At 44.5% G+C, this 71,302-nt stretch overlaps 2 protein-coding genes across 2 annotated transcripts; both read left to right on the forward strand.

The window, feature by feature from the left end:
• Window positions 1–8,521: 8,521 nt before the first annotated feature.
• Window positions 8,522–22,642, forward strand: LOC311206383 (cystine/glutamate transporter-like; the record flags this gene model as incomplete). The annotated part of the gene is made up of 12 exons (XM_084281663.1): window positions 8,522–8,717; window positions 10,588–10,714; window positions 11,429–11,544; window positions 12,002–12,127; window positions 14,277–14,376; window positions 14,464–14,508; window positions 14,708–14,831; window positions 15,148–15,251; window positions 17,056–17,152; window positions 17,793–17,942; window positions 21,115–21,289; window positions 22,165–22,642. The coding sequence occupies 12 exons, from the start codon at window positions 8,522–8,524 to the stop codon at window positions 22,227–22,229; spliced, it is 1,425 nt and encodes a 474-aa protein (XP_084137789.1). The 3' UTR covers window positions 22,230–22,642.
• A 3,127-nt stretch (window positions 22,643–25,769) lies between these two features.
• Window positions 25,770–35,283, forward strand: LOC311220708 (protein mono-ADP-ribosyltransferase PARP12-like; the record flags this gene model as incomplete). The annotated part of the gene is made up of 8 exons (XM_084304258.1): window positions 25,770–25,902; window positions 28,197–28,308; window positions 28,782–28,902; window positions 29,972–30,062; window positions 31,357–31,432; window positions 32,226–32,356; window positions 34,237–34,388; window positions 35,003–35,283. Exons 2-8 carry the CDS (start codon window positions 28,252–28,254, stop codon window positions 35,281–35,283), a joined length of 909 nt encoding a protein of 302 aa, XP_084160384.1. The 5' UTR covers window positions 25,770–25,902; window positions 28,197–28,251.
• Window positions 35,284–71,302: the final 36,019 nt, after the last annotated feature.

Raw genomic sequence — 71,302 nt, forward strand, 5'->3', positions numbered from 1 at the left:
AACGCTCTTGCTCGTGCAGGACACCACTCACGCACCTCTTGCTCCACAGGGAGGATCCTGCAAGCCAGCCAGCACTGCTGAGAGTGCCAGAGCAGTGAACTGCTGCAGGTAAACACCCTCCACCTCCTGCCTCACCCGCTGAGGGGTAGTCTCTGTGTTCTCCTTGTCCCTTGTGGCCAGTCTGCTGGGGAGGGGAACCTGCAGAGGTCTGAATTACCAGTGCCTGCTCAGCAAGCACCCCCATGCCCCTTCTCAATGCCCTTCCTAGTGGCCTGAGTTTGCGGTGTCTGTGCTCACCCTACTCTGCTCTGAGCTTTTTTCTCTGGGGTTAATGTTGCTGCTTTGTGGAGCTGAAACAAAATGCCCAGAGCAAGCGTTTTGTGGGTTGGTGATAAGCACCTTCCTGAGCAGACTGAGTGCTGAAGAAGCTGGGTGCAGGGGATGGGCTGGGGGTATTCTGGTCAGGGCTGTTTTAAGGCACCCAGCAGAGGAGCTGACGTCAGGTCTTCACATTCAGGGTGGTGACTCCTTGGTGGTGGCCATAGGGACCCCAGATCCCAGAGGCAGACATTGCTACAGCCCAGTCCTGCAATGGAAGGTCCTCTCCTCCTGTCTCCACACATAAGCTGCACCCATAGCGAGCCACAGTGACAGGGGAAAACGCACATGGCATTTCTTCCTTTGAGAGACAGTTATTAGAGCTTTGTTGGGCTGCCCTGGCCCCCTTCTCAACTGTGTGTGTGAAGGAAATGTCCTCCTGAGGCTCCCCGCTGCGCTCAGACCTGCCCCTGAAGCAGGAGATGCGGTGACCTCTGCTGCAACATGGGTAATTGCAGCTGGAGCTCCTGCCCCTCCAGCGATGCAGGTCTTTATTCAGCCTGACTGGGGGCTGTAACCCCTGCCGGCTGCGCGTCCTGCCAGCCGCCGGCGTGCTGTGTGAAGTGCTGTTTGTATTTCCTTCTATTCCTGCTAACGCTGCCTGCCATGCCTGATGCAATCCTCTGACCAGCAGAGATCATAGAGAGGTTCAAAGTCCAGGATGGAAAAAGGAGGGGGCAAAAAACACAAATCAAACAACCATCCCTAAAAATAGAGTTTCCAGGGCAGGAGCTTGTTTGGATGTGGAGCTTGTTTGGCGTTTGGATGTGGAGGGGACGTGGGGCAGGACATGGGCAGAGGGAGCACCAGAGATGGGCTGCCTGTGCTGGAGCCTCCACATTTGGGGAGGAACATCCACGGGGTGCCTGTCTCCTGGCTGTAGCTATCTGTGCTTCAGCCATCAGAGCCACAGCTGTGCTGAGTTCAGTGGCCTCAGGGAAACCATTAATGGAAAAGTGAGCCTGTGGGGCTGGTGGAGCCCCAGTTGTTGGACAGAGATGGCAAGGAGCAGTGCCAAAGTCAGGTGTAAGCATATCAGTGCTGGAAGATGCGAGATTCAGCTGCTGCAGGTGTCCGTAGTGGCAGATGATGTGGCTGTGGGTGACAGCTGTGGTTTGGGAGGTTTGGGGAAGGCACTGGGAGAGGCTTCTTCCCAGTGGGGTGGTGCAGCACTGGAGCAGGTCACCCACTGATGGAGCAGCTCTTCGTCCTTGGGTGGTTTCAGGCTCAGCTAGACAAGGCCATGGCTGGAAGCAGCCCTGCTTCTCATGGGTGCCCAGAGGTCTGTTCCAGGAGACACTTCTGTGACTGTACTTACTTTAAAATTGAATAAACACAGCCTGATGTTGACTTAACCTTCACAGTGAGCATGTTGATCTAGTTTTATTGACGTGTTCCTTCCCAGAATCTGATTCTCACTTACTTAATACAGGTGAAAACGGGGGGTGGCTTGTACGTTACCTGGAAAGACACGCGAGTCGGGTTTTTGGGTACTTTTCAGTTCCATCCCTCGGGCTGTGGGAAAGCTGGCAGAGGCAGCGCACTTGTCCCTGTGACGACAGTGCAAAATACAATCCTGTATCAAGCTTTGTAGGTGCAGAATTGGAATAAGGCTTTCCTCCTGGCCAGAGGCTTTGCTTGCTTTTTACAGGGCTCTTCTCCCTGTTACCTGGGATGGGCTGTCAGAAACTCTGGCCATGCGTTCCTGTATTGTCTCACAGGAGATGAGGTAGTGGTTGTGGTTGGATGAAACCCTCCTTGTCCCCCTTTCCTCCATCAGAGGCACAAGGAAGGGCGAGCGATTAATCTGAAAGTCTGTGCAGTAAAATATAAATCTCTGCAGCTTGAGAAATGTTGGACGAAAGCCAGAAAGGGTTAACAAGGAAATGTGTTCCCTCCAGCATAATTGTATATTTGGCTTATATTTTAATAAATGAGTAACAGCTGAGCAGAGAGGCCAAAAGAAGAGAGTCCCCCCCCTACCCTGAGCTGTGCTCGAGGCAGGGCCTGGGCTGTCTGCGTGTCAGGTACTGCGGTGGGGGGGTTAGCCCAGCACGCTGAAGATTAACCACGAATTAGACAGCTACACAGAGAGTGAGGAGCAATCGAGAGTTAGTGGCTAATGCAGGTGTGAAGGCTGTTGTTTCTTTTCTCTTTAATGTTTAAATTTTCTTTTGAATTCCCTTCAGGCAGGAAGAGGAGGAAGAAAGCCAGGCACTGTGGTGGAGCCTTAGGGGAGTGGGAGGCCTGGGGTGATCAATCAGCAGCATTTCAGTGAGATTAAGGGGGGACCCGGGGTAATATATGAGGCAATGTGGAAAGAGGCATTTTATTACAGTCAGCTCTGGAAGGATTCAGTTCCAGATGGCTGAAGTGGGGGTAGATCAGGAACCTCTGTCAGAAGGGGCCCACCATCCAAAAATGTGCAGCATAGCAGCAGCAGTTGAAGGTTTCTTCAGCTCCAAAAAAAAAAATAATAAAATAAATCTCTCCTGGAGAGAGCTGTCTCCATAGCTGGTTAAATCAGTGTGTGTTGGTGGGAAATGCCCTCTTTGTGAGGACAGATGGCGATGAGCGGGGCCATTTTGGCACTTCCCCCCCCATTCAGAAAATGCGTCTTGTTCTTGTGGAACAATTCTAGGAAGGCTTTGGGACCCGTTTGCTGCTCAAAAGCAGATGTGTGGTGTGGCTCTGGATGATGGTGCTGTTGTCATAGCACTGGTGGGAAGATTGGCCTTGACTATGTCTTCCACCGTAGCCCCTCTGCAGGCTGACACCTCCAGGAGGCCGAGCACCGTGCCTATTCCATGATATGGGGACCCACCTCCCTAGGGAACAGCCTGAAGCTGCTAAAACTCTTTCTGGTAAGTGACCAGGCAGTGGCTAGCAATCAAGAGCTTTCATAGCTCCCAGCCAGAGTGAGAGGTAAAGCAAAAACCTGGTTCATGGAGGAATTTCTCCTGCAAGAGCCAGGGCTGTTGGGTGCGAGCATTGCCCATCTCCCTGTCAGAGGCAGAGCAGGCCTCAGAGCACAGCACTGATGTAGTGCAACAACTCGTCGGGAGGAGGGGGGGATGTTGTTTTATTTCAGGGTTGTTTTTTGATTTGGAATGGTTAAAAGGAATTCTCATTTTTGGAAAATTTGGCTGTACTTTGCAACAGCATTAGACTTCTCTGTTGGATCTCCTCTACTAGAAATGTTTAGATTTATTTTTGTTTGTGTTCTGTCTTACGCAGCTAAGAAAACAGTTTCAAATAGGACAAATTGTCTTGTTCCAGGGAGGAGGTCTCATCTGGAGAGTGAAAACAGCTTGCTACTTGGAGTGCTGTCTGCAAAAGAACAAAGCTCTAAGGACCGTTCCCTACGCTGTGCCCCACAAGAGAGATTATTGAGCCAAGATGTTGGCCTCAGGAAGCATCCTACTATGCTAGGCAGTTTCTATGTGAAACATCTTTTTTTTTTTTTTCCCTAGGATTTGTGTGCCCTAGCACCTGGTCATCTCAGTGCTGGTCCTTTGGGGAAGATGGGCAGGGAGGCAAGTGCCTGGGCTATTTGCTTCTCCTATTTGTAAGGGGAATTGCATTAGTTCATTTCACAGGGATGCTGGAATACCTTTCCGATAGTCTTTAATAGCTGGTGCTGTGGAAGAAGAGCTGAGCATTTTAATCAGGTGCGTGTCAGCCCCATATTTGTGTTTTGCACGTGTCACAGGTGACATGAAAGGAAGAAATGTTAATGAAAGAGCCAATTTTCCTGCACGGCTTTCATGGAAAATGAGTTCTGATGCACAGAACTGTGTTTCGTATGGCAGCTGAATGAAAAATTACAGATACTTAGAAAAGTGAGATGACATCATATGATCTGTACATCTTCTGAAAATAAATCAGGGCCACTATGATTAAAATATATGCACTTGCAATGGATGCTTTGGCAGACTGGTTGTAATAAAGAATTTTAAAATTGGAATAGGTTAAAAAATCAAGTAGGAAGGAGTCTAATACCAAGAGGAATTTTTCTTCTTGAAAACCAGACTCATTTTAGTCCAATTTCTAGCTAGAGAATGGAAGTGTGGATTCAACACTTTTAGATTCTCAATTAAGAGATCATCACCACATTATCAGGATGTCAGACACATCACATTCATCAGTCTGTTTTCTAGAAATTTTTGCTCTTGTCCAAAGTACAGCTGGAAACGCCTAAATAAAATTAAAAGGGGGTAAGTGTCACCCAGGCCAAGAACTGTTTTCCCCTCGAGGATTAAAGTATTTTCATTAAGAAAAAAAAAAGGTGCTAGGACATTTCAGTCTTTTCATAGACAGCTCACAAGACTAAATTCGTGAAACTCTTTAAAAAGAGGACCCACTAGAAATGATCTTTATGCTTACACCTACAGCAATCACCCTGGATTTATTACTACATCTCAGGCTGCAAGCCTGAGCCTGATTTATTAGCTACCGTCCCTTTGGATTTCTTATCCAGGGCAGTAAAACAGCTGTAGAAAGCTGAAAAGAAGTCGAGCTGCACATCTTGTCTTTTTAGCCTGTTTCTTGTGTTCATTATAGTCTATAAACAAACATCTTTCAGGTCTCCTAAATAGATTTTCTGATCGAGTTCCCAGAACAGACCACCACCAGTCTCATTAAAGCTTATTTATGCTACTTTCATGCATGAATAAAAAAGCTCCCATTCACTGCTGATTTTATTTAGTTAGATCCTGTGCCTTGTAGTGGACATTGAATTGGTGTGACATTTTTTGGCATGGAAAAAGAAAAGTAGTGTGACTGCAGAGAATAGTTTGATGCCTACATCTTTTGCCGTATGAAAAGGAAGGGGTTAACCTGTTCTTGGCTGTGTTGTATTGATTGAGGCCCATGCAAAGAAAATACAGCTGTAAATAGTTAGGAGTATTCCCTAGTAGCTGAGATTTTTTTTTTTTTTTGGTAAGTCATTGAACTGGGACTTTGGAGGTACGAACTGTTTCCCAGGGATGCCACCCACTTCCTGCGTGATAGGAGGGAGGTCATTACTTGCTCTAGGTCTCAGCTCCCCGACTGGGAAGGATCCTTTCTCCCTCTGTTCTTTCTAACTTGCTTGTTTATATGGATAACTTTGCAGCACAGTAACATCTACTCTCTCTGTGTGCTCACGAGGATGGGTCCTTCTCCCGGCTGGGGCCTCTAGACAGCACCACAAATAACAAATACGGTTTCCCCTTTATGTCTGTCTCCTTCATCTCCATCCATGCTGCAGTGTCTGCAAGGTAAGATTAATGGCTTGGAAGAAAAAAAAGAAATCAGTAAAAACAAAGAACAACTGAGTAAAGGACCAGCAGGTGTGAAAAGTTGTGAAATGGGTTTGTTTTTCTCCAGTCCTGCTGGCTGGTGAGCTCACGCAAAGGTATTGCGTTTTGCACGGGAAGGATTTGAGGCTGTACTTTAAGTCAAAGGGTGAACAAAAAGCAGCTTTGTGCATTTACTTCGTGCTAAGCACATTGTGAATATTCTTAGGCACTGCCACAAGGATTAACATCTCTGCATTTTAATGTGCCTTGTGCCGGAATTTAGCTAGAAAGCAGAGCAGGCAGGAACGGGCTCTCCAGGCGGTGCTCTCTGCTAGGTGTCTCTGAAGTGCTATTCAATAGCTTTCTGTTACTCTTTTTCTTATTATTATTTTTTTTCCTTCTTTTTCCTTTCACTCCTTCAACAGCTTCTGGAACAAATCCCGATAGATTTCACCTTTCTGAAATTTACTGTGCTGGACTGTTTTATCTCCAAATAGTCTTGCATGGCAATAGTGTATATATAAAAAAAAAAAAAGACATGTGGACAGAAGTATGGAGTTTGGTATTTACTTTGGATCATTAACCTGGTGTGCAAATTTGACTTGATCTCTCTCTCTCTCTATTTTTTTTTTTTTTTTTGTAATTCTCCCCTGCCCTTTGTGGAATTTCAGAGCCTGTGAGGAGACACAGCCTTTTGCTGCCTGGCGATCCCAGCAAGAAATGGGAGGCTGATGGATTGCAAACGCACCTGCTTGGTTTAAAACCCAGCCAAACAGATAAGTGCCCTTTTAATTTTCTCACAATAGCGTTTTAGACATACCTGTGCACAAAACACCTCTCTTCACGCTGGTTTTAATTTGGGGAGCTGTCTGTGCATCACCCTTAAAAATGAATGCTCTGTGTTTTTCCTTTCTGCTGAGAAAAGCCAGATGATAGCAGTGCTTCACACGGGCTGATTAATTAGAGTGAGGTTGCTGCAGCTGAGGGCTCTGGAGGCTGCTGGGGCTCTGGGGAGTGGGGCTGCGGTACCGGGTGATGCTGGTGTGGCCCAGCCCAGCCTGAGGAGCCCTCCGGGGCTCATTATTAGGGGTTTAATAACCAGGCTTGGCTGGCTTGATTGAGAAGATGCTTGTGCACTTGGCGCGATCTCAGAGAAAGCTAAAGCTGGTGGAAGGAGAGGGCTTTGTACATGTGCTGCTCATATGTGCGTGGAGAAAGCGATAAACCTGCTCCTTCCTGGAGGGGAAATAGCCAGGGAGATGGGACAGAAGCCCTCCGTTATTTCAGTCTGCACAGTGTGGTATCGTGAGTGAGTGGCAATGGGAAAAGTTCCTGCAGAGCTGGGGGGCATTTGTATCTGTGGACAGGAAATACAGCACATCTGGAAAATAACTTCTGGCTTCTTAGATGTGCTACTGCCTGTTCACAAACACACCGATACAACTATTAAATAATGTAAGTAATCTAGAAAATACAGTTCTCGTGTACAGTGTCACTGCAATAGTACACAGCCATGGGGTTGGGGCAAGTATTTGCTAAACCCGTGATGTACAGCATTAGAGTAATGCAAAAATCACTGATGCAGTGTGTTGGAGGCCATGTGTGGCAGGTGAGGACAAAAAAAAGGTGAGGACCCAGATGATTCCAGACCCATCTTGTCTGCTCTAGCGGGGTTAATTAGCATTGTAAAATGTCCACCTGGCTGTTAGGCTAACTACAAACATTTGTTACAGCAAATTAGACTGCGCTAACTGATATGAAATTTGCCTTACCTACCTAAATGAGAGTTTCTTGCTGAGGGCACCAGCCCAGAACCAAGAGAAGCTGGAGGCCGATTCCTTGCCTCAAATTGACCGAGCACAGCCTGTAGCCTCTGTGTCTTGTCTTTTACTGCCTGGAAATGCAGCTTGTAACACTGCCCGTCCCTGCAGGGAAGGGCCACTGAGTAATGGGGAATGAGAGCCGGGGTGATGAAGCAGGAGGTTGCTGCAGCACAAGGGCTGGATCGAGGTCAGCTTCTGAGATCCCTGGAGTGCCCGAAGTTCTTTCTTTTCTCGGAAAAACTCCTCACCCTTGCTGTTGTTACCGAGAAGGGATTTGTATTAATAGTAGAAACAGCATTTCTGATATCAGTGACAGCCCTCTATCTTAGAATACACAGCAATATTTATTCTTGGCTCTTCAGTGATCTGATAGTGAAAAGGCTTGGCGTTTGGCGTAGTATTAAGGAACACTGATAAAGTGAAGCCTTCACGTTAAGGCTGTAGCTGGGGTTTGTTCAGGGATGGATGGTAAATTAAAACAGCTTAAACCATTTGTGTATGTCAACTAACAGGGCTCTTTGCTCCTCCAAAATAAATAAATAAAATTGACCCTCAAGGTCTTGATTATTAGGTGTGCAACATGAAATGTGTTTTTCTGCTGATGCGCCGATATCAGTGTTCACCCAAATTAGTTCCCAATAAATTAACCCCTAACCTGGCTAGTTCCATCCAGGGCTGCAAACCTCTCTTTGGGCATCAAAGCTGCATTTGGAAATCATGTCCTAAAGTGTGGCATGCGAGTTTCTCTGTGCTCCTTGGCAGAAGTGGGAGAAAAAGCTGCCAGTCCCTCTCAGGAGCTGTGCTGATATGAGATGATGCTGAGTGTATTATATGCAGCTGTGGTTTATCTGCTGGTTATAGCCAGTGGCTGAGGAGGAATCAACAGATCTTGACAGGTTGCTGCAAAAAATCTTGTCCAGAAAAGAAGACCCCCAAATTCCTAACTCTTTCCTTGTCTTACAGGTGAGCCTTGAGGACGGCTGAGAGGCACCATAACTCCTAAATGCATGAGCTTCTTCTGAGATTAGAAGAGAAGCCATGGGGAAAGACAAGAAAAAAGAGGAGGCTGTCTTTCTGAGGAAAAAGATAACTTTGCTGAGGGCTTTCTCGCTTCTCATTGGTAGCATGGTTGGCAGCGGCATCTTTATCTCCCCTAAAGGAGTGCTGAAAAACTCGGGCACTGTGGGCTTCTCCCTGGTGGTCTGGTTTGCCTGCGGGCTCCTCTCAATGTTTGGTGAGTGCGGAGTTAGGGAAGCCTTTGCTTAAGCACCTGGGAGGTGAGGGGAGCCAGCAAAATTGTATTATAAATAGCTGGGAGTGGAATGGACCTAAAATTCCCTGTTCTGAATGTAGCAGAAAAAAATACTTAGTAAGCCTGGGGGTCACCATGGGCCTTTGCCAGAGTCGGTGGGTGTCTGTCAGAAGGGGTCTGGGTACGACTGCTGCTTCACAGAGCGAGGAGATGGAGTGGATCAGTTCCTGGTGCCTTTCATTCTGGTTCTTCTGAAAGAATGCAGTTCTTACAGTTACCATGGGTAAAAGCCACAGCTTTCAGTTTCCTTCATTAACTGTATACAAGCACCTTCTTCTCAGAAGTGCTTTAAAGGTGCTGTTAGATGTGCAAGATCTCTCAGCTCTGGGGAGGAATCTGAAGCTTATTTTCAGCGAGTGACTTTAAAGTTCTTCCACTTTTACAACTTGAGGAAAGAAAAAAAAAAAAAAAAAGAAAAACAAGAAAGGAGAAATACTCCATGTGGATAAAACACCTTGGCACTGTGACATTTAGAAATTGGGATGTTCAGTTGTTAATCTGGCAACAATCGTGGTTCTTGCTCTTTGCATATGCCTACCAGTATTTCACGTCGTGCTGCTGAGCATAGGCTGCGTTACCCTACATGTGGGATGCAGCTTCTGCATGGCTGTTTGGGGAGTGATATACTTTTGCCTAAGGAAAAATCTTACAGCTTCATGTGAGCAAAGAGTCTCTTTTAACTGAGCAGAGCGATAAGTGATAAGGCATGTGCTGGCCACGTAGCCCAGCCTCCACACTGGGAAGGTTTCTCTCTCTCTGTGGCAGCCTTTGGTAGCTTCTTCTGGCCCGACTGCTCTTTGTTGAGTTGCTGCATTTTGTATCTGGATCTGTTGGTTTTCTCTTCCCTTTTGTCAGCTTGATGACCTCCTGTGATCATTTTTCTGATGCTTTTTTTTTTTTTTTTTTTTCAGGATATTTAAATGGCCTGCTTTCTTTTATCCTTTTTTTTTTTTTTCTCTTAAAGTGTGGCTCTGTAGCTTGACTTCAGCAAAGCACTTAAATATAAGCTTTAAGCATGTAAATAAACCCACTGGAATAAATGAGAGGAGGGCTCTGCCTGCATCCAAGACTTTGGACAGGGATTCAGCACAAATTCACCAGCAGAGAGGCAGGAAAACCCTCACCAGTGGCATGATCTGAATGATCTCCATGGGAGTAGGAGTCACAGGCGGAGGTGTAAAGGTTTCTCTCCATTTACCTGGAAGTTTTAAAGCTGTCTCCTCAGGCTTGCCTTGCTCTGCAGTGTCAGGTTCATGATTTCTATCGGTACCAGGTCTCCCTTCTCAGACATGTCCTTCCAGGTTCTCTCTCTGGGGACTTCAAATGAAGATGTGAAGGTGCAAGATAGGGACACAGGAACGTGGTTCATGATCAGAAATGTGATCAAAATGGTCAGGACAGCTACTGGCGGTGAGCTGAGTGCTGCAGCCACCCTGTGTGCACCGTTACACCAAGCTGAGAGGGGAGACGAGAGAACATGAACCTCCAAGACGTTTGTCAAAGGATGTCTGTCTAAGTTTAGTGCAGTGTTTCTCCCACACACCCTTCCACACAGCTCCCCTGGACAAGTTACATCATTAACCAGGCAACAAAATTTCCTTCCTTCTGACAAAACAGTGAACTTTCTTCTAAACACACTAGAATAAAAAAAAGAGTGGTTCTGCAAAAGCCCCCTTTTCTTCCTCTAGTTCACCACTTCTTTTAAACAGACTCTGTCAATTCCTGGAAGTCATGCAGAAAAGAGTATCCAAGGGATGATTTACTCAGTTCATTTATACCTGAACTTTTCCAGGTGCCTTGTGTTATGCGGAGCTTGGAACAAGGATCACCAAGTCTGGAGGACATTATATCTACATTTTGGAGACATTAGGGCCTCTACCAAGTTTCTTATTTCTGTGGGCTGAGTTTTTTGCTATCAGGTAAGAGATTTTGTCTGTTTGCCCTTTGCTGGATATTCTGATTTATTTAAAAAAATATTTATTTAATTTGTGGTTCCAGGCAAAAGTCTAAGCAGTTTATAAAGGAAAAGGGGAAAAAATCTGAAAAACTTTTAAAGACTTTCAGTAATAAAAGGAAGAAGACAGACTGAGTAAACAGTTGCATGTGTTCAGTGTGATTTGTACTTGAGGAATATCTCTGTTCTCCCCTGGCAGCTCTGGTATCATCCAAGAACTGTGATATATTTTTGGTGACAGGGAGCAGATGCCAGGTTCATTTCAGATCTTCTCATTCTATTGTGAAACTTCTCACATTCTTCTGTGGAAAAAACTTTCTGGCTTAGCCCTGAGTTAAGTAATAACTTAGAAAATTGTAAATGACTTTTCTTTCCACCTGAAAAAGGAAAATCCTCCCCTTCCAGCAGCCTGTCCTCCATGTATGTTGGGATGAAGTAGGACACATGAACCACACAGCTTTGCTCTGTATGATTAATCTCAACTTTTGCTTTCAAGCTAAGAATTAACCTTTTTTTGCAGCATGTGCCTTTTAACCCATTTGCTGAGAAAAAACTATGAAAAAGTCTCTATGGGATCCACGTTGTGGAGCAGGATTAGGCTGTGTGAGAAGCTTCCACCCAGCTATTTTTGGTTGTCCATGGACCAAAATTTGATGCTGTGCTTGGTTCCCCTCGCCAGGCCTGCCAACAGTGCCGTGGTTTCGCTGGCGTTTGGGCGCTACCTGCTGGAGCCTTTTTTTGCCCCCTGTGCAGCCCCTGTTCCTGCCGTGAAGCTTGTCTCTCTCCTGGGGTACTGTAAGTACACCTTCACGCCACTGCCAGCCTCGGAGCCTCTCTGCACAGGACCTGGGGTGCCTACAGGGCTTTATCTTCTGGGACTGGGGTCCTGTGCTGCCTCCTTGGCCACTCGAAGCTTCCTGCTCCAAGGAGCTGCTCTGGGGCCCTGGTGTTTGCTGAGAAGGAGCAAGGGCATCCCTGTTGTCTAGCTGGAGCCCAGGGTCTTGAGGGGATGGTGCCAAGTACAAGGGTAGAAACTATTCATGCGTAATTGCACAAAGGCTGCCTGGTTTGAGGCCACAAGGCTTTTGTAGGCCTCACGTGCTGCACCCAGCCATGAAAACACCCTGCCTGCTGTCTCTCACCGTGAACACCCTCTGTAACATCCCCCGGGCAGGGAGCATTCCCGTATTTATTTATTTTCTTCCCCTGCGTGTGTCGAGCATGGGCTGCAGCGGTGTGGTCTCCTCTCCAGACGCGGTCCTCACCCTCAACTCCTGGAGCGTCTCCTGGAGCGCCCGGCTGCAGACAGCCCTCTCCATCGTCAAGCTGCTGGCACTCGCACTCATCATCGTGCCGGGGATGATGCTGCTGGCACAGGGTAGGTGCGTGGCCGACGGAGGGTGCTCGAGGGAGAGGGGCAGTCAGCTTCAAGCTGTGTCACCTCGCTGGGGCTGATGCTCCTGGCTCAGCTCTGCTTTCTTCAAAGTTTTTCTTTGGGATGAACCCACCCAGGGTGAAGCAGGCACCCACCTCTGTTGATGTCTTCCTTCCTACAGCCAGCCCATTGTCAGCGTGGCTCCAAACCCTTCCAAAGCAGCACAAAGGCAAGGGATAGCAGGGACATGTGACAGCATCCCCTGGTGTCCTGAGCCTGTCACAGCTGTGCAAGGAGCCCCCAGCCCCCAGCTGAGCCCTGGTAACTGCATCTCTAACCGTCCTGTGGCTTCAGCTGATGCTTTTAACCTCCTAATGGAGATGGGCAGTAAGGCAGTAAACTGACAATGGACTCATGCAGGATTTCACGTTCACGTGCAGAGGAAAAAAATACAACAAAAACCCTACCAGTGGTATCTTCTGGGATTGATACGGGAGTGTTGGCTTTAATCCAAGTCTCAGTCAATAGAAAAGCCCCTGGCATTCCCAGCCAAGGGATGAAGCCCACTATGGCTTCACACTATTTCCTTCCTCTGCAGAGGGAACAGCAGAGGCAGTAGGCTCAACATTTGTGTTTCTTTCTGATGTTTGGAGCTGGCTCCTTTGAACATGCAAAAAAACCCCTCAGGCTGGCAACACTTCTGAAATGAAGGACTGCCCTGCAGCTAGAAATCCTGAGCCATTATTGTTAGGAATGCCTTCAAATGACAATCTGGAGCCCTGGCACCCGTCCTCAGGCAAGAAGGATAAGTGCTGGTGACATCTGGAGAGAGAATCCGTGGAGGGACCCCAGTATGTCAGGTTGTGTTTAATGTGACTCGTGGGGGACTCTAAATCACTCATGAATATATTGCAGACCGTAAATTCTTTTTGTGTCACATCACTCATCGGCAGTTGTTTTAGAATACAGAAAGATTGCCCCAGTAGGCCCACTTCCATTTTCCAGTTTCTTTTTTTTTTTTTTTTCAAGTCCATTTTCTTTTTGACTTAGTTTTTGTGCTTGTTTTTAAATCAGTTTGCCTCACTCTACAGCCTTTCTCTGTTTTCTTTAGTCACACTCCTGTCCTTTCCTCTGCCACTGCCTTCCCCTTGACTCACATTTCTTAAAGAGACTTCCTGGGCTAGCTTTTCACACCTGGATGCCCAAGTCTCATCTCAGAGCTCCTCGTAGAGGCATCTCTGTGGATGTGGCCTGATTTTCTCCATGTGCTCCGTGTCATTTCATCCTTTTCCTGGAGAGACACAACTGCATGAGTAGTTTGTCACTTTGATATGAAAAGACACTGTGATATGGAAAACTGAACATAGATGTGGAGTCCAAACTTTGTGGCACTTGGATTTCAAAATGTTAGAAATATAACTGCTTGTGACTGTCTTCTTCTTCCTTCAAATGAGAGGCCATTAGGTGTTTTTCCTTGTCTTTCCTTTTTTATGGTGTTTTTTTTTTTTTTTTTTTTTTTTTTTGATATAGAATATACCTCACAACCAGTATCCTGACTTTGATATTTTTGCTGCCTCTAGTTTTTATTATTGCATTTGCTTTGCCCCCTGTGTCCCTAGCTCCCCTCCTGCAGGGCCGTTCCCGTGCTGGCTGCCTCCCCCCTGGTTCCCATGCTCTGCACAGCGTGGGGCCGGGGTCAGCAAGCTGGTGGGGCCGGGGGGAGCGCAGCAAGAGCCGGATTTGCTGCCTCGCTGGCTGCACCACATCAAAAAAGAGCGAGTGTCCAGCTGCTGGTGGCGTGGGGAGAAGGGGGTCAACCTGGGGAATCAGTTTGAGGCTGAAAAAAAGGATGGGAGAACTTCGTGTCCCCACAGTCTCCCATTTCCACAGCAGGCACAGTCTGAGGGAGAAACAGACACTGCTGTGAAATTTCTCCAGTAGCTGGTCAGGAGATAGATTTATTCTGTCACTGTGTATGCAGCTTGCATGTCAGCACAGCACCACCAATTAAAGCACTGAAACAAATCCAAATGCCTGGCTCCAGGGAAGTCACAGCCGCTTCTCCCAGGTTTGGGCAGGATGTTAGCCCATGGGAAGGAAGTCCACCCCTGACATTTCCCTGCTCTGTATCTGTTGCTTATCTCTTCCATAGGCCACACCGAAAACTTCCAGGATGCTTTTGACAAGCAGTCGCTGGTCCCGGACAAGCTGCCCTTGGCTTTTTACGCAGGCATGTTCGCCTACTCGGGCTGGTAGGTGTGACAGGAGGGCACCCGGCGGGCGGCGTGTTGCGTCGGCTCCTGGCTCGACCTCTCTCCTTGTGTCTCCCCGCTGTGCAGGTTTCAGACCAGCTTTGTGCGGGAGGAGTTGGTCAGACCTGAACGGTAAGGCTGGGAGAAGCAGGCGGCTCTAGTGTGCCAGCCTCTGGGGTACCACTGCTTCCCCTACTGCTGGCAAACAGCATGGGAAGAAATAAGTCTGTGGGCTCACCTAACCAGTGCCAGCTGCAATCTGCAGCAATGCGATGAAAAACAAAGGGGGAACAGCCTGTTCATTGTGGGCCTCTCTTCCCCTTTCTTGTAGAAACATCCCCTTGGCTGTCATTGTGTCTGTGATCACCGTCATTGTGGGGTACATGCTCACCAATGTCTCCTATTACACTGTCCTGGGAACACAAGATGTTCTGGCTTCTCCAGCTGTGGCGGTGGTGAGTCGTCACCCCTACTGATATCTTTCTTTAGTGTGGTCAGCTTCTGCTGAGGGGGTGGTTATGGCAAGGGTCTAGGAGACAGTTTTCCTAATGAAATGCTTTCTTGCTTTGTTATTTCTCTGGATTATGGGACAACAGTAACTTCTAGTCTTTCCTAAATGATAATGTAAAAGAAGCTGCAGATGACAGTAGAAAAGGCAAGATTTATGAGTCATATTCTACTCCTGCAATGGAGGAAGTTTTTTTCCTCTTGAATCCGATGTCATCTAGAGATCACCATATGTTCCTACAGTCACGCTTGCTCTTCCCCCAGAGTTTTGTGCAGCGGGCCTGCAGAAGCCTTATCTCAGTGGTCCCGGTCCTTGTCGCGCTGTCCTGCTTTGGAACCATGAATGGAGGAATCCTCACCTTTTCAAGGTCAGATCTCTGAGATGTTAACTTTTTTTTTTTGGCTTACTGACTCAGAGGGAAGCACCAGTAACCTGTGCACCTGTCAATCCTTTTGATGGCACTTTAACCACTCCTGTGGGAAAATCAGGGCCTTTGACTCCCAGTGTGTAAACTACAGGACACCATTGGCTGTCTAAGGGTCTCCCCTTAATTTTTTTGGCCAGTTCTAAACTATCTCTGGCTGGTCATAAAAACAAGATTTTTTTTTTTAACCTCTCCTCTCGTCCCCTCATTTTAAAGTGAAATGTCAGTGTTTCTGGGGAACTATGAGCTTTGTTGACACTGGCAGCTGCTCAGTGAAATGGAGCCATCTTTTGCTGGCTTCGCCCAGCTGCTTTGCTGCAGGGCACAGGGTCCCCCTCCGCTGTGAGGATCTCTGACCAAAAGCAAATGCTCCCTGGGGGACTTTCCTTTGAGTTCACTGAAAAGTTATCATGGCCAGGCCACTCCCAAAGCAATAGTCAAGGCTCAACTTTGTTCCGTGAAAAAAACATCTTGCCAGCTCCACTGGTTACTGCACTGCGTGTCCTTGTGGGAGCCTTGAAACCGGAGAGGAGGGCAGAGCTCATGGAGAAGTGTGTTGTCCTGTCCCTGGGGAGTCGAGCAAACTCTCTGGGGCCAGCTCCGTTTCACAGCTCTGATTGCAAAAGGAAAAATCAGTTGCTATGAAAGAGATCTTTCACAGTGCAGGAGCTAATGAGTTATGTGATCCGCTACCTTCACGTCCTGTGTGGAATACAGTGGGGAGAATCCCCCCACTTAACTCCTCTAGATAGCAATTTTATTGGAGGGTGGGAAGTCCCTGGAGGTTCTTCACGTCCCTGTCATCCTTCTCTCCCCCTTCCTGGCATCATTAACATAATGACTGCAGAAAGGCCGTATAAACAGTGATGGGGCCTCCCTGGCTGCTGGCCAGCCACACCCCAGCAAAACCACAGAGACAGCAATAAAACCAGTTATATACTCATGCCCCAGCTGCTTTGGGCTCTGTTCCAGCCCAGCTGATGCTCTGGCATAGTTTGTGGATATTAAGTTTATAAAATTGGATGCAATGCCTTCTCCCTAATTGCCCTTTCACGATTCAAAGGAGGGATGGAGGCAAGAAGCTCTTCGCTGTCGTTTTGTAGCTGGCCCTGTGTGTAGCTGGCCTCCCTGGAGGATAGTAAACTATATTGTCCAACAAATGGCCAGAGGTTTGAAAACCCTCTTGTCTTTGAGGAGCTTGCACTGCATTTATATCTACATAATTTATATATCTATCTATACCTATGCATATATGTTTTATCCCTGGCCTGTCGGGTCCTCCTGGGTGTTAAGCCCACTTTCCTGTTGGGATGGGCACCAAGGCTGACAGTTGCCTTTTGTGAACTCTCCAGCCTCTCTTACAAAGACCTGAGGTCTGTGACCCCTCTACCTCCTACTGCTTTGTTTCTGTTTCCAGCCTGACCTCATTCATGGTTTCTCTGGACTTGCCCAAGGGTCTCTGCTAATGGGCCACCTGTGGGGACAGTGCCAGCAGTGGGCTCTGTGCTGAGCTAATCGGTGCTTGGACAACTATGCAAAATTAATCTTTGGAGACGTGTTTTTTTTTTTTTTTTTTTTTTTTTTTCCCAAATCCTCTAAAAAGTGAGGCTGAGAGCAGAACTGTGGCCTTAAAGAGCAGATGTGTGGGTGGGGTGCATTGTGGCCTCCGGTCAGTCCTGCTATGGATCTCTTCATGTCTAGTGTGACTGTGGGGTGCTGATGCATAGGGCTCCCTGTCTTTTTCTAGGACACTGTTTGTGGCTTCCAGGGAAGGGCAGTGGCCTCCTCTCTTCTCCATGATCCACATTCGAAGACATACTCCTCTTCCTGCTGTCATGTTAATGGTAAGGGGATCTGCCTGTCTGACATGCCCTCTTCTTGCAGTCTTGGCTTGCTTGTTTGGTCTGGCAATCTGCAAAGCCTGGAGAAGCTGAGGAGCTTTAAAGGGTATCGAGACACTAAGTGAGCTTCCATAAAATGAAGAAAGTGGAACATTGGAAATGGCTGTAAATTATTAGGTCCCCTTGTGCAAGTAGTGAGGTCTGAACCCTGCTGTCCCAAAGTCCCTGCCTTATTGCCTTGAACGTGTTCTTTCAAGGTATTGTCCCCACCATCTGTCACAGTTACTGCTTGATGTTTGCTACCATCTCCCCCAGGCTTTGGCTAGTTGGAAAACTGAAATTCCCAGGTTCAGTGGAAATCCAGAAAATGAGCATTTGTGGAGAGGCTCTCAGGTTTGGGTTGCAGTTGATCTCCATTGCTCCTTTCTGTAGCACATTGCAATTTTGTGTTTGGGACTTTTGCTGGGAATCTTCAGTCTATGACAGGGTTTTGTAACATGTTCGGTGACCTCAGAAATGTTGGGGCTGTGAAGTAGCTGCCTGTGATTGCAGGGGGGCTAGAGGAGATGATCCGTATTAGCTTTCCCAGACTGGGGACTGCAGTAAGGCATTAATGACTGTATTTCATCTTCACAATGCTCAGTTCCCTTTGGTTACAACCATGGTGTGTATCGGAGATATCTACCATCTAATGAACTTCTTCAGCTTTTCCCGATGGCTCTTCATAGGATTAGCCACCCTTGGGCTCATTGTCCATCGCTGCCGTCACCCGGAGCTGCAGAGCCCGTTCAAGGTAACAACACATGGCGTGTGTCTGACAGCCAGAGACACATGTGCCAATCCTTTTTCTTTTTCTTTTTCTTTTTCTTTTTCTTTTTCTTTTTCTTTTTCTTTTTCTTTTTCTTTTTCTTTTTCTTTTTCTTTTTCTTTTTCTTTTTCTTTTTCTTTTTCTTTTTCTTTTTCTTTTTCTTTTTTTCTTTTTCTTTTTCTTTTTCTTTTTCTTTTTCTTTTTCTTTTTCTTTTTCTTTTTCTTTTTCTTTTTCTTTTTCTTTTTCTTTTTCTTTTTCTTTTTCTTTTTCTTTTTCTTTTTCTTTTTCTTTTTCTTTTTCTTTTTCTTTTTCTTTTTCTTTTTCTTTTTCTTTTTCTTTTTCTTTTTCTTTTTCTTTTTCTTTTTCTTTTTCTTTTTTCTCTGTCTCTGTATCCACTGCTAAGAATTAGAGCATTGCATGGCTGTGGTTGCCTTTAGGCTCCAAGGGCCCTCAATCCCTTTTGCTCAGTAAGGCATGTGGGGAGCTGCTCAGGTTGGCTGATGTACCCAAATGGCCAGATTCAGTAAATCCTATAAAAACAGTTCTATGTGGTGTCACCATCTGCAGCCAAAGAGGTTGGCAGTCTGCTCCAGGGAACAAGGTATCGTGCTGGGAGCTGGTAGATGTGCAGGTCCCATGCTCACCTCTCCTGAGCTGCAAGGGGAACCCTTCCTGATGTGATTTCAGTGGTAGGTAAGTCTCAGCCCTGGCTGAGAAGCAGAAGGCTGTCAGGCTTGGGGGAAAGGGGAATTACCAGAGGAGTCCTGGGAGTAAACTTGACTTACAGGGAATTGTTTCCTGGCGCAGAAATACTGTGTAGCATAAAGCAGCTTGAGCACAACTCAGGGCCATTACAGACCCTGAGGATGTGCACTGTGTGCATGTATAACACAAAGCATTTCCTTTAGCCACAGCTAACAGCAGCTAGTGGATGGTGTGGCTCCTAGAGAAGGACCTGCCCTCCTGCATGGGGGAGGTGAGGGGCTCAGTGAGCCTATAGCCGTATGTGACTGCTGTGGGACACTGATTGTGCTAAGCACACGGGTGTGAGGAGCTGCCTGATACATGCCACAAACAGATGTGTGCACATGTACAGCTCCAGCACGTTTGGGATGCACTGGACCTGTGGACATAAGCATCAAGAGGCATTAAAAGTGGGCAGAGGGAAGCAGGGAGGCGAAGGAGATTCAATTCCCTGCTCCTCAAGGGGCAGCTTGGCCCCTTGTGCCTTTCGCTGGCCTCCAGCTGGGCCCCTCTGGTGGCTGCTGGGATCTCTGCTCATGGGAAGCAGCCGGTCCCCTGTGTCAGCGGGGGAAGCTGGAGTGGCTTTTGCAGCCCCTGCTGTGCTTGGGACACCTCTCCCACTGCCGGATCATCTGCGTTTGGCTGGGGCTGTGCTCATCGTGTGCACAGTTTGTTCCCCTCTCTGGTTGCGCCTGCTTGGTGTCTCCAGCCAGTTCCTGTGGAGGAGAGGAGACCTCCAAGGCCACAGGCACTGGGCAGCTGATCAGCAAAAAACTCAGGGGAAAGAAACGCTTTTCACCACTCCCAGGGCTCCTCCCCAAGCCGAGCGAGGCCTGATGCAAAGTTTGGGGTAATTTTTCTTCTTGGTCTTTGCTGGAGACAGTGTGTTTAGCAGAGACCTTGAAGCTTCCCAGCTTGTTGGCTGGCTGTGCTCATGCACTCACCCAGAACCAGATTTTTTAATAAGCTTTAATTTTTTATTTTAAACCAGCCAACCAGCCTGCCTTGGAGAAGCTTATTAGTTGATAGCACTGGTGATATTTTCAGTTTCTGGGAGTGTGCCCCATTTTGTTTTAGATAGAGGTTTAGGTTTTTAACGCTTCCTAAGAACAGATTGAATGAGTGAGGGAAATGCGGGCAGTTTGGTTCTCTTCCTCCCTCCCCCCAGATTTTATGCCCACTTCAAACCCAAAGTACAGTCATCTGCAACAGCGAAGGAGTGAATGTGATGTGTGCATGTGCTGCTCTCCAGTGGTCAGAAATATTCCTTCTTCTGACACTAGCCTGCTTACAGAGAACAAATAATAAAAAAGGCGAGTGGCTGTGCTGGTAATTTCCCCCCACAGCATTTTCAGTTAAAAATGGTAAGAAAACACCAGGAAGAGGAGTGAGCAGCCCCCTCACGCACCTCTCACACAGATGTGCAGTGTGAATGTACGCACGTAGGAGACCCTGGCAAGGGATGCTCTGGCTGGAAAGGCAGCAGGAGCACACGAGTTTGGTGGCTGGCTGGGTGCCATCACTAGAGCAACTGATCTCTTTCAGCTCGGCACGGTCAGCATCCAAAATGAGGTCCTCACCCTAGGTGAGATCAGCAGCTCCTTTATCAGCTATGGCGAGGAGTAACTTGGCTTGCTTGGATCTAGGGACTAAGGGAATGTTTCACAGCTTATTTGTTACGGTCTTCCAAATTACTCTCCGGATAATACAGATGAGTTGGCTCACCCAACAAGGTGAGGCTGACGTGCTCAGAGCTACTTTGGTCTTTCATCAGGGTGTCATTGAAAATCATGTTCTTGATGCAAGTGCTATGGAGTTGAGTGTCTGGTTTATCCTGTTTCGGTCACTACAGGTCTCAGGCAAGCTGGAGGCAGCTCAAAATGAGTTACAAGTGTTATGGCCAAAGAACGGCTTGTTTCTAAGGGCTTCTGCTCATGGCTTCAGATTTTCCACTAGCAGTTGCCACAGGTGGCAAGCTTAGGGGTGTGTGGACACGCACATGTGCTGTACGTTCACCGAGCAGTGAGGTCTGGTTGACTTCTCCCTGGCTCGGTGTCTTTTTGCAAATGAGGTGAGGTTTATATCACAGAATCACAGAATTTCTAGGTTGGAAGAGACCTCTAGAACATTGAGTCCAACCTCTGACCTCAATGCACATGAGGTGAGGTTTATATCAATGCATGTAGAGGGAGGCATGTGCCTCTCAGGGCACACTGGGCTCCCAGGGTGATACAGGTAAACTTTTCTTCTATGCATCCTACTTGTTCACAACTGATTGTACAGAAATAGTGCACAGGACAGATATATGACTTTTCTCATCTTCTTTAACATGGGAAAGAGAATACAGTGTGTGCTGGCATGTATGGAGGCTGATCAGTTTTGCCTGAGCATCCTCTGTGTTCTTTTCCCCAGGTGCCCCTCTTCATTCCCGTCTCTTTTACCATCATCTGCCTCTTCACGGTGGCAATGTCTTTCTACTCGGACCCTGTAAACATTAGCATCGGATGCACCATGGTGTTAAGTGGCTTTCCAGTCTACTACCTTGTAATCCACAGGCAAATGTCAAACCGCTGCCGTAGCCTGCTTTGTAAGTATGCACTCGGGTTACGGTATCCTGGACCCAAGCACACTCAGGGTAGAGATGTTGGTTTGCTGCCAGTGCTCATCTCTAACACAAATCACTCCGTGACCAACAGGCCTCGTGGAACCTCAGTCACGATCCCTGTCACCCCTTCCCTGCCCTTTCTGGGATGCAGCCTCCACGGCCGAAGAGAAGGGGCAGGCTGTGCTGTGGGGGGCTGGCCTGGCTTGTGAATGCACTGATAAACCAGCTTCATGTGTTATTTTAGAAAAGGCAGGGCTGAGGTCTACCAACAGGGGGAACCAAGAGGATCACTTTTGCTATCATATCTTTATCATATCTGTGTGATCAGCACCTCTGTCAAATCTGGCTGAAACTGAGCAAAAAGATCAAAAGTGAGTACGGAGAGATTGAGAGTACTGTAACCCCATGCACAAACACATTTGCTGAAAGGCTGGGGAGAGGACTGATAGGAAAAGATGATGCAGCCTGAAGGCTGCTTGGTGACGGAGCAGCTTGTCTAACAGTACAGATTTGGGCACAGATGTGGGTGTGTAAATGAAAGATATCTTCTCTCCATGGCACAGATTTAGCTTGGGTGTAGCCCTGGTGGCACAAGTACAATGATTTACTCTGAAACAAGAGCCCAGTTTCGATTTTAGTCTATAACTTCAATTGTGAATCTTGATTTCTTTGGATTTGGTGTTGTGCTGAGGTGTACTGGTAACCAGTGAATGGAAAAAAAAAAGTATAGTAAGAAAGAAAACAGATACAGTGATCTGCTAATATAAAATGCTACAGCAATCAGTGTTGATGCTCTAATTTTCACCCCCAGTTTAAGATATCCTTCAGATTAAACTTTTTGTTTTTCTTCCCTTCAGATTATGTTACGCAGAAGCTGCAGTTACTGCTGGAAGTAGTTCAACAAGAAATCAAGACGTACTGAGGAAACCATCATAACTTAAAGGAGAAGATGAAATCTACTTACTCCATTTCTGATACCTTTGATCCTACAAAAAGCAGGCCACGCTCTTATTCTTTTGATCAGTGCAAATGAGGATGAACCTGAGCCAAAACGTTGCTGCAAGCAGTCCTAAGCTTGCCAGTCAGGATCTGGATGAGTGTGTCACATCTGCTTCTGCCCTTTTCTTTTTTAGCAGAACAATCTAGTTCTTTGAAATGAGCTTTCTTTGCCTGCAAAGTGTCTTTGAAGAAAAGATCTTAATTTTGCGGCCTGGCCCAGCCCAGTCCTCAGCAAAATATATACTATTTTTAATTTCCTAACTTGGCAAACAGAGGAAGAGATCCTACTGCAGAACTACCGAAGAGCCCAGCCACATGCAAGCCAAACACAGGTTTCAAACTGAAGCTTCGTAGTAGTTAAGGGAAATGGTGCTGTGAAGAAGCTTTATAAAGGGAAATGGACGAGGAGAGCAAATTAGAAATAAGGTAGATGAACTGGAAAGTAGGAGGCGGGAGACTAAAACTTCATTTACCAGGAAGAACAAATCATTAACAAAGTGAAGTCAGAATGTTTTGCTTTGATAATTGTATAAGGAAAATAAATTTATTTTGCTTATACAATAATGCTTCAATTTTGAATTTTATTTTTCTGAAATGATGTTTCAAAATGTACTGACACGGTAAAAAACAAACAAAAAAATAAATCTAAATACCCACAAGAATAGGACAGGGTAAATTCTGATTCCTCACCCGGTGCTACTAATGAAGTTGAAAAATTGAGATTTTGGCCCAACTCCAGTGAAACACAATTCTCCTGCAGGAGGACAAGACCACTGATGAGTCTTGGGCAGATTCCTTCATAAGCACATCTTTTGGTGCTGTAAGAAGACATTCAAGACTTCATGTCTGAGCTTTAATTTTAAATCTACAGTCAAATGACTTGCTGAATCGATACATAAATGCTCACGTGAACCATTGCCATCAGAAATGTTTCTGTTGTTGGGTTATTTTGGATTACATTATTAATGTTGCAAAGTTATGTCCAGATAAAAGAGAAATTAACACTTAAGTGATTGGAAATAGTTAATCTTTTCCTAAAAGATCAGAAGTAGCATACAGGGCTTCGGCTGATGGCCACTGAAGAGAGGAAGAGCAGAATGTGAAGCATTTTTAACCTTTTGTATCAAGCATTTATGTACTTAGAAAACTAAGTAGCATTTACAAAACCAATGTAATCTACCAAAACTTGTAAAATGCACTATCAAGATTTGGAAATAAATAATTAGGACTTTTTTTTTAAGCAATTGGGAATTATTATTCTTGTTAAGACCACTTCTGTTCTTGTGCTAAATCGACCTGTGAGAGCAATAACATAGTTGCAAGGTTCATCCTCTCCCTGCCCCATGAATTAATTTACAAGCTGCTGGAAGCTGTCCAACAGGAAATGCAGACTTCCTGGGAAAAGCATCACAACCTAGGAAAGAAGGTACTGCCTTCAAGTGTCGTTTGAAGTGAGATTTGGAAACAGTTCTGGGTTCCCAAGCAGAGGCTGTGCCCCCTCAGGCCATGTGTGTGGCTGGGGAACCAATGTGCAGAAGACCTTGCAGAAGAGGGGAGCCCCACCACCCAAAGATGGCCCAAATACACCTCCTTACATGCTGGTTTGGGGGATTTTTCTGCATTTGAGGTAGAAGCATGAGGTGCTGTCAGCCTGTTCCTGTGCTGTAAGACCCCTGTGAGCTCCCTGTAGCACCAGCTCTCCTGTGTCAAACCTTAGAGTGATCTGCAATTGCAACAGAGCTGCTTTGTGTCTGCAGATACACACTTAGAAAGGGTGAAACATCATTTTTTCCCATCTGTTTCCTTTGAAGAGAAAACGGGAATGAGACTTGGAATTTGTGGGGGGAAGAATAAGTGGGCTGTGGTTTCTTAATGGATGATAAATCATTTGACAAATGTAGGGAAACCACACCTGGGCGCCTCTGCTGACTATGCAGGAAAAGGATCTTATCTTGCAGGGATGTAGAATGTCTGTTCACAGACCTGTCAGATCCTCAAAATGCAGACACGTCTACTACTGCTGTTACATTGACAGCAGGAATCTGAGGTTCAACAGCTACATGGCAGTCACTGCAGTTAAAAGTAATAATAATAAAAAAAAGAAGTCAGAAGGTATCAGTTTACAGTGAGTTCAGGTGTCCAGGTTGTGGCAAGTTGTTTGTTTTAGAGAGGATGCTATGCTGTTCCAAGCAGAGCTATGCAAACATATTCTACCAAGCCAGAATGTTTTTCCTAGAGCTGGTACCTTGTGTCTACTGAAAAGCTTGGCTTCAGTTCAGAAGAGTATTTTACTAGAGAATTCACATATGCAAAAATGAACCTGCAGGATCTGATCCTATAAATCTAATCAGTCAGAGAAGCATAGAAGTTGCACAACTATGGAGGTGAGAGACAGATACTATACGGGAGGTGAAAAGCCAGTCAGAAAAAGCTAGATGGGGAAGAACCAAGGTTCAACTTCATAATCACATTTCTGTTTCTATTTTTATCCTGTGTGTATAAAATGCACGCAGGGTGCAGCCTTTCCAGAAACTAAAACAGAGCTTTATATTTTGCCACCACTGGGCTGACTAGATCATCAGGAGATAAAACTGTTCTGGGCAATTCTACTGAATGTAATTCGTGTAACTAAACTAAAATAGAATGGTTGCATCTGAGTAGGTTTACGTGGTTAGCATTACTTGAGCTATTATTAAGCTTCATGCTTCAGAGCTCTGCTGGGAAACTCTGTCAATCTTCTGAACTGGAAGGCCAGAGATCAGGTTGGAAAGCTCTTCACCCTCCTTTCATTTCTGCAGGGAAAAGCAGAGAGGAGCTTCAGAGTTCAAGGTAAAGGAATAAAGATTCTCAGGAGACTCCAGAGCTCTGTGTGGTTTAACTCTGCCTTGTGGAGCTCTGTGCTTGCTTTGCACTGGCTTGGGTCACTGTGCAATGCTGCCCTCTGAAAACCCCTCTGAATGATGCATAACCAGCACAGAGCACGTGCTGGGACTTGCACCCCTTTTCTGTATTGAGATCAGTGTATGTTTTGCAAGGCAATGGTAGCTTTGGGCTTCCAAAAACGATGTTCAGAAGAAGCTGCTCCTGACAGGAATCTCGAAAGGAGAAGATCTGGAGTATCCCTGGCTGTTTGAGGAACAGGAGGCATCGGTGCAAGGTAACTACTGGTACATGACAACAGAAATCCAGCAAGAAAGTTAAGGTATGCTGGCTCACAGGAACGTTGATTTTTACTGATGCATCTGCCAAAACCATTAGCTCCGCCTGGCCGTTCTGCTCATGCCTGGCAGGGGTACATGCATATGATGTAATAACCAGAAGGAAACGCTGTTCAGCTCCTCTTCCTGTGGGCTGGTGGCTAGTGGCAAAGCATTTGTGACGTCCCACAGCGAGGCACAGAGAGAAAAGGAGGTACTGGACATACAGCTAGGAGTTCACGTGGGGCTCTAGCAGGCTGGTCATATTTCATTTCCGAAGGTCATGCTGAATGCAGGGGATCTTTCCAACGTGGAGCAAGGGTTCAGAGGCTGGTCCGGTGCACAAGCACGTGATTGACACACCCAGGGGTGGTGGCTTAGCAGCCTGGTGGCAGGACCGTGAGTAGTGGTCTGAGGGGCTCTGACATCTTTTCTGGGGTGCATCTGAGGTGGGAGAGGGGAGGAAGTCGGTGATTTTACGGTTTGTGGGTTTTGCTTTTTGCTGGAAGGACACCTGCTTGTTGTTAATCAGACCATACGCTGCGTTTGCCTTCCTCAATTCATCCACCATGAATGAGGAGGAAGTGTGTAAAGTGGCGTGAGGTTGTCTTTAATGTACGCAAGCTGTTACTGCAGAGAAACAAAAGGCAAATTTACAGGGTATCTCTCTTGCGCAAGAACAGATAGTAACACCTCAGGAAAAGGTGAAGGACACGAGGTGTCTTGATAGTGACATATTTCTGTCTGCTTTATTAAGTGCTTCACCTCTGTTTCTTTCTAGTTGGGGTAAGATGTTGAGCGGAAATAAAACAATACAGAGCAGAAACACTAGAGAGTGAAAGTGAAAGCAGGGCTCAAGCTTATGGTTTCGGAAAGCAGAGGGTGTGACAGCAGAGCAGGAGCTCTGGGTCTGAGCAGGGATTAGCAATAGTGTGTGGAGTAAGGGGAGAGGGAATAGGGATGGGGGGAACAGGGGAGAAAAACTGCTGGAAACTTCATCTGACTTTTCTCAGTCACATCCCACTCATAGTATCCAAAAACACCCCGTTTTCCTGCCATGGCAGCAGCACACTGCTGTGCAGAGGGGAGAGAAAGGGTGGCTGCATTAAAAAAAAAAAAAAAAAAAAAAAAAAAGTTAATGGGAGCATTGGGTCTTATGAATCCCCTGCAATGGGATTTGAAAGAAAAGGAATCAGGAGATCGGGAGTGTTTTTCTAGGAACAGGCCTGGCTGGTGTTACCGTGTATACAGAGCAACCATGGTCTGAAGACAGCAGTGGAACAAGCTAAGGCTACAAAGGAGACCCGAGCCCTTCCTTCTCTTTGCCCTGGCAGTCTGTGGGGCTGCCAGGCCTTTTTTTTTGTGGACCCTTGCACTGCAACCAACTCCAGAAGTTTTCCTTTGTTTTCCCCGGGTTAGCCTGCTGTGAATACCCATGATTCCTGCCAAAGCACGAAGGGTGTCAGGGCCAGTTAAATGAACAATCATTTCCATTTGCACACCGTGTTCATATTTTTCAGGCAGCTGTGAGCAGCTCTACCACAGACCCTTGTAAACTCCGGTGCAGGTAGGTGGGCAGCTCTGTGTGACCTGTGATAAGGTTGTGTTGTAGGGGCAGTGAAGTGATGCATAGACAAATGTCATCTGGACTGGGGTACCGAACTGGAGGAGGAGAAAGCATGGCAGTAAGCAAAGTGCAAACCCTCTGCATTTGAATTACAGACGGTCAGCTCTCCTGTCTTTGGAGGTGGTGTACCTCAGGGCAGAGTGCTGGGAGGGGACTTTGCTGGTGAGCAATTTGTTCCTCTTCTGAGGGTTTGCCGAGTACCTGTGGTGGGCTGATCTTGGTAGGCAGCCAGATGCCCACCCTGCTGCTCTCCTGTCCCTCTCTGCAACAGGGAGAAAATAAGATGCCAAAGCTTGTGGGGTAAGATAAAGGCAGGAAGATCACCAGATTACCAGTTACCATCACGAACAAGATGGAATTGACTTGGGGAAAATTAATCTAATTTGTTGATAATTAAAATGGATTTGGAGGAGAAAAACAGACAGAAATCAGAACATCACCTTCCCCCCTCTTTATTCCCAGGCTCTCTGTCACTCCTGACTGCTCTGCCTCCTCCCAGGAGGAGCAGGTGGGGCCCAGGCCTGAGGTCCAGCCCTTGGATCTGTCTCTGTCTGTCATGGGGCACCCTCAGCCTTTCCTCACAGAGGCCCTGCAAACCCCTGATGGCACCAGGGCTCCTGTCCTCATGCAGCACCTGTGAGGGGTTGCTTTGTTTTCCTGACCCATGAAGGAGGGGTGGTGCTGTTGGTGCTTTCTGAAGGCACTTGGATTTTGGAATTTGCTAGAAGCCAGGTCTTGCTACTGTTAGCCAGGTGGCACCACTGGTTGTCACTTAACAAGCTGAGATCATTGTGTCAGTTGTGTTTTCTTCCAAAATATATTTTAGAATTATATTTTTTTTAGAGAAAAACGGTGACCTGGGCCCAAGTCACTGAACTCAGGGTCATTTCTCTGATGCGTGCCATGCCAAACATACAAATATCAGTTCCTTGGTTTTGCAATTTCCAGCCCAAGAGGTCTTCTTTTCTGAGATGTGATTAGACTTCTGACCTCATCAGAGATACCATATATTTAGACAGCTTTGGAAAAGACACATATTGATTCTGGATCTTTCTTTCTGTGTTAGGGGTAAGGACGCAGCCAAGCATCAACCAGCACTTCTGTGCGTGTGGTACCTCGGAATGGAGAACATCTGGTATTGGCTTGACGACTTCGAGTGGATTGAGTATGGGAAAAAGGTGAGGTCCTCGGTGTCAATGCCAAGAGCTCTTGTTCAACCATCTTTGGAGAATTGTTTAGGGCACATTGTTCTGCAGCTGGTGTGGTCTACATGCCCTGCTGGTGTCCTTGCAATGCTGCTCTGATACCTTGGTGGATTTGTCTTACTCATTGTCCCTCAAAGCAGTACTGATACTCAGTGAAAGCTTTCAAAAGACTAGCTTTGAAAAACAATTTCATTTTCCAGAGGCAACAGAAGTAATTTGACTGAAGCTGACCACACAGACTGAATGCTTCTTTCTTGCTGTTGTTATAAGCAGCTGTTCCCTGTGGGGTACCCCTACATCCCTGAAGAACAAAATGCTGGAAGTATTAGAGACTAGTTCCACATGGCATCTCATTGCTGTGGCTTAGGGAAAAAGTGGTATGTCCCTACAGAGTCACCTAAACTGAAGACTAGTTTAACAGTATAATTTCCTTGTTCTTTCTTTAGCATCTGTATCATTCACCTGCCACGGTAAATTCTGCAGATCTGGAGAAGGCGTTTCTAGCTGACCCTAAAGGCACTCTGTTATTCTCAGCCGGTTCACAGATATATGAGTTAAACTTTAAAGGTGAAGTATCTCTTTATTTACCATTCATTACATAGTTGACTCTAAGGTGGCCTCCGTCATGTGGAGTTGTTGCTCTGTCTGGGTTTCTTTGAACATGTCTTTTTTCCTCCAATAAGTTTTCTCCAAGCCGAATTTGAATATTAAGTACATTTCTCTGCAGTTCTGAGATACTCTGCTCAAACTTACAGACTTGTGCATCTGTGGTCAAAAAAGCATCTCTGACAATGCTGTACATTTAGAACAAAAACTGAGAATAAACACCTCATGGCATCTGGCTTATGCATTCAAGTTTACGTAACAGAAAAGGAGAAATGAGAAATTAAAAAAATAATATTAATATATAAATGTAAGAACTAAAAAATCAAATGGTGAAGAAGTAAGCTCTGGTAGACATCTTGCAAGATAGTTACGGGGAGAGAAAACACAGTGCAGCAAAGGAAAAATTATGGGCTAGTTACACAGGGAGAGAATGGGAAAATAAGAAATGTTTTTCTGTTTCTAATTATTTATAATTTATTTAACCATCTTAAGGTTTCTGCTAGCTTTCCAAACTTTAAATGTTTCTTGGCATGAATAAAAAGAATGGTGTTTAAAGGAGGAAACAATGGATAGTTAGCAATGCCACACTGTGTGTGCTCTGTGATATTGTTGCAGGACCAAAAAGATGTTCCTCAACCCCAGCTAACAACCCCATATTGCCAGAAAAGCCAGACTTATGGGCTCCATCATATTGAAAATCCTTCCCTGCTGCAGGCCAGACATCAGATGTGGTTTTCTCTGGCCAACAGCCTGGATGTGAATGCATCTGGAGGTGCAGTAGTTGATGGTTGCATTTGAGCTTCACAGCCTATGCTAGTAGGTTGTTGACCTTGGTGATCTCCAAGGAGAAGCTACCCAAGTGGAAATGGTCTCAAACTAAGAAGTATGGAGTGGGGTGGACATGATAGAAAGAACATCACCGTTCAGCCTTCAGGGCTACCTGTTTTATTTGTATTTCTTTTCTAAAGGCCCAGTGTGTCCCTGGGCAGTAAGTTATCTAATTATTGAGGTTTTGTGTTTTTCTTTCAAGACATGGTCCAAAGAAATTTGTTCTCTCAAACTCGAAGAAAAGTTGTCCGATTACCAAAAGCTCTGTCCCCTCCATTTGGACACAACATGAGGTACTATACATTGATTATTTCATAATGTCTCTGGATGATGCCACCTTTCTACTAAGAAATTCCTCTTACCTCTCTACAATTCAAGTTTAGATTTCTTAAATTCACTTTTAGAAACCTTTTGCTGACTAGTTTAACAGGAAATTTTGCTGTGACAGTATATTTGTAAATTATGCAATACTTCTGTGAAGCATGCTTGAGGGATATTTAGCGGCAGTCTCTGGCAGCCTTTACAGACCCATAGAGTAGATTTGTTCCTTCTGTGAGAGTAAGGTCACACAGGGCTGACACAACTGTGCCAGGAATTTTTGTTCCTTGATTTATGCCTCAACAATGCAAAACTGTGCGCAGGGTATTACCTCCCAAGAACTGTGGAGCAGATAGATGACATCCCCTGGAAAGCTAAGTATGAAATAAAACAGAAAAAAAAAATCCCCTAAATGAAGTGACCAGGATGCAATTATTTGGGATAGTCAGTATATGGCTTTTTTAAAGGAAGTTCAGCATGACAGAATTTGGGCACATTTGCTGTAAAAGTCAGTTGGGCTATTGTTTTATTTAAAAAAGAAAAAAAAAAAAAAGCTTCAGAAACTCACTGTCAATGCATGAGAAGCCAAGAGTTAAATTTAAGGGTAGGTTCAACCAAAAGTTTAAAGGCAAAACAAACCGAAGTTCCTGAACAGATGCTAACGCTCTGATTGCCTGTGATAAAACATTCATGCCAGGTGGACGGTTGAAGACTTGTGCTGGGAGTTGTTAAGCACTGACTGTTGCAGTAGTGCATGGGGGCACTGCTGTCCACCCATGGCCTCCTGCCAGGCTGTTCCTGGGAACAGGGAGGGACAAGCTGCCCATCTATCTGGTGATTTAGAGATGAGTAGCCACATGGAGAGTGAGGGCTCATGGTCCAGTTTCCTAGAGGTGCAAGCAGCACACATGGAGGTCTATCAGAGAGCAGTTTTACAAACCAACTGGCTCTGAGCATCTGTTACTTCTTGACTGAAGCACTCCTACCACTGCTTTGGCCTGCCAAGAAATTAATTAGTGCTATTAGAATGTGTATGGACATCTAAACTGGAGAAACTGGAGAAAGGGGTAACTGTTATGTGGAAGGTAAAACAAAAATGAAAATCCCGGGATGCCTGAAGGGTGCTGAAAAGCCAGCTGGATTCTCCAGAAAGAGGATTTGGTTGGAAGTGTTATGGATTGTGACGTGCTCTTTCTCTTTTTCTCTCTTTCTCTCTCTCTCTCTCTCTCTCTCTCTTTTTTTTTTTTTTTTTTTTTTTTTTTTTTTTAGCCAGGACATGAACCTATCATTTTCTTCATGCCCTCCAGAATGGGACCAATCAGCAGTGCCTGATATTGGGTACAAGGTATGTATTCTCACCTCTCCAGTGGGTTAAGTGAACTATGTTCTGCACTAATTTTCCTGAGCAGTAAGCTATATAAAACATGACCCTCATCTCCAAAGACCAAGGTGACTGGGGTAGTCTGAGCTTTTAAACATACCTTCTACAATACGCAACTATGAGGTGAAACAAGACTAACGGTGCCACATTCAGAATAGATCTGTGTCTCCTGGGAGGCTCTCTGAGATCCCGCATATATACCATGCAGGCTAAGGGCACTGCTGGTCTAGCCTGTCCCATGCATTCTTTCCACAGCAGTTTATCCTCTGATAAACTGGATAAATTGCATTTTAAAGGGGATTTTTAGTATTTCCTCAGTCTATTTAAGGCAAAATGTTATTTTCTGTGGTAAAACTAGGGGTTGGCCCTGTAAGAGAGTATCTAGAAGGATCTAAGGTGTCAAATTAAGGTGAAACTGATACCCACCCTTCTCCACACTGAATACTGCCATGCGTTTCAGGTCTGGGTTAATCTGAAGTAAAATTAATCTATACGCATAAGAAGTGTGTCCACTGAAGGCAGTTTGTGTGGTATTACATTCATTTTCCTGTGCATCAGCACCTCAGTGCCTGTGCTTCCAACATGTGGAGAAAGAGTGATGGTGGGGAAAGGATGGTTAAGTGGAGAGACAGCAGAAGCTCATGATTTTAATGGCAGGGCTTTTCCTTTAGTGCAAGGAGGTTGATGAGTCCTTTGGAAGGGCTGGGAGCTGTTACTACTAGTAACACCTTATTTTTGATGTTTTTAAAATTTTCAGTTGGTAGAGCTCAGTTCCAGTTCCAGCGAATATGTAAAAATTCAGAGGCTGTTTGAGAAAACAATGAAAGATTACAACATCTGTCGGCTACAGAGGGTCCAGAACCCATCACTATGGCAAGTTTTTCAGTGGTTAGTATCTGTTTTACTTCATTATTCTCATGGTAGCAGAGCACTGCAATTTCCTGATCTATTGTCCTCGCAGGCTGTGATAGGAATTGCCAAATGCAGTAGTCCAACAGAATTGAGACTGCCGCACTCCCATGTGTCCTGGTCTAGCTGGTAGTGAGGTTCAGAACTTATTTCTAATAGGCACACATGCCCAAATACATGCATATACGCACAAAGTGCATCTCTATCTCTTGATAGAGATATATCTGAACACAAAAATTAACACAGACAGCACAGCACTCATGCAATCATAAGTAGTGCCAACAATCTCATCCTGTTCCCTTCTGGCTAATCAGAATGAAAGCTTGTTATTGGAAAATACATGTGCACGTATTTATGTATCTAAGTACAGGTAAATACATGTATATAAACACAGATACACATATTATAGATACATATATATATACACACATATATATATGCACACTGGTATGTGTCTCCTCAGGATCTGGTCTTAGACACTCAGTTTATGCATGTGCTGGCCCTGGGGTCCTCTCATCTCCAGTTGTGTTCTGCACAGATATACAAATGTGCAAATGGATCTCAGTTGACCTCTGTACTTCATGTTGCCTTCTGTAGTTGTCCTGAACCTCCTGGTCCCCCTGATAGGCAAACCAGACCCTCTGCTCTATCCAATATCTGGCCCAGACTTATGACTGCTCCCATACCCGTGTCCCAGGTCACTTACCCTCCTCACTGACTGTCCAGCTTGATATTCACTAGTGATCACACATTCACACATGCATATCCTTGCTGCAGTTGCTTGTAAGCTGAGGCCCCACTTCAACTGCTGTACACATACCCCCATATGTGCTCCTGCATGTGGTCTGGAGGGTCCGTTGCCCAGGATAAGAGTTAGAAATGGAGTTTAATGAAGAGATAGGGCAGACTGCATGGATCAGGTGCTGGGCCTGGCTACACAAGCCTACTGACCAGTCAGTCACCTGTTTATAAATCACCAGCCCATTTTGCCCTTTTCCATCTGTTTTCCCATGTGTGTTCCTCACTAGGCCACCCTGAACCTTCCCTTGCCTTGCCTCTGTTCCTCCCCTCAAACATCCCTTTATAAATCTTGTGCAATCCCCAAATACTTTTCCCCTGCATCCCACAGGGAGTCCCATACCCCCATAGGCAGTACCCACCTCAGCCCATCAGGTGCTCCAGAGTCTCTCCATTGCTTGTGGTGCTGGGCGTCCCCCTAGCCCCTGGGGCTGAGGCTCCCCTGTGGAGCTCTGAGGGCTGAGCCTTCTTTCTTCCTAATCAGGTTATTGGGGTTCCCCTGCCTGTCTCTGCCTCTGTGTTCCTGTGTGGGTGTGGAAACAAGACTTTTTCTGCAAGACCTAACAGGTTGTATGTGTGGGTCTTGCTTACGTTATTCAAAAAGAAACATGCTTTCCTTCGCTGTGACTGAGTCGTGCCATCTCAAATTTATTCTTTTTATTGCTTAGTCTCTTCTACATGGGAGTTTTAAAAAACGGACTTTTTATGTGGTAAAGCTACAGGAAGAGATTCTACAGTCTTTACTGTGGCTTCACACTGTTTGTTTATAACCATATTTATTCATTCATGATTTATATAACCTGGGAACAATTCCCGCTTGAGATGTTTGTCTCTTTACTCTCTAATGTGATATGAAGTTTTGGGTTGCACAGTCCATGATGATTCAAGAACTTTTTGGTTTGCTGTACAGTAAAGTTACCAGCAGAAGGGCAAGGCAGGCAGGAACCCCACCAAGAGCAGTTTGCATCACTGTTCCTCCACAACCCCAAAGTAGGAGGAGCTGGGTTGGGAAATTGTCCTTGTTTGAATCAGGGCAACACGTTGTTCATTTTTGTCATTAGGCAAAAGGAGCAGATGAAGAAGCTCAATAAATCAAAATGTGTGGATGAGCGGCTCCTGTTCCACGGGACAAATCCATCCCTTTTGCCAGCCATCTGTGAGCAGAATTTTGACTGGAGGATTTGTGGCGTTAATGGGACGGCATATGGAAAAGGTACAAGGGCATGGGCTGGACCTGCATTGAAACTCTCAGGGTGTTTCTAGAGCTCAGGGAAGAGCTGAGAAGAAGCCATGCTTCCATTCTGTTATTTGTGAAGTTGCGTAGAGTGAAAGCCATCAGGTCAACCTGTGTGGTCTTACCATGGGCCCAACCCCAGCTGTGGTGGGACTCCAAAGGCAATAGCAGGACCTGCTGGCCTGGGAGGAGTGGGTTCAGGGGCCTCAGCAGCATGGGCTCCAGATGCTGGCCAGGCTGGTGGGTCTGTGTGAGGTGATTGACTGTCCCTGACCACGGCGCTCCTGCCGTTAGGGCACTCTCATCTGCATGCCTCTGCGTCACTGTAAGCAGTGTCAGCAGCTGTCAGGGGGTCTGAAAACATCCCTCTTGGCAGAATAGCAAAGCTCTTGGTCAGGTGGAACAGAGAGGTTGATTGAGAAATGCAGCTAGCATCTGTTGATGCTTTAAAAGAAGCCAACATGAAAACACTTGGTGAGGATGTGTGTAGAGCTACCTGGGGCTGTTGAATCGCTATCTGCCAAAGGGCAGATAACAAATATTTGTTCTTTGGTTGATGCATTGTCTTACCTGTGTATTTTCCTGGTCCCTAGGAAGCTACTTTGCCAGAGATGCCAGTTATGCTCATGTTTACAGTTCCTCTAGGAGTGGTCACTACAGCATGTTTGTAGCTCAGGTTCTTGTTGGACAATTTGTTCAGGGACAATCTGAGTACCTTCGTCCTCCACCCAGACCCGGCAGTCCCAACAGGCTTTATGACAGCTGTGTGGATGATCCAGAAGACCCTTCAATTTTTGTCATCTTTGAGAAGTACCAGATTTACCCTGCCTATATTTTGGAGTACCGCGTTGGATCTTCATGTGTGATTCTGTAGTGAATGACAGAATCTTCTTTGTATTTTCACTGAAACAATAATCAATATATATACATATATATTTTCATATTTGTACAAGTTTAGAACTTGCTAATGTCAAAATTTCCTTTGAGAAGCTAGAGAACATTTTGTCATGCAGCAAACCAATGTCAATCCCCTGCGGGATTTTGGGGCATAGTTTTTGTTGGTCTGAAGAAGAGGAAACGGCACAGAGGAGAGGATGGATGCAAAAATGCAGAGAGGAGTTTGGAAGAAAAGGAGTTTTCTGAATGCGTAAAAATTATTTTTGACTGCGGGGGGAGTTCACAGAGCCTCCAGCAATTAGGTGCCAGATTCTTCATTTAGAAGATCAGGCAGGGGTCTGGTGGGTGCTGCTCTAAGGGTGCACTGCGATGTGTGACTGCTGAGGTGTAGCTGTTTTTAACTTTGCGTGGGCTGGGCTACCAGATCTGAAGCAGAAGCACTCCTTGAGAAGCCCACGTTATTTCAGGGTCACTGCACAACCCTCGGTTCATGTCACTGCTAGAAGGAGCCATCCCACCTCTGGGTGTGGGTTGCTGCTCTGCTCCCAGTGCTACTGCTGATGACTGTACTAGGGTGGGCAGGATCAGATGTAGAGCATTCACCTACTTGAAAACTGACTTAGTCAAAAAGCCAACCAAACAACCCAACCCAACAATGACAACAAAAAAAAACACACAAACAAACACAATAAAGCACAGAACCAACAACTGCAAACCCAAAATACCAGCGAGGACAGTTCCCAGCTTTGCTTGTGCCAACCCAATAAAGAGACGGCAGGCTGCACCGCAGTCTTTGGCAAAAGGTGATACTGAACCTATAGCCCAAGCAGGGCTTTGAATGGTAAAATGTTGGGGAATATCTTAGTGAGTTGTTGAGAGATGAGATCACTACTGAAAATGAAAAGCAGCTTCATCAGTGAGTACTTCTGCATGGGGATTTAGCTTGATATTATAGATCTGCTAAAAATGTCCCGTGAACCTGAACTTACTGCTACCTTGGGAGCACCTGTGCGCCTCCCAGGTTCTGCAGCTGTGAACAAAAGCATTCCTTAGCACCCTTTCAGGTGAGAAATGCTTGCAAACAGGCAGCAAAACGTGCCATTGTCAGCAGGCACTGAGCATGGATCTGACAGATACATGAGCAAGTGTTCCCCCTTGGGGGAAAAAGAAAAAGTGTGAGTTCTCTACCCTGTCAAGAATGGATTAAATAACTTCTGACTCAGATACATGTGACTGACAGCTTCAGAGTCACTGAGGTGGTGGTGGAGAAGGTCCAATGGAGGAATGCTGTGAGTAGCCAGGCTGCTTTCTGTGGAGCTCACTGCTCTCTGTGCCAGCCTGAGAGGTGCTGGGTGGGCAGGTGTTGGAGTGGGCTTGTCCCTGAGCATCCACAGTGTGTGGAGCTCATTCTATTGATGGATGCAGAGGACACCTCCTCTCAGCATGGGATGAAATGATCAGTTGGATCACGACTAATGACTTCTGCACCTTTCCAATACGTTGCCTGCTTTCAGGGTGCTGTTAAAGTGCTTTATCTGTGTCTAATGGGGAGGTTTAGGGAGCGCATCAGCTGCAGAACACCCAAGGGAGAGGGCCATGCTAAGAGGTCAGCCCCCTGCTCAGGAGTCCCCAGACAGGAAATTTTAGTGTTTAAAAAAATAGAAAAAAAATCCTAACACACGCTCACAAAACACTCCCTCTGCGTGTGAGAGAAAGACGAAGCAGGGTATCGGCAACTTCTCTTGTCATTCCTTTAGCAATTGTCTTGGAGGAACCAACAGCAATCTCAGAAGAATCAATTATGTTTTGCACTTAAATAAATAATGCATTTCTTCCACATACTGAGACGTACCTAATTTTCTCTTGCAAAGATGTTAGCTCAAGTGATCTTTTCATCGTAATTTATTTCTAATTGATTTCCTGGTGGTGGTGCTCTAAGGTCTTTGTAGTGTAGTCCCTGGTTTTAATGTTGTTGGTTACATAGTCATGCACCTGTTCCAGGCTTTCTATTAAATAACATCTCAGCAAGTTTTCAGGCTTTCTTTTAATTTACTCATGCCAAGTTTGACTTTTCAGCGTTTTTTAAGAATCCTTTTAACAACTTTGACAAAATTTATTACAGGCTGATTAGACTGTACAAACCTAATGCTTGATGGAAGGTGCTGAATGGCATGTTGTTTTTCAAAGCACTTAAACTCCTAAAAATCAAACCGAGCCCCAAAACCTGTAAGAAAACACAGATACTGTTTTTGTTGTAACATGCTCAATAATTAAATTTATCAAAGCTGTTTCTGGACCGAGGCAATAACAACCCAGAATTAGCATGTGGTTGTGGTAATGATGTGGGACCGAGGGCTTGTGGGGAGGGCAGGGTCCTCAGTTCGGGGCTACAGGATCATCAGGAATCAGGCTTTCACTGCCCAGGGAACAACCTCTTCCAATTGCTCCTATTCTTTTGTTGTCATGCTTCTTTTGGGGAAGCCTGTTGTCTGCTGTATTGAGCCCTAGACAGAGTTTTCCAAACCAATTTGAACTATCTTTCCAAGATTACTTTTACATCTAGCCTACAAACACAAGGAATAGGGAAGGCTAACCTGGATCATATCCATCTGTTTTGAATAAGCTTAGATTTTCCTTCCAGATGCTTTGCTGCAGTGTCAAAGGAGCCATTAATCAGTGTGCCAGAGCTCAACCTGAAAATACCTGGCAAGCATCTACATATAATATTCTAACCACTGGAGGAAGCTGTGTCTTTACTCATTCCCAAAGAGCAGCATTATATCACTGTGTGTTCTCTGAATCATTTCTCTTGGGCTGTATCTGCAGCTTCAGTCTCCTTAAATTCTTTTTCAAAATTGTTTTCCCTTTGCCACGTCCAAAAGGGATGTTAGAAGTCACATTGGTCTCTGTTTTCTTTAACACTTTGTGCACTCTTTCAGTCTTGCTTCCTGTAAGTTCCTATCTTCACATAACTAGTTTGATTGAAAGTTCTTACATAATCGCTTGAAAACCACTTCCTTTTTTGGGGGGGTCACACTGAGCAACTCATGTTCCTTCCAATGCTCTTCATATTTCTTTAGTATAGTCTTAGATGTGATTTGTTTCAATGCACAAAACTGTAGGCTACTAACTAAACCTCAACCTTGTGACAGCACTATCAAAAATGCATTTTTTTTTTCCATCAGGGCTTCCTCCAGTTGCTGCTGTTTCTGTACTGTCTGAGTAACTCCACGGTGTGTTCTGCTCACCTGTTTTTTTTCTATTTTTTTTTTTTTTGTTTCCTCCTCAGATCAATTTTTGCAACTATTTTCCTTTTTTCTTCAACTTCTATTTCTTTTTGTTCCTGTTAACCAATGGTATCTAGGAAGTTTTCCGAGACATACCTAATGAGACACTCACAGGTAAATAAAAAGCTTAATTACATAGCAGCTGGGGAGGCAATTAGCAGGTGTCTTATCTATCTAAATGCTATCACCTGAGATAAAAATCAATGGAATTCTGTAATGACTGACTGTGAATTCATGAAGATTTTGGAGGTGCTGCTCATCATGGGTAGCAGCTCCTTTCAGTAGGCAGTGTAAGAGACATGGACTTTGTAGATAGGTGATCTATTCCAACATCTGCTGAGGTTTTGCTGATGAACCCAGGGAGAATCAGCAATACTGACTTCTACAATTGAAACATTGGTAAGAACCAAATAACGCTATTGCCACCTACCCAACATCAGGTGTCTGCTCACATACCAGGGGGCTGGTACACTCACACAGCAGAAAATGGCACGTCTGGGTTCAAGCACAGGAAAAGATAAAGTTTTAGGATTTGTTCTTTTCCCTGAGGATTCAGAAACCAGACAATTTTCAGGGTTATGAAATAATAACATATGTCTAGGAATTCCTCTTGACACTGCTTTGAAACAACCTGCCAGAAGCTGATCCTTTCTTCCCCCATTTCTCCTCCTTTTTTTTTTTTTTTTTTTTTTTTTTCCCTCCAGTCAGTTCTGCACTTTTTGGCTGTTCCTTCAGCTCGTTCAGTGGCACTGAGACCCACTGGTATTGGCCAGATGATTCCCTGCAGTGGATTGAGGATGGGAAGCAGGTGAACTCCACAGCAGCCCTGACACCCTGCTCCGAGTCCTAACCACTAGTGGGGAACAACTGCTTTAAATTTTGTTTTGTTTTTGGTGAGGACCACCTGTAAGGTGGCAGAAAATCTTTCTCCATATTTCTGCATTGCTGACCAACCGTTGTATTTTCACTGATGCTCTCAGGAGAGCTCCTGAATGCCACCTCTAAGCACAGCTGCATGTCCTAGGAGTGGCTAAGATAATTATTGAGGCTATGAGGCTGTTTTTTTTCTGTACACACACACAAACACCACATGTGTATATACATTATATGCATATTTTGGGCATGGTATGTCACAACTCACTAAGAAGCCAAAAAACTTGGATTCAGAAAGTCGCTTCTCTAGAATACAGTGTCGCACTATTCTGACTATTAAATACATTTCGGATGTTATGCTGAACATTTACAAAGACCCCATTGTGAGTATTCAATGTCAATTGCCTGTAATAGGTATTACCACTTCAGTCATTTCTGTAGCATTCAACCTGTGCTGCAGCCATGGTGACACCTGCCCAGGAGGAGACGGTGTATCAAGCAGATCAGGATGGCACTCTGAAACTTCAAGTTTGTTCACAGAAATAGGACATAAATTTTAAAGGTAAAATTCTTACTCATTTGTAATTTAATACATGTCTCTCACCTGAATGTGCCTCGTGGAGCCCTATGACCAACAGAAGTGTCTGTCCCAGCCAGAGGGAAAATACATCTTCAAAAGCATTCACTATAAAATTAATTGTGTGAATTGGGAAAGTACAGGAGATGTTGCTTATGTCTGACAGAACACAAAATGGGGGAGAAATAATAATAATAAAATCTAATTATTTTGTTTTAATTTGTGATTTGATTGCTGGAGCTATTGGACAGGAATACAGTTAAAAGATTAGAAAAATAGAGTCATGGTATTAAACAAAAAGAAAAGCAAAAGCATTAGGATAATAGTTTGAAACCAAAACCTAGGAGTGGCATTGCAAGAGCTCAAAACTCACTGTGTGATGGGATCAAAACAGGAGCCATTACAGGTGGCCAAGAGGGCATGTGTGCACTGCTCATGCTGCCAGTTCAAGCAGGAGCAACACTACAGAAAATGACCCCATGTTGTGGAGATAATAAAGTGAAAAAAGCCATTGATAAGTTGCTGTATGGGTACATCAGTAATTTTTCATATGGACAGTGTTCCTTTCTGTATAGCAGTGGCTGAACAGGGGCATACCAAATGGTGCTAGCCTGGCTCTGGTCTCCAGCAGCAATAGGTGCTGGATCCTTGGAAAAGAGGATGAGCAATAAGTAGTGATGCATCCCTTGCTGCTAGGGATATGTAGCTCAGGGACTTCCTAATTCACTGATTATAACTAAATTACACCTTTGTCTGTAATGGCCCTCAGTGGATTTCTTCTCTTCTCTGGGTTTCTTAAGTCTTTCCTGACATGCTGCAAACTTCTAGCACCTGCATTGTGTTGCAGCAGTGGGATCTGCAGTTGAGCTAAGCATTTATTGAAAAACTGCTCTGCTTCTGCGTGCCTTTATGTTTTCTTTCAAGATATTTTCCAGAGAAATCTGAAAATGCAGGTGACAAGAAAAATCTGCCAGTGGCTGGAGAATGAGTCTAGCAGAGGTGGGAATCAGGTGGAGGAAAAGTGCAGGGTGCTAAGTTCAGGGTTGCTGTGTCTCTAGGTGATGAAACCCACACCTAGCTTTTAGGGCCTGCTGGGAAGAGGACAGTGGAGGCTATAGAAGTGAGGCCCTCAGGTCCATCCTTCTTGCTCAGTGTCAGTAATTTTGGGGGATTGGCCCAATTTAGGGTCTGTGAGGTAGGGGCACCACAATGCACCGGTGCTTGTCCATGGTCAGTACAAGAAACTGTTGGTATGGGATGGACAACTTGAACCAGTGGCAGGAACATGAAGAGGAGGTAAGCACCTCGTGCCAGCCTCTCCTCAGGGGCTGCCGCTTCTTCTGCTCTTTGCAAGCTTATCTCAGGTACTGGGTAGTGCAAGCTCATCTCGGGTGTCATACGGCCTCCCCACAGCTCAAGTGCATTTTGACTTACTCAGCACCTCTCGTGATTTTGCTTAGATCCCTCAGGACCCTGTGAGGTCTAAGCCTGAGCACTGTTTATTTTCTTGGCTGAACCAGAACCTTTCAGAATTGCTTTCATCTAAACAGCATTTTTGCTGTGTGCACATCTGGGAGGGAAGTGCGTTTTTCTTTGGGAGATGCTAATAAACCACTGATGAAGAGTGCCAGAAAGTGATCCCATGCGCTGACAAAGAACAATAGCAAGACACAGCCATTTTGGAAGCTGTGGCAATGTCCTCCAGCCACAGGTGGAAGGGCTGAGGAGGGGGTGGTGGACCCCATTGGTAGGCCATGCCAACAGGCCTGGTCCATGCGTGTTGTGCTGGGAACAAGTAGAGGGAGAGTCCAGCAAACAGCTTCTGGTGGGTGTCGGGGTTAGGGCTGGAGAAGGCCTCTGCACTGCGGAACTCCAGGTCATAGGCAATTAACCCTGGTTGGCAAACAAAATGCAGCTCTGCGGGCTCCTTAACATGCAGCTGTCTTCCAGTGCATGTTTTCCTTCCCTTTTCTAATCCCCAACAACTGTACTGTAACCTCTGCCCAGATGGAGAAGGCATTTCAGGCCAAACAGAAAGTCGCTCTCCGGTTTCAAGCAGGATCTCAGCAGTACGAGAGTAGTACCGGTGGGGTGTGGTGTGATAGGAGGCAAGGTTGTCTGTGGTGGAGGCTGCAGGGTTGTCAGGAATGCTTCTGGGACTGCCAGAAGCTGATCTGCCTTCTTTATTGCCCATGGACATACTTCTGTGCTCTGTCTATTGCTGATTAATAGAAAGCTGCTGGTACTGGCAACACAACCATGGTATTGAATGAGGTGAGCATCCCCCTCTCATGCCGTAACACCCTAGGCCATTTGCTCCCTTCCACCTGGCTGCTTCCCCCAAAGTGAAGGAAAGGTTGTGGTACATTGGGACAGGAGCTACATCTAGTCCCAGAGCCCATCCCCTCCACAGGGTGATAGGTGTCCACAGAAAAACCTAAGTTCGAGGCAGGCATGTAGCCATACACCCCCCCAAATGCTCTTCCTGCCTCTAGCAATTTTTATCTCGAGGATCTCCTGCATCAAGAATTGGTATCTATATGTATTAAGCCTGGATGCATTTCTCCTTCAGTAATTATACCATTATTTTTTAAACCTGTGTAAACCTTTAGCATCTGTTACAACTTGTGGCAAGTATTCCCACGGCTGAAATGAATGTTTGAAGGAGGAGCTCCTTTTCCTTGCTCTGAACTCATCACATGCTAGCTTTATTTAATGAGTGAAGCTAGGATGTACTCCTACTGCTTGTTTGGTCACCTCAAAAGTTTCTGTAAGGTTTGGTGATTTTCCTCAATGCTCCTTAGAAAACCAGCTCTGAAAACAGGCTGCCTTTACAGGTGGCTGTGGGATTTGGTGAAAATTCAAAAGTTCTGGGCATGTGAGAAAGGTCTGCTTTCTGCATACTTCTGCTGAAAGAAGCAAGTGAAAACCACCTGTTTTACCCATCAAGGCCCGTGGGAGCCATCCCCTTCAATAATCTTTCTTGGAAATAACTTGGGAGCCTGTAATCTCACCTCCTCCTTCCAGGGAGCCGCTGTTCCCTCACCAGAGGGCAGAGGAGGGTGAGGAGCTGCCAAGAGTGAAGTGGGTGGCACTGCACAGGGGAGGTGTGGGGAGGTGATGTGCATGGATGATCAGAGTGCTCTGCAGCTGCCTGCAGTCCCTAGACGGGGGAGGCCCTCTGATCTGCAGCCTGGTAAGCCTCCGATCTGCAGGGGCTGGTAAAGACAGCAGGGAGATTCTGCTGGGGCACAGAGATGAGTCTGCCATCTGATGGGCTTATATCACTTGCTCTTCCCCTTGACTTGCACACACAGATGTGAAATCCAGCTCTGCTGAGTGTGCTACAAAAGCCATTGCTAACAAATATCCCTCTCCTTTGTAGCATCCAGAGCAGGGTCCTGCCTCTATAACTTCTGCAGATGTGGAGCAGTGGTTTCAAATTCATCAGGAGGGTCCTTTTGAATTTCGAGTTGGTTCACAGAAACATGAGAGAGATTTCAAAGGTAAAAGATCCATGTGCTTAACTCTTGACGTATTTACAGGGCTAACTGTCATGCAGCTCCAAAATGTCCTTATAGTACTTTTATGCTTGGATGCAAAAGCAACGAGGGCACATTTCATGGAGTACAAGCAGCTGGTCTTAGTGCAAGAGGAAGGGGAAAGAAGTAAAATATAAAATAGAGAAAATTGAAGCTTTCTTTTTTTTTTTTTCTTTTTCTTTTTTCTTTTTTTTTTCTTTTTTTTCTTTTTTTTCCAGGCAATTGAATTGGGCGTGGCTCTGATCTAAACAGAGAGCCATTTTACAGTAATGTCTCTGTCTCCTTGATGTTACAACATACTGTATTGAGATTGTAAATATGGGAAGCTTTTTTATGTATTTACAGTCAGGGACTGAAAGATGTAAGTATAATCAGGGCTTTTCCTAGTAGAAGAAAAACAAATTAAAAAAACAACCAAACAACAAAAAAACACCCTGCAAGCTTCTGTGGCCACTACCTTGGGAGAGAGGAGGGAAGGTTGTGGTCACCACAATTTATGATGACTGTGAACTGTATATGAGTTTCTATAGCATGTGTACGTTCTGTGCAGAGCTTAGAAAGAAATTATGAGCAATGACTGCTGCTCATGATGTGTCACATTTTAAGGAGACAATTCAAATGTTAAACGTTAAAAAGGTGAAAAGAGTGAATGTCTTCTGTCTAGAGGAGGGTGTGCACACCTTCCACACCAGTCTGAGGGAGCAAGAGGTATAGCAGAAAGCTATCCCCTCTCCTGTGTGAGGCTGGAGAAAGGGCATGGCTACTCTGGTGGACTTCTCCAACAGCTGGACAAAGAGGAGTTTGTCCAACATCTCTCACAAGTGAGCTGTGAGTTAGCACTCAGGAGGTGGCTGAGCACCATCGCTGTAGCTCATGCTGGGTTTATACTCCAGTTGAGTGAAGTGAGGCACAGTCAAAAAGATGTCCACAAACCTTTCAAAACTTTCACAGGCAACACTTAAGCACCTGTGAGTATTTACCCTGTGCTGTTGCATGAGGTCAGAGAGGAGAGGGGCCCTACTTTCAGCACCACAAGGTGACCCAGTTCTGGTTGGAAGCCAGTTTAGCAACCTCCAGGTATCAGTGGTTTTGGAGGTACATTCTATGTGAAGGGAAGAAAAGGTGAAATTGGGTGGTGATGGTAATTAGCTCCTCAGTTAGCTGCTACAATGTGAATTCCCTGTGCAGATGTCTTCTGAGTGACAGCAAAATGCCTGAAGCAGAAATGGCAGGGAGCAGAGGAGAGGCTCGATGCAGGAAAGCAGCGTGTGCAAGGCTAATCCCATTGCATTGCACAACGACATCTGCTCTCCTGGGCAGTGTTCCCAGATGGCAAAGGTCTCCTCTCTCATTCTTGATGCATTTGTCTTCTCTTTCACTAAAGTGTCCAGTGAAATCTGAATGCTCACACTGAGGTAAAAAATCTGCAGAAGTTTGAGTGCTGCAATCAGTGGCACAGGACAAGGTAAGGCATGGGATGTTAGGCTCATTATTTTCCTGGCTCTGGCAGGCACACTGCAAGGAGAACACATCAGGAGAAATCCCAGTGGCATGGAGACTGCAGGGCAGTTTTCCACTTTCTGCTTACGTGAAGTTATGTGGGTGTTCAAGTAAATCTGATGGAGACAGAAAAACCTTACTGTAAGGGTGTTTCTAGGGTGTCTTTGCATGTTCTTCAGTCAAGGCTGGTACTGGTGACTATGTGAAACAGTGTCCTACCCAGGCCTGCAGAGCCTTACAGCCTGGGGAAGATGCACCTTTGACCTACCACACAGCCCAGTAGTGATCTGGGAAGCTCAGGGAAGAAGGCTGACATCCTGATTTGTGGATGCTTTAGCCTGGAGCAGGAGAAAGAGCATGACTGGAAGAATGGAGATGTCAGGGGAAGCACAAGGTTGTTGGAAAAGGGATGGGCTGTCTTTAGCAGTCAGGGCAAATAAGAGAAATGGGAAAGAAGTGAATGCTCTGGAGAAAAAAAAAATGAACACAAGCTAGCAGTGTGCACAGGTTCAGTAGGCCAGTGGCATCCTGGCCTGCATCAGCAGTTGTGTGGCCAGCAGGATGAGGGAGGTGACTGTCCCTCCTTGGCATGGAGGGATCGCACCTCAAATATTGTCTTCAGCTTTGGGCCCCGCACCCAAGGGGATTGGGTTGCTCGAGAATGTGCAGAGAAGAGCAATGAAGCTGGTGAAGGGACTAGAAAATGAGTTGTGAGGGGTGGTTGAGGGAACGGGCTGTTTAGTCTGGAGAAGAGGAGCCTGAGGGGAGGCCCCATCACTTTCTGGAATGGGCTGCCTGGTGAAGTAGGGGAGGTCCCCATCCCTGAAAGTATATAAGAGATGCGTGGAAGTGGCACTAAGGGACATGGTTTAGTGATGGGACTCAGTAGGTCAGGTTGATGGTTGTTCTTGATGACCTTGAAGGTCTTTTCCAACCTAAATGATTCTCTGAAGAGAGAGATGTTGATAATCTGATGGGTTTTAGTGGCCTTTTCCTTCTCTGGTTTCCTTCCTAATAGGTAGAATTTTAGCAGTTCTGCCCTAGGCATCTAGGTAAAATCAGGAAAATGGAAGTTTTAATGGTTACCTAGGGTCTTAGCAGGTGCTATGTGAACTGTCTGGGCCACTGCATGGATTATTTATTTATTCATTTGTATCTTATTGGCAGAAAAGGCCAATATGGCCTGGCAATGGTAGGAGAGGTGATACAGGAATTCTGCTTCTAGAGCTGTCCTTCAAATGGGACTATATTAGAATATTGTTAAATTTGTTTTTAAGCATGTGGCCAACCAAGGAAGGAAAAGGCTTGCTGAAAGCATTTTGTGATGCATCTTGGTACAGTGCTTTGCTATAACATACATGGAAGGTCTCTTCTTGCAGCTCATGTTAGCAAGGGAGAAGAGTTTATGTAAAATAAAGAGATGTTTTTTTTTTCTGAGGCATCCTGAAGGGTAGTTTACATCTCATGACCAGGAAACTGTTTCATAGATGTCTCTTGAGCCTGCTAATCTTGTTTAAACTTGTTTTAAGCAGGCAATCAGATGCTGCTGACACATGTCATCTGCTTCTGTCAGACTGGGACCATTCAGCCCTGTCTGAAATAGGATATGAGGTATATAACTTTTCACATCTGTTCGCTCCTTTGGGAAAAGTAATAGTCTGCAACGGCTTGTGTTGTGCAAATCTAAAATACATGCTCAAGTCCACGTGCTGGTTTTGTTAGTTTTTAGCCTGCAAATGTGTCACTTTAAAATGTACAGTGACAAAAGGGACAAGGATGACTGTGTAGAAGAGATTCCCAGGGGACACAGGTTTTGTTAAGATTGTCCATTGCACATGTGATGCACCATGACATTGTACATCTAAAAGGTCAGTGCACTGAAATGTTGCTTTATCCATAGTGCTTTTGATTTGACCTAGATGACAGCTGATGGTCTGGAGGTTGAGCCTCAGTGCTCCCTATTCACAGAACTCTTTCTCGTTTAAAGCTCAGTCACGCTCTAGAATTTCAAGTCAAAGCATGTGCTTTAGGGGGATCATCAACTCATTTAGTATTGCTATAATGAGATTTAAATCTTGTGTATTTTTGAAACACCAGTCAGTGCGATTATAAATAAAACTGTCTTGATGACTCACTACAGTAACATTAGGGCTCCTGTAAACAGAGGAGTTAGTGCACATGTAAGATAAGTGTGCACTTGGTATTGAAGAACAATTCCACCTTCTTTCTCTTTTCTAACTGGGAACCTATTCTGAACCCCCTAGTGTCTTCGCACAGCTTTGCTTCAGCTTGCTTAGGACTACAGATTCTCTCTGGGCAGAAAAAATGTACTCCACAGAGAGCAATAGCTCCTTTGTATTACAGACAAGCCCTTGGAGTAAGAGCTTCGAGCACATTGGGACAGGAGTGAGAGTGAGGGAAGGATTGTGAATAATTGAAAGGAAAAAAAATCCCATCCTGTGGTTGTACCCAGGTCCTCTGGGAGGGGTCGCCCAAATTGTTGTAACATGTTGGTCTCTGTTGCTGTAACTTTTCTTCAGCTGGTAGAAGCAAGTCACACTGACGGCAAATACAGGGAAGTCAAGGACATATTTCAGCAGACAGTGAAGGATTACAGAGTCTGCAGGCTGCAGAGGTCCTGAACCTCAGAGGTCTGAACTGTTGTGGGCATGGGAGTGTTCCCTGTGAGTGGGCTGCTCCCCTTCCGTGATTTATGATGAGGAAATAACCCATTCCACAAATGGAAAGGGGAATAGCAAAAAGGTTGGGGCCCTGTGGAATTAGACCTAGAATTTATGTGAAATTTATGTTTTGATTAGGAAACCCCAGCAACTTAAGAGATTTTTTATTATAGAGGTGGCTTTTATAAACCTGGGGTTTAGATTTGGGGCACACGCAAATCTTGTAACTCTGTCTTTACATAAGCTATTTTAAAACCATTCAGTTCTATGACCTTTTTTTAGGAAAAAACAACAACCCCAGGCATTATAAGCTTGGGTTGTACATGACCTCCCTGTTGGGAGAACAACGTGGGGAAATGTTTTCTTTGCTGTTTGGTTTCTCACAACTACAATGTTCCCATTCAAAATGGAGAAGGCCAGACTTTTATTTTCACATGAAATCTGAGAGGTTGATTGACCGCAGCCGGAGGAGTGGGTGGACTGCTTCCCCAGGATATGGGAGACCTACACTTAATCCTAAACTTGAACTGAACCTAAGTCTCCCTGTTTTTGGTGTCTGCTCTTATCATTTCACAAATGGAGCATGGGATAGGGTCACTTGGGCTGGAGTACAGTAACCAGAGCTAATCCGAGTCTGAGGTTTTCCAAGGAAAAACAGCACCAAAACTGAATGTCTGTGCAAAAAAACAGTGGTTCCAGTTGGCATTAGCATTTCCCACCAATTCAGCAAAAAACCTAGTCAACACTCTGGTGGAGTTTGCTCTTTGTCTTGTAGGTGTAGCATTTCCTTGTGGTAAGCATTGTCGTGACTGAACAGAACATCAGAAATTAGTAGATGGATTTGATTTAATGGTCAGTGAGGGGATGGATTTAGTTGGTAAAATGAATTTTACCCCCCCAGATAGAGAGAGGAACTGAAAACTTTTCAACCTAAACAAGAGACTACTTCAGTTCTTCTCTGAGATTAGATATACTGAATTTGTAGCAAAAGTGGTTGGCTTAATGGCCAGTGTTTTATAAGAAAAATCAAAGTCTGAGACCAAAACTTAGTGTGCTCTCTGTTAGGAATTAGAGTTCAAGGCTGCAGAGAGAGAGTGCACTGTTTGGCTTGTGATCTGTTGTCTTTATCCATATATGAGGTGTGAATAGCAGCAATTATTTGTATCAGAAATTCAGTTTTCTTTTTCTGGGTCTCTTTGCCCTCACCAAGACAACCTTGCATTTCTGAAATATCTCCTGTTATAACTAGCAAAGTTTCCTTTAAAAATATGAAGTGCAGTGGGAATATTTCTGTTTATGATGGCACAGAGATTCCTCTTCCAGCTCAAAATGTTCTTGGTTCATCACTGGTGTTGCAAGAATTAAGGTCTTAGACACTTTTCTTAGGATGGAGGCCAGGGAAAAGCATGACAGGGGAAAATCATCTAACACATTAGTTATCTTGGCCTTCCTATCACTGATGTGATCAGAAAAGAAGAAAACAAAACTTTTTGACGGCCGTCTAAGGATTAAGCCATCAGTCCCAGCCATCTGGGTGTTCTGGCTTGGCTGGTATTTATTATAAAGCCATAATCTGCTCAGATTATTTTCACAAAAGAGCCATGCCCCTTCCCCTTTTTTAATGGAGCTTTGCAAAGACAGTACTGAACAGAAATTAGCTGTGGGCACTAGTCCTACATGTCTTCCTTGGCGTGCTGGAAAACACCATCCAGTTTGATTTCAGATGAAAGGCTTTGTTCTGGCATGTGATAGAGGGACAAGAAAAAAAGATCTTAGCTCAGATCCTTTGCCTCATCTGATTTCAAACATCATGGGCTCTGGTTTGGTCAGGTACACAGAGATTTGCTGGTGAGACCAAGGCAATGCTCCCATGTGTGCTCTGTGCATGTTTTCCATCGTGCACGTGGGTCATATGATCACAACATTTTTTGTTCTATCCTCCAAATTATTTGGATCTGAGCATGATTTGGGTGATGAAGGCAGGAGATCCATAAAAAGAAGAAGTGTTTGTACATGGTATATGCATATACCAAACATATTTTCTCTAGGCAGAAGAGCACGTGAAAAAAGAGAAGCTCAGGACAGGGCTGGATGAGTGGCTCCTGTTCCATGGGATGAATCCATCCCATGTGCCAGCCATCTGTGAGAAGAATTTCAACTGGAGGATCTGTGGCACTCATGGGACAATGCATGGAAAAGATACAAGCATGTGGGCTGGACCTGCATCGAAACTCCCAGGGTGTTTCTAGAGCTCAGGGAAGGGCTTAGCACAAGCTGCACTTCCTACTGTGTGGGCCTGATTCTATTTCCTTGACCTTTTATAACCAGTGAACCAGAAAAAGCAGTGGTGAAAGCTGCCAGATCAGCCCTGTCTATTGATGCTTTAAAATAAAGCGATGGGGAAACATCTGGTAAGGATGTGTTCAGAGCTACCTGGGGGAGGAAGGAGGACAAGGTGCTTGTTGAGTTGTTGGCTTCCAGAATGTCGATAGCAGATGTTTGCTACTTTGGTTTAAACATTTTCTTGTTTATGGCTTTTTCTGTTCCTTAGAGAGATGCCAGTTGCTCTCATCGGTACTGCCCATCCAGCACCAGCTACCACAGTGTGTTTGTAGCTCTAGCTGTTGTTGGAGACTTTGTTCATGGCAACAAGGCCTACCTTTGCCCTCCACCTAGACCTGAGATTTCAAACAGACTTTTGGACAGCTGTGTAGACGATCAAAAAAATCCTTCAATTTTTGTCATCTTTGAGAAGAACCAGATTTATCCTACCTATATCCTGGAGTATACTTGTAGGGTGCTGTCAGAAGTAATGATAGCTTGTCTGAACCATATGAACCACACTTGAACCATATGTGTTGTTTTTTTTTCAACTCTATGTTGCCTGTAAGTACCTTGTAGGTGACTTTCAGTTACACTGCATTTCTGTTTCAGTTGCAAGAGTGAAACTACAAGAATGGTGACCTGTGGAATGGCTGGGTCCTCTATGAGCGTTGTTTTCCTCCTAAACAGACTGGTGGCAGTTAAATTGTAGTAAATAATATAACCATGACAATGTGATGATGATTTGGATGCAAGTGTGATGTAAATTTAAATGTGTGTTATGATTAATTTATAAAACTAATTGCTTCCATGTACAATATGGTATATAACTAGATGTTATTTAGGACATGCTTGGGGAAATGAATGCAGAAAACAGGGAAAATGGAATATAAAAAAGCATGTTTGAGAAGTGACTCGCTGGAGTTGTTTATCCACAGAGTGAAGATCATCAGCATCTTGTCATTGTAGGAAAAGTAGACAATGGGCTCTGAGCTGTTTTTGTCCTGTGGTTTGGCTGCTTTGAGTTTTGTGGCAAGAAAAGGCTTTTAGATCATATCCTAAAGGAGAGTTACATCATGTTCCCTAATTTCTCTGCTGGTCCCATTTGGTTATCTTGCACTAAGAGTCAGAAGGGCTCCAATTCAGACAGGAAAATAAAAATTCCTGGATAACAAAGAAGCAAGTGATTCATTGGCCTTCCTCAGTTTGCCTTCACTGTTGCTAAAGCTGGAGTAGGCAACATACCAGGCAGCTTGTGAAGGAACCCGTTTTCACTTAGCACCTCTGAGAGAAAGGGTAGCTGCCACAGGCTATTCTGAAGTCCAGTCATACCACAAATCAGAACAACAGTAATTTCCTGCTCCTCTAGAAAGAGCTAAGTTGTTATTTTGAGCTGTTTGTGCCCTCCCGGACTGCAGGCTGGGCTGGGTGCCGCTTTAAGGGGATTACACAACCTCCCCAAACTCAGAGGAGGCGTGTAAAAGGTTCCCTGGATTCACACCAGGATGTCGTAGTGGATTTCTGCCCTGTGTTGCCACATAGGTGTACAGAAGCCTGCTATGTGCCTGGCTGTCCTGTGCTGATGGCAGCGCTGGCACGTTTGGGTGTTAAACCAGGGCTGGGGGAGAGCAGAGGGGTGGTGCCATCTCAGGCAGATGTCGCTTGGTTTTTGCTCTGGGTGAGGGATGATCAGGCTCTCCCATGCTTGTGTGGGAATTGTAGGATGAGGAGAGCTCCAGCAGGTCCATAAAAAAAAAAACAAACTGGAGGTGAAGGATGCATTGGAAGGGGTGACATGTCCAGTTACTATTAAGACTTTTCTTTCATCTCTCTTTCTCTCCAGTAATCAGCCTACCAAATCCAGACCTCTTTCCCTCAAGCCACCAGTACTGCTGAGTGTTGTTGGGATTTGCTGGGATGTAGGTGCTTTTCATTAAGGGGCTATCAAATCTCATATTCTGTGACCCTAAAGCATTCCTGTAGTGAAACCTGGTTAAATTAATTCCACTGATAAAACCTGGCGCATGAATTTCATCTCTGCATAATGTTCTGAGGGTCCCATTTTATTGAATCACTAGTTTCCAATTCAGGGGTGGAGGTGCACATGTGTGGGGGCGTCCGAGAGGGCCTCTTGCCATGGCTGGGTACAAACATTTGCTCTGTAATGCAGAACACCCCTACGGGTTTCAAATGAGCTACTTCCTGACTCCGACTGCTCACAGACACTGGAGTCTGCTGCTATACTTTTTGTGGAAACCACATATCCGATTCCCAGTTTAACAAAGACACCCTGCATCAACAGGCTTGTAACAGAGCAAACACTGTTAGTTAAATCACATACAGGTAAACAGCTTGCTTCCTTCCTGCTCTGTTCTTAAACCTCATAACTCAAAAGCCAGTCATCTTATTTCACATATATATATATATTTTTTTTTTTTTGAAGGTTAGGAAGCAGGTGACTATAGTTTCAAAAAATGCAGTTGCTTAGAGCTTTTTGTGTTTTTGAATGCTTGCAGACTTGTTTGCTAACAAGTGCTGTTGGACTGAATGCAATGCCTTTTCTTGCTGTTTGCTGTGCGTCTTCCTCAGCTCTCCAGCAAGCTTTCACCTCAGGGCTGCCACACCATGAAAGCACCCTGCCCCTTCAGGTGACTGAGTCTCCAGGGAAGAGCACCCCGGAGCACTGTGCTAAATTTACTCTTATATTTCAATTCAATTATCATACGGTAAAGGAAACTGTGACTATAGAGTCCATTGAATGGCAGGAGGAAACGAAGGAGATGATGTGCTTTGACCAGTACAGGGGAATTCCTGCTAGCCATGGACAGCACCAGCTGGCTGTAGAGTATTTACTGGAAGAGGTTGTGATGTCTGCCAAGTAGATAAGCTGATCTCTAAGCCTCCAGAAAGCCCCACGTGGCTTAAACTGAATACTTACTTACTCACCCCACAAATAAACACACTATATCGCTATACACAGGGAGAAGAGTGATAAATGTAGCTCTTTTTGCTGGCTGGGATTTATAACTCTTAAGGGAAGTAATGATTTTTGCTTCCTGCAGATCTAAATAAGGGTCCATAGGAAATATTCCAGTTTAGTATTGGTAGTTGTAGGCTGCTCTGGCGATAGGAAGCAATGGCTAATTGAAACTGAATCCAAAGGTGGTTGCAAAAGGGCTGCTGCCAGTCAGGTAGTTTTCTGAAACATCAGTGTCTGCTTTCAATCTGCTTGGGCCAGGCTTTCTCATTTCTGCATTAACTCTTGCATTGAGGCTGTCCAAGTGGTCTTCTTCATGTAACGAACAGTGGCTGTAATATATCTTTCCTTAGCAATCATCATATTCCAGTGGGGTAGGAAGATTTTCTCTCTAATTGAAAAGTGTTTGAAGGAAATGCTGTTGAGAGGCGCGTTAATAGCTAGCTGCTATATCAGTGCGGAGGACAGGGTGGCAGGTTTTTGCTAGAGGAGGACTAGGTTTCTCTGGGATTAGCTCATAGATGTCATATGGGAATGGGGGACAGCAGTATTTAAAGAAGGATGAAACTTTTTTTTTTTTTGGCTTTGAATTAGAAACCAGAGGAGGAAATGAGCCCGAGGGCAAGGCTGGGGCTGCAGCTCTGGTCAGGTACTCATGCAGAAAGCCAGACCACAGTAGGGTCAGCAACATCCCTAAAGGCTGCAGAGTGCTCACAGACAGAAATGTGGCCAAGGTTTTCCTCCTAATCAGTGACTTACTGAATGGGCTTCTTGCCTGTGCTCTTTTCCTTGGCCTCACAAGGTGGCAGAATGCTGCAGCTCTCGTAGGTATTTGATGGTTTGCAGGCATTTGATGGTTTGAGAAAGAAGGAAGGATTGCCTCACAGCTAAGTATTAAGCACTGGTTCTAGTTTTAAAACTATTTCTGGGGCAGTGCAAAGCTTGATTGCAGTCGCATCCCTTCATTGCCATTTATTTCCTGTCTTTGGCCTCAAAATAGCAGAAAAAAAAAAGCACCCAGAGCTGTGGGCACCCGCTGCCTTCCAGTCAGGTCACACACCCAGCAGCTCAAATTACGCCTGGCTCCTCAGTGACTGCTCAAGCTACCAAACGCTGTCAGCCTACTTCTGGCCATGGAAAGAATCCTCCATGGTCTGCAGACCCTCAGAGGCCCCTGTAAACATAAAGAGCTGTAATGATAGCACTTGTTTTGGAAGATGGTATGCAAAATATTAACCTCTAACATAGACAACTGCTATACCATTTAGAACCTTCAAAACTAACGCCACTCAAAACATCCCAGCTAGAAATCCTGTTGATGTGAGAACTAGGAAAGACCTCTGTCAATACCTAAATATCAGCTGCCAAGTCTACTCCGCCCCAGCAACATAATGTGGCAGATTCAGCTCCTCAGATGACAAAACCATGACTCAGGAGCCGTGAATTGGCAGCCCAAAATAAAGGCTGCCTACCCACCATGGCCAAAAGCAAGAGGCCTTTGGCTGCTGCTGGAACAGAAGGGAGCCAGGCTGGGTTCCCCAAATGTGGCCACACGTGGATGTACCTCCCTGTCAGTGGGGGTGCAGTAAATGTCACCATCTCCTAGCTGGCCAGTGGCAGTGGGACTCCGGACAAGGTGCTAGAGAGCAAGAAAGCAGCAGCTGTGAGTCACCCAGGCTGCCATCCAGGTAAATAAAGGCTGTTATGAAATGTTTGGACAACCCCCCAAAATTGGTTCTTAGTCTCATTAATAAGGGATTTGTAGGCATAAAAGGACAGGTGGCCTGATTCTGAACATTAAACAGATGTTTCTTGTAGGGAAAAGCCTCTGAGAGAGTGGTTGCTAGCATTTACTGGCCATAGGATTAGAGGTTCCTCACCTGCTGCCACCTGCAGCCCTGGAGTTGGGAGTGTGCCACAAGGCCCATGTCATAGTGTCACTTCTCTAGCACTGAGTATATCTTGGCAGTTCAAAATATAGCTTAAAACAATTAAAATTCCCTTTGAAATGCATATGAAAATAATAAAGGTATTTGAGGAACCAGAAAGTAAAGCAGAATGTGAAAGAATAGCAGTGAGCTTTCAGGGTTCACATTTTGGTCTTCAAAGCAACATTTATTTATTGATTTTTTAACAACACACCTCAACCCCAAATCCAGATGGTCACCAATTCCCTAATTATCTGCTATAACCAGGTGGGAGCCAGAGCAAGGTAAAGGTTATTTAATATTATTCCTTCCTAATTTTATTAGGATTTATTATCAAATACTCTATTGCTTAAAATAAAATGACAACTCTAATCCATCTTTTCATCTCAGAGAAAGATAACTGCTCAGACCAATATTAAGCTCCAGCAATCGAGTCTTGTGCTTTCTATTAAAGTACAATTCAAATCCATGAGCTTTATACAGAAGGGAGCAACACTAAATCCCCTTAGCACTCTGCCCCCTCAAAATCACCAGTGGGTTAGAAAACTGACTCAGATGATGGGTTTTTCACAGAAAGTTGACTCAGATGAAATCGTTAAATGTCAAAGCCTTTGTCAGGATGCTGTCTACATGAGTAGTTCCAATTAGTTTGGTTAGTGCACTATTACAGCTTCTCATCTATCAGTATTAAAATGTAGGTGTTGACATGGCCATCCCTGATAGCACTGGCATGAAATGTTCTTTGAAGAAATAGGGTGGATCTGCAAAATTGAAATTTACAGTAGCAAATTTTAGATTTTCAACAGCTCCTGCTCCTCACTCCCCAGTTCTCCCTTCAAGTTTTCAGGAAATTAGAATTTTTTTTAAAGCCTACAGTGAAGGAAAAAGAAAAAGGTCTCTTGAGTCAGCAAGCAATATTTAGTTGCATTGGTGCTTTTTGATGTTTTATACAAATTTGCTTTGCCGTCAAATGAGAGTTTATCAAGTGGATATATTGTAATACGAGGAAAAAACACTATCTGTTTCCCAGGAGGTGCAGGGACTATAAGGACAAACACATAAGATAAGATAAGCAAAACAATCTAAATGTCAATATTTAGATTCTGGAAAATGTAACTCTGTCAAACACACAAGAGTACATTAAACGCTCCTTCAATACCTCAAATATATCCAAGCAGTATCTACTTCTTTGGAGTGCACCCCTAGGTCTGTACTGTGGTTTGGATTGGTTCATCGTTCAAAAATATTGAATATTGCCTGGAGCGGAGGCTGGGATTTGATTGACCCGTGTGTGGGGTTGATATAAATCTCAAATCCCTTTAATAGCTCTGGGATCTGATCGCAGGAGATGGTCATAATGATCATCTGATTGATAGTTTGCTTTTGTGAATACATTTAATTTTTTTTTCTTCTCCCATTTTTCTAATAGGTCTGTCTGTCTTCAGTGTAAATTTCCTCTGTACCTTGTTCCTCTCTTGTGTAAGGTAAAAGGTGTCTTTTTACACAACTTTTGCTACAGCATCATTATTATCAGAAAGAAAGGAAAGAACATATGTTAAACGTACAGTAAAAAAAAAAAAACAAAAACTGTCAAAAGGCATTTGAACGTCTTACAAAAATATTGCAATTTGTTAATTATGAATTAATTTTAAACAAATTTATTTAAGTAAGTTATGAAATTAGTTTTGTTTGGTAGTAGCATATATAAATGTGGAATTCTTTAACCCTGACTGGGCAAAATACCTTTCATCTGACTAAATCGATCACTGAAATTTTTTCTCATTCTTGTAACCAGATGTTTAACAACATGCAGACCTTAATGAATGCCATGCACAAATGTTTGTCTTTATATAGCAACAAGTCTGCCTGTCAGTGAAATTGTTTCTGTTCCCCCACATTGGTCCTTGAGTTCACACTGTGCAGCCGGGGTGAGCAGATGACAGCACACGGAAATACTCCCATTTATTGAGACTGGGGATTACCATCTGGTTTTCTGCTTCTACTAGAAACTGAGTCCTAATAATAGTAGGATGTGTGTATGTATGCTCAAAACAAAAACAACATGATGTCCTTTCTCCAGCTGAGCAGGTCTGATTTTTTTTTTTTTAATTGTTTTAAAATACTAAATTCCTTCTAGGAGAACCTCTGCTCTTTGCCTTATTAATTGCTCATATATTTTCAAAGCTGAGTGAGAACAAGTCCTATGGCTTAGGTCACACTCAGCTGGATCTTATTTATTAACGCTCCTGGCAAACAAATTAGCGAGTGCCCCCTTACTGAATGAATTAACGAGGACTCCCAGCTCACCATACATTTATTGAGCTAATGGCTGTATTTGCTTTGGTTTGCTTAATACGCGCTAGGCTCGCAGAAGTGATACTGCTGATCTGAATTCCTCTGTGTGCTATGGAAATACTGCTCTGACCACTTCACTTACAATTTATGTCAGCTGCTTAGCAACAGCAACAATAGTCCATCAAACCGCCGGTACCTCCGGAGGGGATTGAAAACTCAGTCGTTCATGCTTGATGTCCATACCAGACACACTTCAGTAGCTACTGATGCTTCTGGTTGCAATGCACTTTGAAAACAAACAAGAAATGACTTTTGTGTTTCAAAAAGCCTAACCTGTAAGGCACTTAGTGTATTTTCCATGTCAGGGGCATGTTTTGGATTTTAGTATCTCGGCACGGTGCCGTTTCTTTTCTTTTAGCTTCTCTCTGAACATTAAAAATCAGACCCTTTCTTGCCTCTTTCCCTCCCACCATGGCTTTAACTTCAGTATTTCCTTACCACTAAAAATATTAATTTCACTAGACTGATCCTAAAATTGTGTATCCAGTGGTAGGCACTCTTTTTTCCCAAACAACTTTAAGCAAATGTATATATAGATATGCACACACATGGAGTGACTGTGAGCACATATTAACCAAAAAAAAAATTATTTTAGCCAAATGAAATCTAAGCATCTTTGATTTCCAGTTTTGTTAGCAAAAATATATATATGTAGTGATATGTTAGGATGTCACATTTGTGTGTAAATGTACCTGAGAGCGTAAGAGAACTTATAATAAATCTTGAGATAAGGGAATAAGACAAAATACAGAGGGTAACTCATTTCCTTCAAAACCTAGAAAGAATGGACTGGAACATGTAATTACATGGAGTAAGACTACTTATATATTTTTTCTTATATATGTTTTCCAATTTTTCTTAGGTTTCTCTATTTGAATAAATGAGTGAATATTCAAAGATGAGTAAAGGGACTGTGACATCTACTTCTTAGCCTGTTTTTGGAAGCTGAAATTTTGTTTACAGCTTCAGGACATCGGAGGAGTATTTTCCATCCAAGGCCCTCCCTTTACTCCTCCATCTTTCCCAGAAAATGTTGGGATTCCCAGAATAAATTCATATTCATAACTGTGGAGCAGCTCTTACAATGCAGGCATCTGCCTGCAGCTGATTTTCTTGGTCAGAGGCTGATCCATGGCTCTCTTTCACAGTGAAGCAGCAGCTCTCTTTGCAGACATGCCCATCCATAGCAGTCTTGTGGGAACAACAGGTTTCTGGAGAAAACTCAGCAGGGCTGCACACCCACCAGGGTATAAAGCCAGGTGGCAGGTGGACCTTGCTTCCTTCAGCTGGGGACAGTGAATGCCACAGTCACACTAAGGAAGGTCTCTGGGCCAGACTTTGTTCTGAAAGCCAAGCGAAAAAAAAAAAAAATGAGGCAGCATCCAACAACCCTCCTCCTTGTTTTGGCACAGGCAATGGGGCCTTGCAGGTATGTTTGGAAGGAAAACCCCTAGCTACATGGGTCATTAGGGAGGCTGAGTGGGAAGGGCTGGTTGTTCCCATACATCTTTGTATGGCTCCTACCCCTGGTACGTGCATTGACAGACGGAAACCACCCCCAGGTCCCTTCTGCCGTTCAATTCCCCTGGTGCCTCCCCTGCCTCTCTGCAGCCATCAGTTTGTTTCCTGGAAGCAGGAGCAAGAGAGTACACCATGGGGTTGTCCTGCTGCAGTGCATCTCACGGAAAAAGAAGATTAAGGCAAAGCAGACGACAATAATTGCAAAATAACCCTGCTCTGGAATCAGGCAAGCTGCCAGAGAGCTCTTATGCAAAAAAAAAAAAAAAAAAAAAAAAAAAAGTTAGGAAAAAAAAAGTTGGAGAATCAGTTCACCCAAACAAACAGCTTCCTTTCAAAGTCAGAGTCTGGTGCACACAGCACAGGCACACATGCAGATATGTACTGCTCTTCTTGGGCAGGCTTTACAAATCAAATGTGTGATACCTGTTTGGTGTTAGCATCGTCCTTGTTACAGTCTCTGGCAGGACCTTGGTATGGTGCAAGCCTGAAATTTGGCACTGTGGAAGAGTGGGAGATGCTCTTGGTTTGGGTCATTACTTTAGTTTCCCAGGGTCTGTCTCCCCAAGCAGGAGGAAAGACAATGTTATCAGAAGGTGCTGCCTGCCGGAGCACAGGGTGCCCTCTGGACGGCAGGGCCTTGGCTCCACCAAACAGCCCCACGCCCTCAGAACACAAAACTCAATGTTCTGTATTCTTATGGCTTGGAACAAGCAAATATTTCATCACAAGCTGTACATTTCTAAACTGATCCGTCTTGCACAACATCACTATGCATTCAGGCAATTCACTCTAATCATCACTTTATGACATTTTGCATCTGCTTCTGTTAAGGCAGTGAAGTTGCTGGTATATTTTCTTTGAGTTGTTTTCTTTTTAAACAAATTGTTTTGGTGTCTGGCTGTCAACAGCTGCATTCTTCATTTTATGTATTTTATGTATACTCATTTTCTGCAGCATGTCCTAATGCTGCAGCTCAGCTTCAAGCTTGAGACCACAGAAACCCTTTGATTAGGCTTGCAGATCATCAGCTGTGCCAGTTCTTTCCCCAGCCTCGTGGAATTTATTCTTGATTAACAAATTAAGCCCTGGCAAAAGTGTGGCAGCTGTTAGGGGGTCTTCTGCAGGGTTTTCTCAGCACGCCCCACAGCTCTGTAGTTGAGCTGGTACTTGGGGGTGAGCTGGTGTCATCCACTCCATCATTCACCCTGGTGGCAGTAGCGGCAGCAGCAGAGCCTGCTAGCTCTGGGTGGTTCTGCAGATACCCTTGTCAGCATCCAGCCTCAGCCAGGATCAGCAGCTCAAAGTACGGAACATACACAGTGAGGTGGATGGGGTTTGAACTTACCAGACAGCGACTGAAACGCAGGGTATGGTCTGTAATCACTTTGCTTCTTAGCACAATAATGAAAGATCAAAGAAAACTTAGGATAAGAGTATGGTACTTTTAAAAGCAGCGTTCTTGCAAGCTTATTTTCATAATTCCAGAGAAGATGTATTTTTCTGTGAAAGGTTTCAATCATTTTTTAAGATAATGCTGTTTGTACACAAAGTACCAAACTGTGGTCTAATTATCTCTGTGGAAGTATCTACTGAAACTGCAAAGTTTCTGATGTTGGTGTTGATGGTTTCCTAGTTTCTTTCTTTCTTTCTGTTCTTCATCAGCCCATTTGCTTTAAAAGGAAGTTGTGCTTTCCAGCGTTTATTTTTCTCTCTAAGTTGCACCTATGATAATTTGCCCTGCGCCCTCTTGTACATTGCTACAGACCTGGGCTTTGAGAGTGGTGTGCAGTGACTGAGCTGTTAAACAGTTGTGGATTCTTCTGTGCTCTGTGTCACTCCTCTGTTGCTATTTAACAACATTCAAGACAGTAATTAATAATTAGATGTATGTTGATATTTGCTTGGTTTAAGCATCCTGCAAAACACGTGGGCAAATATGATCAGTTTGGATGAGCTCAGAGATCTAAATATCTTGAGTGTTAGAACTGGAAATTCATCTGTCTGAAATTCGGAGGTTTTTGCACGTTGCTATATGTGCCAAAGCTACTGCTGACCCGCTGCTGCCAACAACAGTGATTTTCTTCACCCGCAGCACCAATATAATGCTCTAAGCAAGGCGTAAGCAAAGCACCAGTAACGTATAAAGTACTCAGCAATTTTCAGTACCAAGGAGGAGATGGGTACCTCAGTTTTAAGATTTGGGTTTGTTAGAGCATCATTTTGAAACTGGAAGCCAACATAGGCAGATGTTGTCACATGAAGGTGGGATCCCGAGTTGTGCATGACTACAGGGGTGACAACGTGTGGCTGGTGTGCATCTCTGGGCAGCGTGGGTTACACTGTGGAGGCTTAATGCTGATGTGAACAAAGGCTGGATTCGTGTGTTTTCTTCCTTGAAGGAAGCAAGAGAAAGAAACGTAAGTAAGGTATATCAAAAGCTGTTGTGAAACAAGCTTGTCGTTCTCTGAAAAATAAGCATGTGAAGAGGCATTTTGGAGCAACAGGGGAGACAGAAGGGTGGTCACCAGCCCTGCTCCTCCAAGGGCTGTCGCTGCCCCAGGAACACCGCGGACTGAAATCGGCTGCCTTCTGAGAAGAGGACGTGGTGCTGACCGTGTGCCACAAAAAATGGCTGCTGTACAAAACCACAAGTTCTTTCCCACTCTGAAGCAAAATCTTTAATAGTGGCTGTTCTTGCAGTAATTGGAAAAGTTGTTCCGATTCCCTTTTCTTTTTTTTTTTTTTTTCCTTTTTTTTTCTTTTTTTAATCTGGAAAAAAATATCCCTGCTTGTAACTGATGCTCTTGAAGAGCAGCCTGAAAATCAGGCCAGCTGATCTGAGGGAAGCTCAGAAGCCATTGGAGTAAGAATTCTTCCTTGATTGCTCTGCTGGGGTCAGAATAACACGGTCTATTACTGAGTGCTGTTTAGTGAAAAATCAAGTTATACTAAATTATTCTAATTTATCATATTACACTTCAGATTTTATTGTCAACTTCTATTCCAAAGGCTTCTCCCTCACCAGTTATACTAAGTGAAGCAAACATTTAGACCTCTTAAGGTTGACATGAGGAATATTATAAACTGCTGTGACTAGACAAGAAACATAATGAGATATTGTACTTGTAGTCACAGCGTGAATTAAATTATGGAAACTATGTAGGCTTCCCTACAGCCCAGAAACAGATCCACTGTCATCTGAAGTCTTCTATAGCCATCCACAGAGGAATCCTTCCTGGCAGCATATATAGGTTTGCTGGGTTCTGGAGGGTGCCTACGATCTCAGACATGTGGCCATCTGCAAAAAGGAGCATTCATTTAATGGCCAACAGAAAGGTCAACTTTCTGCCTACAGTGAAAATACAACCAAACAAATCCATCTATAGAAAACAACTGATAATATTTTTCTATGTTTCAAAGCAGTGCTGACAAATTTTGCCACAGAGAACAGTTTTGTTGATTTTGGCGGTGCTCCTTGACCATCAAGAAAGTAGCTATTACAGTAATCCTTGGTGATGATTTATTAAAGGGTGGTTGCTTTAATATTTTGACATTCAGTAGTTAAAATAGTGAGAAAAGCAGGGGAGTGCACTCCTTGCAACTGGAGGAATCATATAGGATTGCAGTGCATTGCTCATATCCACCTACATGGTTGTTAATGCAGGCATCTTAGCATAGAGCTCTGACAATTTCTTGAACAAGAAACCAGAACAAGCTCCCAGATGAAAGTCGGGAAGCAATAATTACACATTTCAAATAGTCCTAGGTAAGGTTACAGAAGTAATTTGGAACACACAGAGTTGTGGACTTTGGGTTTTCTTTTATATATTTATTTATAAATATATTTATGCATATGTGTGTATATATATGTATTCTATCACATGCATGTGTATAAATGCCTGACAGCTACTCAAGGAAATCTTATTACATTAAGCTGAATTCTGTTAGAACAGGGAGGAATATCAGTCTTTATATTTTGCAAAAAAAATATTTGTAAGACTGCTGCATCACATCTTTAAAAATGACTTTTATTCTGAAAGTGCCAAAATCCATTAACTTTTCATGAGACTTCTCAAAACAGGATTTAAACTTTTCAATCCAATTGCAACATGTTTTATTTGAATGCACACACTGAAACATAAAATGATGAAAAATAATTATTCCTGGAAGGTATTAAAAAGTTGATCCATATGCATAAATTGAATTAAGGCTCTGGCAAAGGTGCATTACAAGCAAACAGATGCAGTATAAACATTTCATACTCCTCTAGCATCCACTGCCAAGGTCTTCTAATGGTTTAAAGTCAGTTCAGACTGTTGCTGTAAGATAGCCTGCCTGTACTCGATTACACTCTCACAAATATTGGGAGGTTAAAAAAATTGTTGGGAGTGCAAAAGTGAGTGGTTGAGGAAAGTTAGAAAGAGAAGGTCAGGACTGAAGGTCGTGAAGACTGCAGGAGCATCAGCCCCAGGGACTGGCTGTTCAAATGCATGAGCAATGAAGAGAAACCTTAGGGGAACTTAGCTGCCAAGAAGTCTAAAGGCATTTCAACAGCACATTTGTGAAGAGTAATTGTGTAAAGACTTATAAACTGACCAAATTGGGCAGGTTTTCTGGGGATTAGCAAAAGACATGGCCTTGCCATGAAAACCATTTCTCTGCCAGGCTTGATGTTCTGCTACAACGCATAGTTTTCCTAATGGAATAAATGTTACAACGTTTCTTGGATATTAATGTTGTTAAATAACAACAACAACCACACGGAAGCAGTTCTCCAACATGGAAAATTTCAATACTTACATAGAGCAAAGCTAGCTGCGGTGAAAATCAAGGTGTCAAACTAGGAGGGATGAGGCAACCCAGTAGTGGTTGGTGTTACATCCTCCACCCACAGCATGGACATGTAAGTGTGTATGTGTTTTCTTGCTGCGCCAGCTACAAATCAGCACTGACACCTCACTTCCCAGGGAGAACTGTGCCCTTGCAGTAGATAGCCACAGCAACCAAAAAAAATAATGGAAAAGCATATCAGAGCAGGAGTTTCCTGGTTAATGCTTCCTTGGAAAGGCAGTCAGAGATTGTGACCGAAAAACAACAAAGCCCTTCTTTGAGGGCTCTGGGTTGCCAGTTCTCCCTCCTGGTGCTCAGCCCAGCAGCACCTGTTCTCCCACCTAAGCCTCTCTGTGGAGGCTACCTCCCTGGGACACCGCCCTGGCTTCCTCAGGGCAAGAGGACACTAAGAAGACCACAAAGGGGGCATCAAGCAGCAGCCCTGCTGTGGACAGGCACCAAGCCCTCCCCTCCCCATCATCTTCTTCCCCTATGATGGACAATGAGCATCTCTGCTCAGATCCCAAGCTGATCGCAGGCTGTCAAGACGTGTGAGCTGGGCCTCAGCATGATATGTAGGAGGGGATGCCCATCTTGTGGCTAGGGGTGAGGTCTTGATGTGGATAGTGGTGATATGGCTGTGCCAAGAAGCTCCCAAACACTGAATTTAAATAAAGTGATGGTCTGTTTGTGAAGAACATGTTAAAGAATCCAATGCAACTTTTTACCTTCAGTCTGAGATTTGTACAGGGTGCATGTAGCTCCTAGTAGTAAATGCAGGAGGAGTTTGATGCTCCTAAGATAAGGAGATCTATCCACATTTTGCTCAATTGGCAAAATGGCTAATTTTGGCATCTTTGGCGTCCTTCTCTCTAGCACATCCTCTACAAATCATGTCTGGAGTGGCAACTGAGTGAAGAAGAAGAAGAAGGATGCCTGGAAACCATATGCAGCTATGGACTGAATCAATAAGGAAAAAGGAGAGAAAAAGCATGGACAGCCTAGGTAGCTGATGGATCACATGCTCTGCAAATCCTGACTAGCTTGAGTGAAAGCAACCAAAGAAAGCTAAGGAAACTCACAATGTTTTAGATTTTCTAAATACAACATTTTTATTTTATTTTGTTTTATTTGAAACAATTTTCCCTTAAGGAGTGTCCTTTCATTTTAATTTGCAGAAGGCTGACTACTCATCCCATTAAAATTTTTTCCTTTTGCTGGAAAGAATTTATTTTTTTTGGCTAGTCCAAACCAATCTTTTCCCCTCTCAACCATGCTTTAGTATAACTTTCCCTCACCGTTTCAGGGCATGACCCACCCCAATACCTGATGGGTGTTTAGAATAAGATTTCTCCAATGGACAGATTTTCCCATGGTTGTTCTCTTTTATTATTTTTGCTGGATGACCTGATCCGATCTGACATGGTGGTTTGTGTGCTTTGGGAACATAGGCGTCATGTTCTCTCAAGTGCCCAGGCTGTGCCCTCAGATGACACGAAGCGGAATTGGTGGCTAACTCGAGCAAAAGCTCCACCACCACGAGGTCCTGCTGCAGTGAGCCAGGTGAGTCACGAGGCTGGTTCCCCGGTACTAGCAGGCAACGCCTGCCACAGATGGTTAGTTCGAAGGACTTGGTAGACTACATATGTATTCCAGGTGGCTCAGAAATCTTTCTAAGGGCTTCATGACAACCTGGAGGTCTGTGGTAAAAGACACAGCAGCCTTGCAGCTGCTGTGTGCTATTTGAGGGGGATTTCAGAGCACGAGGAGGGCAGAGCCTGTGCTGGGCAGAGGAAGAGGCAGAGGTTGTGAGTGTCAGCAAGGGAAGATTTGGGTTAGACTTCAGCAAAACACTTTGTACCAATTCAGTCCTGCTACAGATCGCTGAGGAAGGTGAGGATCCCTTTCAGGACAGTCTTTAAGAATGTCTGTCAGATGATGCAGTTGCTTTGCCTTGGAGTTGGATGGCCTCCTACAGTCCTGACCAGACTATTTTCTGTATTTTTACCATAGATCACAAAACATTTATTAGGTGTTTCTTCCTCTACTACCATGATTTATTGACAGAAAGCACTTCCGAGACAATTTTCAACTATTTCCTTTAAAACAGCATTCCCTGGCTGTTGCACAAAGCACTCTTAGCCTCCTGATGGAGGAAAAAAAATAGCAGCTGGCACAGCAATCTGGAAAACCTAATTACACATCCAAGATATCATCCACAGGCACTAGAGACTCTAGGAAATTATAGGGACTATGGACATCTTCTGAAACAATGACTTTCGAAGTGTTTGGCTGGATCATGATTTTACACCTCATCTTTCTAACCACCACAGACTAGTCTGGGGGCCACTTTACCAGTTTTTGGGAGCACATCTGTCCCACCCAAGCTCAACTCTAACCTGCTGTCTACATAGAGATGCTGCAAAAGCGTGCGTTTATTAGCAGATCTTGGAAACCCATGGGGACCTGTGAGTGCCAGCGATGCACAAGTGGCTGAGGAGGGGACAGATATTATGCAGTGGTTGGTGCAGGCAGAGCACTGCTGTTGGCTGCAGCCCTGAGAGCCTTGCAGGGGCGTGACAGTGTTTGGCTATTCTCACACTGGCAAAATGAATCACTCACAGTTAGCAATACATTTGTATGTGTGGCTGGGATCAGGAAAAGAAGCTAGTAAATAAGACTGGATGTGTTATGGCTAGCTGTCTTTTGTTCCATTTGATTACTTGAGCAGATAGATGACTGCTTACTTTATGCTGTTAGGCATGTTTGTTATACATAAGGATTCATGGACTTTTAGATGTTATCTGTTTTTTTTTTTTTTTTTTTTTTTTTTTAACTTGCTAGAATTGTACTATTAATTAATATCCCGACAATCTGCTTAATGGGGAATGAAAACATTAGAGAATACCAAGACTCCAGGCAAATGCATTGCCCTTTCTATTCAAAGGCAACATAAACTCCCAGAGGAGAAATATGGATAAATGAAGTGATAAACAGAATGGTAAATCTAAGTATAAGACCATACATAAAGAAATAAACTTTTATAACTTTATTGTACACGTATTACCAAAGCTGAAAATTTTCCATAGCAGTAATTTTCCTCTGGAGGAACAAAAAGTCTTCTGTGGAGCTGTAACAACATAACAACGGCCTCTACACCTTGTTTGGAAAAGGAAAGTTTTATTGAAGTACAGAAGGACAAGTAATTTTATTCCGTGAATTACTAGAAATGCAGAAAAGTAACTATAGGCAAGTCGTGAGAACTAGCTCTTCTCAGAGCTTGTTCAGAGACATGATCTGCAGTATTTTATTCACAGAAGTCTCATACTGAACATTGCACTCAGAAACTAGCAAAATTCAACTTTTAATGATGAGTGCTTAAGGTACTGGAAAAGAAAAAAAAAATATCAGTGGAATGAAAGAAAAAAAAAATGAGGTCACTTTGCACATAAATCTCTTCTGCTCTGTCAAGGGCTTTCAACAAAGGGGCAGCTTGGAAGGGGGACTAATCCCAGAAGAGGAGATAGTCTTCGGGAAATTAGAGTGCAGTTTGGTGTTCCCCAGGTGGGTGGAAAGTCCCATCTTCATGTACCATAGTAGTGATAAATAGGCAAGAGCAATTGCACATAGGATCCTGGGAGTGCTCTTTAGGTTTCCTGTTATAAACAGTAGGCAGTTAAAGACAAGCAAACTTTAACCCTGAGAGTGAATTGAAGCGCTGAATGCAATTGCTAAGAAGGCTGTGAGAGTTGTCCAGCAGAGACTGTTGTCTAAACACACTGCACAACCTAGAGAAGCTATAGGAACACGGATTTAGCAGATCTGAAATATTGAGCTAGGACACTTCCCTCAAAAACATGAAGGAGATCAAATCTTTTATAGAATCATTTAGGTTGGAAAAGACCTCTAAGATCATCTAGCCCAACCTTTAACCTAGCACTGCCAAGACCACCATAAAACCACGTCACTAAGCTCTACCCCTACACATTTTTTTAAGACCTCCAGGGATGGTAATTCAACTACTTCCTAAGGCAGCCTGTTTCAATGCTTCACAACTCTTTCAGTGAAGAAATTTTTCCTAATACCCATATTATACCTTCCCTGGTGCAACTTAAGGCCATTTTTTCTTGTCTTATCACTTGCTGCTTGGGAGAAGAGATGGATCCTTACCTTGTTATAGCCTTCTTTAGGGAGGAAAGAAATGAAAAGCAAGGGTTTCCATGGTCTTGTCTAATGCTCTGCTTAATGACTGCAGAGAAGGGAGTTGGTTAAAGGGTAGTGGAAATTACTTTTGTTCTTTTCGCTGTTTCAAAAGACCAAATGCCCACCCTCCACATTTTCAGAAGGAAAACCTCCATGCTTTTCTCAAGGAGAGAGGTAAATTGGAAACAAGAACCTTCCTACAACCAAAACTTTGGTGTTTAATTCATGGTGGAAATAGACTGAGGCTTACATCTCTCTGAGCTTTCTTCTGACTCTTCTGCCCTTTGCAGGCCCTCTGAGGTCCTGTTGCCTACCAGAGCCCCAGCTGCAATCTTAGAGACACAAATGTTGCTGGACCAAAGGCTGGTGTTGTGGTGGTTGGCACCAAAGCCTCCACCCTGCAAATCAGGCCACATGTAATGCACTTCCTTCTGCCTATTGCTCTCTACATTGGGTGGGGTGATTTCCAAAATCACACCTAAGCAGCCCAGTGCAAACCATGGGTTCAAGTCCCTCAGGTCCATATATGGAAGGAATTTGTAATGTTAAATTATTTATCTCAAACTTCTCTTTTTGCCTTTTCTTATTCGCCTGCTTTCATTCTGAAGATCTAAGAAAGTTGCAAATGCAAATACATCCCATACCCAGAAGCAGGGAAAGTGTGTGAGATGTGCCTCCTCTGTGCCACCCCTATGGGCATGGATTTGTCCTCTGTCTCCTGGTGCCACAGGGACACATCCAGGGCCCTGGCCAAGCACTGAGGCCAATGCAGACCCCCAGAGTGAGCTACCCCAAGGTGCTGGCAGCAGCACAGCTGTGCAGAACAAAGCTGCCCTGGGAAATGCTCAGTGACCAAAGCACGCTGTTTCAGCTTCCTCCACTTGGGAAGGATGGGAAAGTAGGGAAGGAGAATTATTTCACAGCAATGCCTGCACAGAGCGTGATTCATTTATTTATTCTTCTGTGAACACCCCTGCTGGATGACTAAGGTAGATCTGCAGACTGATGACCCAGAAACGGTTGAGATAAATTTCATACATAAGGAAAATAAAAAAGTAAGTCAAAAGACAATAACGCATATATGGTCTTTTACTTTCCCAGGTTCACTGGTTTACCTCACAGCTTGAGCCCCAGCCAACACCGAGGATTTGCTCTGGGGCTTTTTCCTACCTCTTCCCCTGTCAGGTCAGGGTAACTGAGAATAGCTGCACCTGTGACTTCTTAAATTAGCAGCACATAAGCTCTCTGTAGCCTCTGGGTCTCCTAAATGCAGGGGCCTGGGAGGCCTGTTTGTTTCCTAGTTTTTTGTCCTGGTTCCAGTTCAAGCTGCTGAGACTGAGGGCTGATGGTTTCACTGCACCTTTTCGTTCCCTCAGGTAAACTGTTTGCACCTTGCACTTGTAGGGACGTGGGGATGGAAGGAGGAAGGGAAAGTGTTGGATGGAGCAAACCTGCTGCAGTGGTGTGGGCCTGCTCAGCACATCCAGCAGCCCTTTTGCTCCTTGCTTGAAGGTTGGCCTGCGAGGCAGGGTGCTGTGGTGGTTTCTGAGGAAGGACTGGGTGTGTGCTGGAGGAAAAATATCTCTGGGTTTTGAAATAATCTACTTGACGCCAACCAATTAGGCTGTGGTAATACCGAGCTGATGCCCAGTTAATGCAGAGGGCTTAGGTGTTTTGTTTTACTGTTTAGACCCTGGTGACTCCCTGCCAGGCCATGTCTGCTGTGCGTGTGTTGGGTTTAGGCTGCTGTGCTGCTCTCTGCCTGTGAGCCCTGGGTGTCAGTGAGGTGCTGAGTGTGTGTGCCTGTGGTGGAGGCACTCCGGACACTTGGGGAAGCTGATGTGCCCCATGCCAGCACCATGCAGTGGGCAGGATTTTGCAGTCATAAGTACACTCAGCCTCCTGGCTGCAAAGCTCCAAATACCTCTGTTTTCTGGTATTCCTCTTGGAGCACTGGGGTTACCTTTGTTAAACAGGCGCTTTTCTTGGATGCAACTGGGCAATATTAAGCCTCAAACAGTCTGTGGCCCTGGCCCCAGACAAATTCCTTTGAGTCTTCAGTCATATAATCCTACGTACAGCATGTAGCGCGAGGTGGGAAGGTTCTCCTCTTCCCACAGCATGCCTGTCCAGCTGGCTAGGCAGTATCTGATACAGTGGTATCATGCACTGGCCATAATACAAACAGCTAGGTTAAAACTCCAACAACCTTATCTGACCCTTTAACGGTTGTAGCCACGAGTTCCAGAGAGTAGCCCCGCATAGCTAAAAAGTCATATCTTGACTGATCTTATGCCCTTTGATTTCTCTGAATAGTTCCTCATTCCTGTACCATGATACAAGATGTAAATATAGAGGTGAATGCATATCCCTTATTATGTAGTTGGCAATATGAGGATCTTGCTTCTCTCCTCACCACCCTAAACAAGCCAGTCTCTGTAGCTCTTAGCTGGCTTCTTTAGCTTCCCCACTCCTGTTTTTACCCTTTTTCTGTTTTGATTCTGCCAGAAGCTGTATTCTGTGGGGCAAGTCTTGCCTTTATTCCGTGCAAGGTTCATAATCCTTCACAGGGTCAAAATGACTGAGACGTACAACGTTGTTTCCTCATGCTTTCTCTCTCCTAAATAGTTTTGGTTTGTATGTCTTATTATCTAGCACAACATAGTCATGTTTCCAAGACAAAAGCTACAAGAAATAAATATTTCACTTGCAATGTTCTTTTTAAGTGCTGAGTTTTAACAGAGCTGGGAAAGAGCTTGAGTGAGTGACCTTTTCCTGGAGGTAGACCACGCTAAGGTCTTTTTCTTTGGTGGGTGAGAAGAAACCATAAGAATGGGGACAAGTGGCTGAGAGAGCTTTACAGGGAGTGACAGCATGTGGGGGGAAGTCTTGCTTGGCAATTAAGTTTGATTGAACTTATTACTGGGGCAAAATGTGAATATTGCAAAATGAAACTTGGGAGAGCAGAGTCAGGATGGATGCACTTAGCTGGAAAGAAGGTACAAAGAATTAGGTTTGGAGGAGTCCAAGGTAATTAAACAAGTTCAATAGCCAATGACTATGGAATGCTGGAAGAGACATTTATTTACTAGGTGCAAATTGATGCCTTTAATTCATCTGGATCTGTAGTATCTGTGTTGGGAAGTGATGCTACAGGCTTTGCTTTTGCTGTGGTAATAATCTCTAGATGTGCAGAAAACCAAGACTCATATTTACACATACTGTGATGGAAGGGGTATTTACCTCATCTTTTCCAAGACTCAGAATCCTCTCTGATAATATAACTGGTGCTGTGTCCAAAAGAAACAGAAGAGAGAGAACAACTTGCATAACATAGGAATGAGCCATAGTACAAGGGATTCTTGTTCTGTGGGAGTGCTCTACAGTCAGTAGAGAACTG

This window comes from Netta rufina (genome assembly GCF_964035555.1).
Source record: "Netta rufina genome assembly, chromosome: 1".
Taxonomy (NCBI): domain Eukaryota; kingdom Metazoa; phylum Chordata; class Aves; order Anseriformes; family Anatidae; genus Netta; species Netta rufina.